At 47.4% G+C, this 71,457-nt stretch overlaps 3 protein-coding genes across 3 annotated transcripts; 1 reads left to right on the forward strand and 2 right to left on the reverse strand.

The window, feature by feature from the left end:
- Nucleotides 1-12,530: 12,530 nt before the first annotated feature.
- LOC115317005 lies at nt 12,531-28,537 on the reverse strand. The gene is made up of 9 exons (XM_042288319.1): nt 28,391-28,537; nt 26,348-26,448; nt 24,701-24,892; nt 21,821-21,905; nt 20,670-20,831; nt 20,365-20,580; nt 20,104-20,278; nt 15,264-15,340; nt 12,531-13,080 (listed from the first exon to the last, which is right to left on the reverse strand). The coding sequence occupies exons 1-9, from the start codon at nt 28,535-28,537 to the stop codon at nt 12,802-12,804; spliced, it is 1,434 nt and encodes a 477-aa protein (XP_042144253.1). The 3' UTR covers nt 12,531-12,801.
- Nucleotides 28,538-29,109: 572 nt separating this feature from the next.
- Nucleotides 29,110-32,094, forward strand: LOC121834612. The gene is made up of 3 exons (XM_042288320.1): nt 29,110-30,234; nt 30,382-30,497; nt 31,071-32,094. Exons 1-3 carry the CDS (start codon nt 29,110-29,112, stop codon nt 32,092-32,094), a joined length of 2,265 nt encoding a protein of 754 aa, XP_042144254.1.
- Nucleotides 32,095-53,491: 21,397 nt separating this feature from the next.
- LOC121046346 lies at nt 53,492-54,052 on the reverse strand. The gene has a single exon (XM_040500485.1). The coding sequence runs from the start codon at nt 54,050-54,052 to the stop codon at nt 53,492-53,494; it is 561 nt and encodes a 186-aa protein (XP_040356419.1).
- Nucleotides 54,053-71,457: the final 17,405 nt, after the last annotated feature.

Raw genomic sequence — 71,457 nt, forward strand, 5'->3', positions numbered from 1 at the left:
GAAGTCGGAGCGTTGCGGTTGCACTGGGTTCACAGCATGAAGTGCTGCCGGTGCTGCGCCATTAAGTGCTTCAATAGTTGTGCGTCGTATCTCGTGCGGACAAAGTTTCACAGTTTTTCACCTCGCCAATGTTTTGTAGGACAGCGACAACGATGGAGCCGTGCCGTACGACGCGAGAAATTTGGTCTCCCGATCATGTCTGCCACTGTGTCCGCACGGCTGACATATTCTACACTGCCGCTTTGCGCTCTGCGTTTGTTTTCGTACCAGCAACGCCTACATGTGGCAGCGCCGATGGGACGAACTGAAATGCCATCCCACACTCGCGGTTATGCAGTGCCAATTTCGTTGGAGGAATGCCCTCCAAAAAAGTTTCGTCCCCATCGCGTGTCAATATCTTCGGACAAGTATGGCACGCAATCTCTACTTCATGAAGAAAGATTCGAACGGTAAAAAAAAGTGACAAATATAAATCTAAAGAAAACAACAATGAAACTCGAAATCACTGAAGAATCGAAGTTTGAGTATGGAAGTTTATGTGGTGAGCTTTCTTTCTTGATCAGCCTCCTTTTGGATGTGGAAACCCTGACACATCGAGTTCTGTCGACATTTTTTTTTTCTCGGCTTTAGAGCCACCTATTGCAAAGTGGTTCGAACTGGAAGTACCGTCCGCTGGTCCCTTCCTACCTGTAAAGTGTGCACCTCCCACGATGAGTGGTATTATCTTGACAGCCTTTGCCGATCAAAGCCAGTTACGCCGCCCAAACTAAATTTCCACCTGGTTTCGCTATGCCAACTCTTTTTGGTACAATAAGTGTTGTGTCAAGTTACAGTCATGTCAAAGTACCTGTGCGCCGAAAATCAGTACCTCGCACAGCGGGTTATTACACAACAGCTGACCGCAAAAAGCCCTTGACGGCCAAACCGTGTGTTGGCCGACAACTTTGTTTTCTCGGCTTTGTAACCACCTTTTGTAAAGTGGTTTCAATTGGAAATACAGTCTACTAGACCCTTCCTACCTCTAAAGTCTCCACCTCCCACGACCAGTGGTATTCTCTTGTCAGCCTTTTCATGGTCAAAACCGGTTCCCATTGAGTTACGCCGACCAAACCGAATGTTCACCTGGTTTCCCTACGCCCCCTTTTTTGTACAATAAGTGCTGTGTCATGTTACTGTCAAGTCGAAGCACCTGCGTGCCCAAATCTGCACTTTGCACAGCCTGCTATAACATAACAATTTGGGTCCAATATTGGATATCACGTACAGCTTTATTTCTTCATTCGTTAGAAACCTAACTTTCACACCAGCTGTCTTAATAAAACTTGGCACACTTCGTGCACAAACGTAGTGAACATCTCACTCGCCTCCAAATATTATTGTTCCAGCAGTCCTACGTTTACAGCGATGAGCGAAATAAATTTGCTACTCAGAGCAATTATGGTGGCGGCCGTCCTGCTTTTCAGAAAATTGCTCCAACTCCTTTTTCGGCCGCAACTAGAGAAATTACCCCTAAGAACGACCCAAACTCAATATGTAAGAAGTGGAGAACAGCTAGATGCCCTTCTTAGGTTTGCCCCAGCACTCATGCAACGCCACCATCAACGTATCGGCTTAAAAAGCAAAAGTTTCGTCCGTGCGCGCTTCCGCCGCCACAGCTCGGCATGCGAAAAGGCGCCGCAGGCTGCTGAGCGCGCCTCACTGTCGAACGCCAGCTCCTCCGCTAGCGGCGCTGCGCGCGTTTTTCAAAGCGCCCCCTATAGTTCCCGCACGGAGTGTATACTTTGCGTCTCTTTTAAGCTGGACCACTTTTGACACTACAAGCCATTGCAGCAAAAACAGTGTGAGACATGATTATAAGCTCGACGTACCATGGCATCCAACTAGAAGGTCACATGGCTTGCAGCTTCTGCCGTGGTTAACTTTAAACTGAGATAGTTTGGAATAATGCTCCCGGTTTTTAGTGTTGCCCGGCACGGTTAACAATTTGGTGATATAGTGCTGCATTGAAAAATCTGCATTCGTGACTGTATCACCTTATGAATGCATACTAGCTATTAAACTCTCCATTCTGCAGAGAAATGAAATGCACTTTGCTTCCAAGTGCAGCTACTTCTGAAACTTCATGGTATGAAGCACCTTATGGCTGCAAGCTCTGACCGATCTTATTCTCTGGTCTTCGCAGGCCCATTGCAGGGAGTCACTCCGAGAGCCTCCCCAGGGGTTCCTGCCCGTGGTCGTTCTAAATTTTTTTGTTGTAGGTATGCATCCTTTCTGTCTTTCCCTTAATTGTACTTGGCCGTTTTCTTTTCATTGTCGCAGATTTGCCTCAAAATTGGTTCAGCACAAAAATGGATGCTGTACAACTGTATCCCGCATATTTTGTTCAAGATAACTTTTCTTTGCGAAAGTTAGATTTTTTTTTTATGAAGGTTAGTCTTTTTTTGTTTTTATTCACAAATTTATTTGAGTTTCCATGGGCAACAACGTTATGCCAAGGGCAAGGACAAGTTCACTGCTCTAACTTGTTCTCAACTGATTGAAAGAAATTTTGTGTTAATGTCGTGAAACCTCTTTCCAGCACTTGCTTTGCAGCATGGAAACAAATTATACATGGGACATACTTTTCTTTAGACTGCTTGTTCATTCTGCAGGTCTGCCTTCTATAGATGTCGTGCTACTGGAGAGCAGGCGAATTCGATTGTTGGTTTTGCCATTGCTTTTTTTTTTAGCCGTTGTCTGTTTTGACTAGTTAGCTGAAAATAATGATCTAGTACCCTTTAGTCAGTAAAATAGATAGTGTGTGCTGCTGTTAGTGTCAAGTAGAGATGCACGCTTTTTAGGCATTTTGCGCAGAGTGGTACCCATTTTTATTGGTTAGCCTCTTGGTGCGCCAACTAAACTCTTTCTATCCAGACACCTGCCCTTTGCTTTTATTTGGCAGGCTTTGGCAATAAAATAATACAGTGTTATTCCTCGGTGGCTTAAAAACCTAAAGAAAGAAGTTTCTTCATGTTTAAACGCAAAGTTTTGTAAAGGCAAAAATCAATTAAGCCAGTAGCAGACGACACATAGCCTCAGCAGTGCTTCGCGCCAACAGCGTTGCGTCAAAATAGCGGTCGTCTCCTTTTTGCTGCCTTCTCTCTCCCTCCTTCGGCGCTCTCCTCCTTTTCCTCCTCTCCGTCACGTTTGTCACCACACCCACTGGTTAAACTCTCCCACTATACGGCTCTGCATTGCAGTAGTAGTTTTTTTTATAGTCTTTAGAGTTAAATGTGAATATTTGACAGAAATCTCCCTGGTTGGGGTGAAAGAGGGTTAAATGAATGCATTTGATCATTCGCCTTAATTCGGTACCCATCATTTCAAGGCCTGTGTGGCCTTGTCCTGGGGTGTGTCTATGACTGTGGCTGTGAAGGAGCAGTTTTTTAATAGGTGCACGTACAAAGTATAAAAACAAAAGGATCTATGTGCTGATCACGAAAGAATATGCTAGCCATTCTAATGTAGCTCTGCCAAGTACTTGATTGTGATTTGTTTTTATTTCCAGCTACTTGGTTGCCTCAAGATCTGGAGATCCTAGTGGCCACAAGCTTGGACTCAATCTTCTTCTGTGGTCCGGCCAGGACCATGGGGGAGGTAATCCCAGCAACAAGACCATCACAGTATCTCCCTGCCTGTGACTTTCGATTAGCATCACGACAAGGGAGTCCTCATGCCACCAAGTGTTAGGTATGCTACTCGAAATAAGCATTCTTACCTCTTCTTGAAGTGAAACAGCAAAAGCACTACTAAGCCTAAAATGCAAAAAACATTCAAATCTCGGGTTGGATGGAGTTCCAATTACAAAAAGGCGTCTGCAGACATGATTCACATGTGAACTTAAAGCCCACGGATGTAGGTTCGACAGAGTCACAGAAATAACTTCCCGCAGATGGCTTCGCTAGTGCTATACACAAACAAATTCTTAAAATAATCATTGTGTTACGTTGGTGTCATCAATCTTATGTACCTACCCCACCCAGCAGTCGGGAGATGTGAAATATAAAAAAATGGGAACTTGCACATTGTCAGCTCTGCAAAGATAATATATTGAACCGAGCATAGCACGTTCAACTTAAGAAAGCAATTCAGTGCAGGCCTAGTTTTAAGCTTCACATATTTGTTATTGCCCTTCATAATGAAGTAAAAACTGCTTAAGTTGTGGCCCACTACAGGCTTTCTATTAGTGTTAAAAAGTGTTAAGTCAGTTTAAACAGCTCGCTTCAAATATTTTCTTGAAATGCATAGGTTTATGGAAATTATTATGTGGATGTTTGCAGACAGTCATGGTGAGACCAATCTTTAGTGCCAAGTGTTCCACTTATTCGGAGTTGGTTGAGTCTGTAAATATTGTAGGTCGCAAATTAAATTTGTATAGTATGCAATGGGCACAATCATCCGTAATGACTAGCTCTACCTAGGGGAATTTCATACGTTTACTACGGCAAGATGGTTTCGCAAAACTAAGTATTTAGTTTATTCAACTCCTGCACTAACCTTATCTCTAGAAACTTTTTATATTCTTTACGATGCTGAGTTAGGATTCTGGAAGTAGTTTTTCTAGAACTACGCTAGACATTTCCAGTTGATAATTTTTCTCGCAAAGCATTCGAGAGAGCCAAACCCTGTAATATACGGATGGAATTCCAGAATGATGCGACTGGCAGTTTGAAACATTCGGCACTGTAACAGTAACAATGACATGTCACTTGCCTATGTAATGCTCATTGTCGCAGATCAAACTGCTTTTTCTGTCTGCACTCATTTTCAGTGGACTCATTCAGCGAACTCGCACCCGAGACTGCAGCGCTGGGTTCTGCGAAGTAATTTGCATGAATATAGATGCAACAGGTTTCTTTGAGCGTGCGTCTAACGCGTATTCTTCATATTGAATCTGCTACTGTATTCATGACCATGTCCTTAATTGTATCCACATTCCAGCTTATTTGTATTTTGACATTTGAGTTTTCTTCAGTACTTTTCTCAACATCTGTGCTTGTTGGGCCGTACTCAAGACCATACATCTTGTCTTTCACTAATACATCAATATATAAAACTGTTGATGCCGAGTGAGAATTCAAGGTACCGAATCTGTCGTGCGAGGTAAATAAGAACCAATAAAAAGCTCTACAAAGGAAATTTTGTTAAAGGAGGCTGTATAAGCACTAGAATAGCACATGCCATGCTAAAAAAAAAATAATACAAATTCTTGTTAGGTATGCAAGGATGACACTGCTGTGCTGTTTCTGATGTGTCACAACAAAAATCAGTGCCATACAGTGTTCCTTATGGAAGTACAAACTGTCGAATTCAAAGCCCAGAAGTTTTATTCAGGAATGTTCCTCAATACAAATGTATTTAGAGATCTGAGCCACTGACTCATACATGACTATGTGGCGAACATTCATTTTCATGTGCATTATAGTTTACAAGGTCTAGTCTGCATTGATTTATTGCATTCATGCTGAAACTGGGAGGGGTTCTCTGGGTATGAATAAAGATATAAACATTTCTTAAAATCAAAACATTTGAGAACAGACTATACGGCTCTGCATTGCAGTAGTAGTTTTATTTGTAGTCTTTACAGTTGAATGTGAATATTTGACAGAAGTCTCTCAGGTTGGGGCGAAAGGGGGTTAAATGAATGCATTTGATCATTCGCCTTAATTCGGTACCCATCATTTTAACGCCTACGTGGCCTTGTCCTGGGGGGTGACTATGACTAAAATAAGAGGATCTATGTGCTGATCATGAAAGAATATGCTAGCCATTCTAATGTAGCTCTGCCAAGTACGTGATTGTGATTTGTTTTTATTTTCAGCTACTTGGGTGCCTCAAGATCTGGAGATCCTAGTGGCCACAAGCTTGGACTCAATCTTTTTCTGTGGTCTGGCCAGGACCATGGGGGAGATAATCCCAGCAACAAGAGCATCGCAGTATCTCCCTGCCTATGACTTTCGATCAGCGTCACGACAGGGGAGTCCTCGTGCCACCAGGTGTTAGGTATGCCACTTGAAAAAAGCATTTTTCTTACCTATTACTAGAACAGCAAAAGCACTACTAAGCCTAAAATGCAAAAAAAAATATTCAAATCTTAGGTTGGATGGAGTTCCAATTACAAAAAGGAGTCTGCAGACATGTTTAACATGTGAACTTAAAGCCCGCGGATGTTGGTTCGACGGTGTCACAGAAAAAACTTCCCGCAGATCGCTTTGCTCGTGCTATACCCAAACAAATTCTTAAAATAATTATTGTGTTTCGTTGGTGTCATCAATCTTATGTCCCTACCACACCCAGCAGTCGGGACATGTGAAATATAAAAAAACAGGAACTTGCACATTGTCAGCTCTGCAAAGATTTATACAGTAAACAGAGCATAGCACGTTCAGCTTAAGAAAAAAATTCAGTGCAGGCCTATATTCATGGTTCACATATGTGTAATTGCTCTTCATAATCAAGGGAAAACTGCTTAAGTTGTGGCCCACTACAGGCTTTCTATTAGTGTTAAAAAGTGTGGTAGAAAACAAGATTGCGCTTGGAAGACGGGGACATAGGAAGGACAGACACAACAGAGCGCTAACATTCAACTGATTTAATTCAAGAACCTCAGCGTAGAAACGGACTTTGTCACCGCACCACATCTCAACCAATCCGTTCTGCCACGGACCGCAAGTACGCCAACTCCTTATCCGCCAAGTCAATTGACGCCATACTGACACAACTTGTGCCGGAACTATTTATAGTGTCAGCCTCCATAATCTCGCTAACAGTCCTATCTTTGTGCCTCTCAAGAACAGTAGACGAAGCAAATAATTGTTTGCACCCGCAGTCATGACAGTGACACGACAGATCATCACTGCGAGTGCAAACCATTATTTGCTTTGTCTACTGTTCTTGCTAGGCACAAAGATATGACTGTTAGAGAGATTATGGAGGCTGATGCTATAAATAGTTCTGGCACATGTTGTGTCAGTGTGGCGTCAATTGACTTGGCGGATAAGGAGTTGGCGTACTTGCGGTCCGTGGCAGGGCCACGGATTGGTTGAGATGTGGTGCGGTGACGCGGTGTGTTTTTACGCTGAGGTTCTTGAATTAAATCAGTTGGAAGTTAGCACTCGGTGGTGTCTGTCCTTCCTATGTCCCCCTCTTTAAAGCGCAATTATGTTTTCTAACGTACCGTACGAACTTGCCCAACAATCAGCACTTGTTAAAAAGTGCTATTGTGTTTTAAGCAGCTCGCACCAAATATTTTCTTGAAATACATAGGTTCATGAAAATTATTATGTAGATGTTGGCAGACAGTCATGGTGAGGCCAATCTTTAATGCCAAGTGGTCCACTTATTCAGAGTTAATTGAGTTTGTAAATATTGTAGGTCGCAAATTAAATTTTTATGGTATGCAATGGGCACAATTATCCGTAATGACTAGCTCTACCTAGGGGAACTTCATACGTTTACTACGGCAAGATGGTTTCGAAAAACAAAGTATTTAGTTTATTCAACTCCTGCACTAACCTTGTCTTTAGAAACTTTTTATATTCTTTGCGATGCTGAGATAAGATTCTGGAAATAGTTTTTCTAGAACTACTCTAGATATTTCCAGTTCATCATTTTTCTCGCAAAGCATTCGAAAGCATTCGCAAAGCATTCGAGAGCCAAACCCTGTAATGTACGGAGGGAATTCACAGAATGATGCGACTGACAGTTTGGAACATTCGGCTCTGTAACAGTAATAATGACATGTCACTTATGTAATGCTCATTATCGCAGATCAAACTGCTTTTTCCGTCTACACTCATTTTCAGTAGACTCATCCAGCGAACTCCCACCTGAGACTGCAGCGCTGGGTTCTGCAAAGTAATTTGAATGAATAATGATGCATCAGGTTTCTTTGAGCGTGCGTCTAACACATATTCTTTATATTGAATCTACTAAGTGTATTCATGACCATGTCCATAATTGTATCCACATTCCAGCTTATTTTTATTTTGACATTTGAGTTTTCCTCAGTACTTTTCTCAACATCTGTGCTTGTTGAACCATACTCAAGTCCATACATCTTGTCTTTCGCTATTACATGAATATATAAAACTGTTGATGCCGAGTGAGAATTCAAGGTACCGAATCTGTCGTGCGAGCTAAATAAGAACCAATAAAAAGCTATACAAAGGAAATTTTGTTAAAGGAGGCTGTATGGGCATTAGAATAGCACATGCCATGCTAAAAAAAAAAAATACAAATTCTTGTTAGGTATGCAAGGATGACAGTGTTGTGCTGTTTCTGATGTGTCACAAAAAACAAAAAAAAATCAGTGCCATACAGTGTTCCTTATGGAAGTACAAACTGTTGAATTCGAAGCCCAGAAGTTTTATTCAAGAATGTTCCTCAATACAAATGTATTTTGAGATCTGAGCCACTGACTGATACGTGACTATGTGGCAAACATTCATTTTCATGTGCATTATAGTTTACTAGGTCTAGTCTGCATTGATTTATTGCATTCATGCTGAAACTGGGAGGAATTCTCAGGGTATGAATAAAGAGATAAACATTTCTTGATATCAAAACATTTGAGAACGGACAAAAGGAAGGATCTGAGAACGGTATCTTAGATTCTCCCTTTTCTTACAGTATATCTAATGTTCACTTTATTTCACCTGATGCATTTAGTTTTTAGCGCAGCTGTTAGCACCCGTTTCCGCGTTTCGCGGCGTCGCTGTCGGCGTAACCGCCCAACTAAACTTGGCAGGAAATTGAATTAATGTTGTGGTCATGTGACGTTAATATTTCCGCTAAGTCTAGCTGAGAAACTGAGTGTTTTTATGGATGACGTGACACGGTCATGCGACGTCATTTTCCCCGCTACTTTTAGCGGAAAAACTGCATTTGTGTTGAGGTCATGTGACATCAATTTCCGCGCTAAATTTATTGGGAAACTTAACCCGCTAAATTTAGTGGGGAAATTTCCCCCTAAATGGGAGGGAGCAGAAGAGGAGGAGGGGAGGGGAAGGAGGGGTATACCCTCCCATCTTCCTCTTCGAGAGCTGTACTGTATTTTCTCATTACAGAGAATTGTAAACGTCTCATATTTCATCTCATGTTTTTTCAACTTTTATATTGCAGGTGCGCTTGCAGCACAAATCTGGGTTGTGCTGATCCTCTACGCACAAATTAGGAACTCCTGAGTGACAAGAGTGGGAGTTTGGTCTGACAGCTCAAGGGACACCATTGTTCAGTATTGAATTTTTAATTATCTTCTTTTGAGCAAAGTTAAGCTTTGCTGCATGCAGTTCTTCTAAAAATAAATACCTGCAACCAAATTTACCAGGTCACGACATTTTGCCTCTGCTCTTAGTGCTCCTGGTGAGCCTCGGATGAGAGCTTACTGGGGTGCAAACATCATAATTGTTTGAAACCACTCACTGATGTAGAGACTTATTGACATCCAGCATTCCAATGAAACGCTGGATATCCACAAGTCTTTCTTGAACAATGCAAGCGGGAAAGGAACCATACAATCATATTGTATTGGGGGACATTCTACAGAGTGTTTTTTTGTATATTTTACAGATTTTTTTGAAAAAAGCCGTAAAAGCTACATTTACGCAGTCTGTACACGTGAAGTATATGGCCAGGGCGGCATAGTATAAAAGGCTAATTTGTAATGATCAGTCGGCTTATTACAGAGATGTGCCAGACTTCTTTCAGAAAACTAGATGGAGGTTCATTCTCGCGTGGTTTTATCCCGTGAATCTGAATATCCCGTTCGTTTTCCACAAAGATATAACTAAACGTGAGAAAACACAAAAAAAACATCCTACCAATAGTGACATCGTAAGAAGACCTTTCAGCCGCCAAGTGTATGTCGCTTAAGGGCCGCGCGTCCAGTCGCAAGTTTTCTAGGTATATTCTCCCGCATTGGCACCAGTCGTGACACATTTTTCTGCCCCTTTAAAAAATAGCATGTGCGTGCATAGCTTTCATAGGCACTGAAGATGCGTGAACAAAGATTTTGAAAGCTGCTCTTGTGATGTCCCTCTCTAGGGAAGTGCTTTCAAAGCGCTTTAAAAATGACTATGCAGCCTCGATTAATTAAATTAGCAAATAATTTTGATATTTGAGATTCTGGAGGTCAAATGAAGAAGATTTAAAAGTGTTTTCTCAAATACAAAACCGCTTCAGCCTCTCTCTAAGTATAGTATGTTCCTAAAATTTTTGATCAGTGAAAATAGACCCATGGTTCCAATTAGAAACTTCTAAGCATCATCAAAACACACTAAATCAATTTTCTTTGTGAAGATATAAGACAAGAGCAGCATTTTATGGTGTTCTAAAAGAATGGTCAATTTGGACGCGTTTCCAGACTTCGGTTTCTTACCAGAGCGCATCTTTGCACCTACGGTCCTGCTGCCCGGTGGCCGCAGTGCGAAGCCGCCCCCTCGCCTCCCTCGTAGGATGGAGGGAAGCAAGGCGCACGTGTGTTGCGCGTCTAAGCCCCTGGGGAACAGGACCGTGGGCGCAAAGATGAGCTCTGATAAGAAACTGAAACCTAGAAACTCGTCCAAATAAAGCATTTTTACAGAACGCGTAAAATGCTACCCCTGCATTATATCCTTCTAAAAAGAGTTGATTTTGTGGTTTTCAGTGACTCGGCAAGTTTTCAATAGAAACCATAGTTTCATTTTCACTAATTAAAAAGTTAATTAACAAATTGTATTTAATTATCTGACTGATCGTTACGACTAGGTCCCTATACTACGTACGCCTGGCCATATAACTCTCCTGCACAAATCGCATTAATTTAGCTTTCACGGCCTTTCTAAACATATATGTAAAGCTTAAAACTAAATTGCCGTGTACAACAGTGAAAAGGCGAAACCACCATGTTGGAGCCATATGGCTCCAACATGCCGGTATCGCCTTTTCGCTGGTATAGGATGTCCCATATTACGTTATCCATGTATGGTTCCGTCCGCCTACATGATTCCGCCATAATCCACTACGCCGGTATAGGATGTCCCATAATACGACACGCTTGTATGGTTCCGCCTACCTGTATCATTCCGCCGTAATCCACTATACTGGAGCTGCCTTTTCGCTTGTATAGGATGTCCCATATTACGGTTACGCTTGTATGAGCCTTTTCCATCATCTTTCCATCTTCGATATTTTCCAACAGGGAAAAGACGTCGTCTTGATGTCGGGCGGTTGCACGTCCATTTTGCAACCCGCGGACGTCTCATGGATGAAGCCCTTCAAGGACGCGTGGAATTTGGGCATCGTTCTTCCGGTTCGGTGACTCCAAAGGGCAACCTTCGCAAGCCGTCGCGTCAAGAGGTTGTGGACTTGGTGGCTCAGGCGTGGGCCTCCGTCTCCGAGGATACCGTGCGGAGTTGGTTCAAACGGAATATCCACAAGGCTCGATGGTTCCGAGGATGGCGAGCTCAACGACCGTTTGGCTTCGGTAACCAATGGACCCGAGGATCCCGAGAGCCTCATTGACGAGGCGTTAGAGCTAGGGAGGCGTTAATTCGCTCTCATCGCTCTAGCGCCTCTAACGAGGCGTTAGAGCGATGAGAGCTAGGGAAATAAAAACCCACGCTGCTTTGGCGCACGCGTTACTCGATTTTTGTTTGTGATCACCCACCCCACTTTTTTTGCCAATTATCTACGGCGAAAAGGGGGGCGTTAATTCAGGATTTTACGGTATGTGAAAGGAATTCACTGCGTTACAAATTACTTTAAAAAAATTAATGCAATTATTTTACAACTACTTATTTCTGAGAGTTACCCACCATGGGCCATATAACTTTAAACGAGTTATATGGCCGCTGTATAAATGGTACATATTTTACTTTCCGTTTATGAAATTGTTTGAATGAACTATAGAACTTAACAGTTTGAAGTAATGAACTCCTGCGTTCTTACACTCTAAGAAAAAGGGGAGCGCGACTTAGTCCCCGAGGGGAGCAAGTGCCTTGCCACAACCATTAGTCCCCTCGGGGACTAACGGGAAGGGGAGTAACAGTTGGACCCCTCCATTAGTCTCTCGCAGTTGCGCCGTTGCAATTGACCCCTGGAGACTAACTGTTAAGCCCTTGCAGTTACTCTCTGGGGACTAACCGTTATTCCCTCGCATTTGAACCCTTTGGACTAACCTTTATTCCCTTGCACTTAGACCCTTAGGACTAACTGTTATTCCCTCACATTTGAACCCCTAGGACTAACTTTTGTTCCCTCACACTTAAACCCTTAGGACTAACTGTTTTTCCTTCACATTTAGACCCCTAGGACTAACTGTCATTCCCTAGCCCTTGGACCCTTAGGAGGAACTGTTAGTCCTGTACACTTGGACCGCAGCGGCTAATATTTTAGCCTAACCTTGCACACACTGCAGGTCCACCGTTGCAGTGTTGCTGCAGTGTCAGAAAAAGTATACTGGTTCCAAGTCAAATATTCCTTTATTTTTCATTTAGAGTGCTTAGGTTTGTTTACAGATGTCGCCCTCAAAAAGTGACATTGGTATTCTGAACAGAATAGATACATGTGAAAAATACAAACTCAGGGTAATCAAACCCTGAAAAATATGAAAACCAAAATACTAGACCAAAATTCTACAAAACAAGTTACTAAACAGGCATTGGACATGATGAGGAAACTAAAAGATGATTAATTACGAAACATCCACTGCACTCTGAAACACTTTCAGAATATTAAAACAAAAAAATCTTACAAACACATGTACACTTGCACAATGCCGGCTCAGCCATCTATGATTCCTAGAGCCACAAGAACAAGAGGGCTGGCTGTAAGACCGGATTTGACACCAATGAGGTGTGACAATAGCTGCAGTGTCTTTGCAGCCTTGGGATTGAATTCCATGTTCAGGGTCCAGTAAAGAGCTGTCATCGTGCCGACAGCCCCCAGCAGAGTGTGTTCCTGAACCCGAAGCTCATCCACACAAACAAAAAATGAAGTCGCGTCGTAGACGTCGTCGCCCTCGTAGCCAATGGCCGGGTACGTTGGCTGTGCCGCAGGGTCCTAAAGAAAGAAAAAACAAAAACATTTCCATTCAAGATATGCTGATCCACTTATATTTTTAAAGCAGCCATGAAACGATTCTCAGACTTCGGTCAAATGATTGCGGCAATTACTTCCTTTCGATAGTATAGTCAAGATCAGAAAACCAATTTTGTACAGGAGCGCTGTTTTTTATCTTCAGAAATAAAATAGTTTAGAGTGTGAGGTACTCATCAACGTTTACACCACTTATGGGTCACATGTGTAGCCATGGGTCATGAGAAATGTAGACTTCCAGTTTTAGTGTGTCTTGTGCACCCCCAGCATTCATTGCAGTGCAGCCTCAAGAGCGGACCTTCTACCGCAGCATTTTTTAAAGCAAAGAAATTAAATAAATGCTCCTGCTATTACCACTACTAGCTTTGGGTTATGTCTCGAACGGGTGCCTGTATTTTTTAAAAAAGAAGCATGCAAATGAATGAGGCCGAGGAGACTTGGTCGCGTTGCCAATTCTCATTCCCTCTCCTCTTCGCTTTGTCCCCTCGATGAGGTGAACCGAAGCGGGGAGGAGAGAAGCGAGGCCGTTTTCTCTCATTCTCAACAGTTCCAGGGGAATGGTTACATCACATTCTTCCCTCAGTCACGCCCTTCTTTACCAAAAATACCATCCGTTTGGGATATTGCGGCATGAGTGATGTTTTTCGCTTCATGGCGTCCCATTCAACATTTCTGCAGACTCATTTTGTGGAATCCAAATTTTAGTTCAGCATCCCTTTAACATTCTGTCTGGGGCACCGCGGAACACCGCGAGGCAAACCCTGTTACAGTGAAGCACTGGGGAGCGGGTGCTCTCGTTGACTTCCTTGGGTAGATGGTGCCATTAAAACTTTGCACAATGAAAGCCTGCCGATAAGACAAGACTTCTGACATATTTTTGTAATGTCAGAGGAACAAAATCTATTAAAATTTGTGAGGAAACAATGCATCACTGCACCAGTGGGTTTAATGAAGCATTATCTCTACACCTCTCAAACTATATTACATTATCTTACAACTTTCAAACCCCAATAGAAACTACTTTTACAGAAAAATCAGAATCCTAAATACAATGGTAATTATGATTTTGTGTTCAGACAAAATGTTTGACACCTCTGACCAATAAAAAAACCTCCTTCAATACTGTTATGAGCCGCGCAATTTTAACACCCTCAGTGCCACTGTACACTGAAGTATATTTTGCCTCTTCAGATGAAAATATGATGCACTGTTATTTTGTTGTTTAGTCCTTGTTTCCCAAATCTTCTGAACCACTAAGGCAAGAAGCGTAAAAAAAAGTCAGGCGCTGAAACATTATGAAAAGGTTGCTTGAACATTGTTTCATGAATCCTTTAAAGGAGCGGTGCAACGATATTCTACTGGAATGCATTTCACTTTACAAGAGCTTACTGGCACTAGTGGGACTCAAGGATACTCGGACCAACGCCACTGGCCAAGAAACTCCTTTGTTGCAGTGTAATTTCAAGGACAAAAGCGATCATTTTCATTCAATCTCTCCGTTGCAAAATTCGATGACGTAATGTGGGGATTGCAGTACACCCCAATGACGATATTTGTATGCGATTCATAAATTGGACCCGAGAGTTGCGTGGGCACTCGATTTGGGCTCGTGATAATCACTAGCTCGAGAAGCATTCAGGTAGTGGCTCGTGTCCAATAACGACGTGTCCAGGTAGTGGCTCGTGTCCATAACGACGTCTGGAACTCAGCGCGTACCCTGTGCTTTGCCGACACCAGCGCGTGGCTATGATCAACATTGGCGGCATATAATCGGCTCCAGATCACGTGGCCGCTTGTTCTGGCTGCGAGTTGAGGGGGCGAATGCTGTTCGTTTTTCTTTTAATTTTTTTTCTGGGACTTCTATTGCGTGGGGTGAAAAACGAACACGTGGTTCATAGGTCATTAACTTCAGGGATCCATTCTAAGCGGTATTTGCACGAAGTACAAAAATTGTTGCATCGCCCTTTTAATGTTGCATGCTTTAAATTAGATTCACTAAAAAAATTCGGTGAAAAATCAGCTCAATATTGAAGCACCTAGCGTCCCACCAATGAAAGGCAAGCACTATAACATGAATTCACTAGAATCCTTGTTAGCCAGTGCTGTGGGATCAGTTGTCAAGAAGAAGGCTTGTCCCCTATACTCACATCTGGGTAGAGGAAGGACAGGCTCCTTTCCTTCACCAAGGATGGCAGTGCCTGCAGCGCAGCCCTGAACAGCATTTCTGTAACAAGAAAAAACCATTAAGACATTTACTATGGGCTACCCGCTGAGAACATAAAATGAGGCCCTGGAAGCTTTCCCATTACTTTCAACATAACAAGCCATCAACTAGTCCATAAAGTTGGGAAATATGAATCTGTTTTATGCCACTTTTTTATCTATCAATGTGCCATATCATCACATTCCTCGCACAGAATTTCCATTCTCTGCTTGAAATTGCCCCTTTCCCACACTATTGTGGCAATGGCAGCAGTGACACAGAATATGTTATTTGGGGCACCTGTCATAAGCCTGATTGGAGACACATTCATGAAAGAGTGCCCTGCTGAAGCAAGCACTCAAGCAGTAGTGGAGCATGATGTTTGCAAACGTTTTATGTTGCACAGCACATCTACAACTCTTCTGTTTCGAATCTATTATTTTCCCTCGGAGCACATGCTTGTTCTCTTCCTTCTGGACTCCCACACTCTCCCCACCACATCTGAGGGAGCACACCATGCTTCCTTCTGAAAAGCTTTCAAGCTTGCTTTCCCATGTGGACATTTAACTCGGGGGCTTAGAAGTTGTTCGAAACTGAGCGTTTCCTCTCTTTTTGTGGTACTTTTTTATACTGGTGAATTTTTGGTGTGATGCAGTTCCACTACCGAGGCATGCATCTTATGAGGTGCTTGATGCTAGCCCTCTACCATATTTTCTGTTTAAATGTATGCTTTAGTTGCACTGAGCTAGAACAAGCAGCTGAATAAATAACAAAGTACAGTCACAAGTTAATCCCTTAAACGACATTAGGTTCAGGAATGTGGCCTCCATTCCTGCCTCTCGGAAGTAACTGTCAGGTTTCAACATCAAAATTGGTGACGAATCAGAAGCCACAAAAAATTATAAAGCCCATGCAAAATTTTCCTCCTCTCCTTGAGAGCCCTAAAAGTGCTGTGCAATGATTTCAACATTGAAAGGATTCACACTTTGTAATTTTCATATTGGTTATCATGTGACAACCATCCCAAAAAGCATCACCTTTCTCTGAAATACTGCGATTCCGCCACATAATTGTAAAGCAAAAAGTGGTAGTATCTTCCGACCTGCAGCCGTGGAAGCTGCAGCTTGACATAGTTACAGGTGGCATTTATAATAGACAATTTGCAATTTTCCCAAGCGCCCCGGCCCGCGCGCTAGGAATTGTGGGAGAAACTGTCCCTCGCCTGGCCACTCTGCTTTGAGATTGCATTGCCTTGTCGCTTGTCTCCTCTTAATCCTCTATTTTTGATTCTATTACCTATTTTTATCTATTCCAGTGTAGTTTTTATTGCTTCTAAGTGTTTCACTTCTCTTCTGCGCACAATATTTCTTATATATATATAGTATTTGTGTCTTTATTTTTGCCTTTTTGACCGGAGTGCCTACGGACAACACGCCGCTTCGCGTGTCATTCCCCGGTCGAGTACTACTGTTGCTATCGATTCCTATCGGGCTGTTAGCTGTTCATTTTTGGTTCATTTGACCCGCGTGCAGTCGAGAGGAGTCATTTATGAACACCCGCGCACATGTTGTAGGGGTAGGCAGACCTTGTAATCAACAATTGCAACGTGAAAGCCAAGTGTGCTGTGATTTGGCTGCCCGCGCTCGCCCCGTTGACTCGCACTGTAGCGTGTGCCTTCGAGTGCCGCTTACTTGACCAAGATACAGCACACCGCTTTGTCGCTGCGAACCATTTGTCCGAATGTTTGCGAAGCTGAGGCATATGCAACGGTGCGGCACCTGACAACTACGCGCTGCGGCGCGATCCCTTTGCAAACGCCGACGGCTCAACATCGCGGTTTGAATGCGCCTATGGCATGCCTTCGTAATCTATTTGCTAAGCTGCTGTCAGTTGCCAATGCCCTTTTTCAAGTGCAGAGATGTGTTGCCGCAAATCATTTGTCTGAATGCCTGCGAAGCCGTAACAGCATTTGGCATATCCAACGCCGCGGCACGTGACAACAACATGCAGTTGTCTTCACCCGAATGCTTCACAGGACACTGCCTTTTGGAAAGCGGTGCCAGGAAACATGCTGTGCGCTGGCAGTATTTTTTGCAGAGCCTGGTACAAAGCAAACTGTACAACCAGACATGTTGCTGCTGAAGGTGACCTAATGAAATAAAATAACTTGAGTTGACATCTTGACTAGAGAAATAAAGTTATCGAAGGAACTACGACTTTAAGATAACTGCCTGGGCGACAGCACATTTCTGCACTTGAAACAAGGTGTTTGGAACTGACAACCTCCTAGCAGATAGATTAATAAGGCATATATACCATAAGCGCATACAAGCCGCGACATCGGACCACCCTCGCTCAAGAAGGGCTCGTGCCGCTGCGCGCAGTTTGTCGGGCGGTGCAGCGTTGGATATGACGAACAGTGTTACGGCTTCGCAGGCATTTGAAAAAATGATTTGCAGCGACACGTCTGCGCACTTGAAAAAGAGTGTTGGCAACTGACAACAGCTTAGCAGATAGATTACGAAGGCATGCCATAGACGCATTCAAGCCACAACATTGAGCCGTCGGCGTTTGCAAAGGGATCGCGCCGCAGCGCGTAGTTGTCTGGCGCTGCAGCGTTGCATATGCCTCAGCTTTGCAAACATTCGGACAAATGGTTCACGGCGACAAAGCGGCGTGCTGTATCTTGGTCAACTAAGCGGCACTCGAAGGCTCATGCTACAGTGCGAGTCAACGGAGCGAGCGCGGGCGGCCAAATCCCAGCAGACTCGACTGTCATGTTGCAATTGTTGATTCCGAGGTCTGCCTACCCCTATGACATGTGCGCGGGTGTTCATAAACGGCTCCTCTTGACTGCACGCGGGTCAAATGAACCAAAAATGAACAGCTAACAGCGCGATAAGAATCGGTAGCAACTGTAGTACTCACCCGGGGAACGACGCGCGAAGTGGCACGTTGTCCGTCGGCACTCCCGTCGAAAAAGGCAAAATAAAGACACAAATACTATATATATACAAAAAATATTGCACACCGAAGAGAATAGAAACACTTAGAAGCAATAAAAAATACACTGGAATAGATAAAAATAGGTTATAGCAGGGGTGGCCAGGCTGACCCTGCCTAAGAGCTGCAAACAAACCCCCCAAACCTCTAAGAGTGGCGGGGGGGGGGGGGGGGGGGGAGGGGGGGGGGGCTTTTATTTAGAGCAATAAACGAAACTCGGACTACTTTCGATCTGTTCGAGTCAAAAGCAATCTAACTGACTGTACGTATAGTAGCAGTAGCACAAGACCAAACCGCAACCTGCCTTTCGATTTAAGACGCGTTCCATTTCTCTTTTTGGGGAAGTGCTCGTGTGACCGTGAGGGAGGCGGGAGAAGTGGAAGGGGGGGGGGGGGCTGTTAGGTGGAGGGATGCGAGCCGCACTTTAACACATGAAGAGCCACATGCGGCTCGCGAGCCGCAGCTTGGCCAGCCCTGGGTTATAGAATCGAAAAACAGGATTAAGAGGAGAAAAGTGACAAGGCAACGCGATCTCAAGGCATAGCAGCCAGGCGAGGGACAGTCTCCCACAATTCCTTGCCCGCGGGCCGGGGCGCTTGGAGGATTTCGCAAAGGGTCTATTGCGCAAGATATGCATATCTGCTCAATATAAGGCTTATCTCCTATAAATAATGTTGCTTGAATGTGAACAGAGACATAAAAAAGGCTTTGTATCACTATTATAGCTGCCTAATTTTAGTGGCGCCGTCTCCCCGATGTTCATGAAAACCCAGTTGAACTAAAAACGAAACTAACTTCTGTGTCACATGATCAGTTTAAATATTACGAGAAATTACCCAAAGACGCGCTTTTTATTTATTATACAACAATATGTGATACACCTTGTTGTTTTTAATGCCACTCGAACAAGTACCAAAAGTCATTCTAGGTTAGGTGGCACATGCTTCAGGATAGGTGGCACCAGCTACCGCCCGCTACAAAGTGTATAGTCATTATCATTAGTCCAGTTGGTCTCTCCACCACCTTCCCCGTTCGGCGAGTCGCAAGCTTGCCGGAATCATTTTAGCGGCAGCTCGGATGCCTTAAAAATGTTAACAATGCCAGAATGTTTGCTGCTACAATTTTTTTAGTGCCTCCCCTTGCATTCTGAAACAGTAAAGGCTCACTCACACAGAGAGAAAAATGCTCATCTCGGCCGATGTCAACGGTCGCATGAGCAAAGTGGGGTGGCCACACAAGGACAAATTTAGTGTAGTAATGAAGATGTCACATTCATCATCAATTTTATTATAAATGTACCTTGTGTGCCTGCCCTCCTTTGCTCAATGCAACCGTCGGCGCCTGCCGAGGCACGCATTTTTATCTCTGTGTGAATGAGTCTTAAGTGCTACGCAAACGGCGGCAACTGGGTGCTGTGACAATCGTCACCTTCAACTCCTTTGGGCAGTACACACCACCATAACAACTGTACTGCACAACATACCACAACTGGAATGACATCACCAGCCTGAACCACGTCAATGCGCATGTGACTTGGAAGCCTGTGGAGGAGTTGAGTGGTGCCGCGGACCCCGATCTTTTAGAAATTTTTTTTTATAAAGTCTACGGCATGCAGAAAAATATGGTTTTGTGCTTGAGAATTAAGAGAGAAAAACTTCCACAATTATTCGATTGAAGTGCAAAAATCGTTGCACAGCCCATTTAAAAGAACTCAGCACTGGATGACCCGGTTTACTGTGTTTTGTTGTCAACACCAGCCTATTTAAGCAATTATTCCTTACCATCTTCTGGGTTAGACTCAGCGCTAAGAAACCGGTTGTCGAAGTCCTGGAAAAAACCAGCGAGGTGTCGCTTGCCCCTGGCTGCCTCCAAGACCCTCAAGCTGCTATTCACTAGGCCAGACATCAGCCTATCTTCTATGGTCTTGCCAGTGACCGCTGTGAACTCTTGCTGCACCTGAAAATAAATTTAAAAAAAGGAACTGTACATGCAATTGATCTGTCATTCTGCAATGCTCAGTTTTAAATTCCAATGACACTTACAAAAGTACCATGCCGCAGTGCAGGGTACTTGTCCACAATCGCCGCCACAGTTGGGTGTTCGACTGTGACCCACAGCCTTCGTGTGGCCAGCGTCCGCGCCATGGAGTCTTCCACATATGTCATGTTGGGCTTGGGCTTTTGGAGTTCTCTTTGCATCTCCAAGACGTGCCCCTGGATGCTGTTAGCGTCCTCCCCATCCATTGGCAGCACTATGTCCTGCAATATGTTACATGGAAACAAAGGGTTGGCACCAAAGCTATTGATCAATCAAACCGAAAATACTATTTCTGAAATAAGCTTCATACAGTGCCAGGCCTGGTGACACGCCTTGGTGTGGGGTCTCGGGGTGGCCTGGAGGCCTTTGGTGGCCGCACCTCGCCCTCGCAGTCGTCGTCCTGCCTGGCACGCTCCCGAAGCTTGCGCCTCTCTCGCTTGGCCTTGAAGCGCAAGGCTATGCGCCACGAGTCCTGCGTGCACAAACGAGATGAAATTTCGGATGTCATACCAGACGTTCTGAAACATAAGCATGCCAATAGCAGCTTGTAGATGTAATCACATTTCATCCAAGACCCATCATGATGACTAAAGCCCACTCCTTACAACTGCTAAAACTAAGTTCTCTAAAATGACAGGTTTGAATACAACATCTTTTTATATGCCACAATGGCAGAGACAATGTATCATTTAAAATATTAAGTTGATTTGATATACTTTCTGTGTACCTTACTTTAGAGGCTTCGCACAGTGGGGGCGACAAGACTGCATTATCTCACGCATCGCAGTCCAGCTGAGTGGACTCAATGGCTTTAGGCAATGCTGGGATGTCTAACGGGCATGATCACATCCAGCCCTAATGGCACCTTATATGTAGGGCTCAGTGTTTTCGGTAAAAGCCGTAAAGCCCCGAATTGAAGCTCTTGAAGGAGAAAAATGAGTTTCATGGCGGGAGACCCATAACTGTATATGTGTCACACTAGAACACCGTCACTTACCTCTCCCAGTCTTATCTCTGTGTCTAGCACGAACCTTGCACAGGGCAGATAATGGTTTGCACCTGCAGTCATGACAGTGACACAAAAGATGGCCACCTTGAACCCCATTCACTTTCTGGTAGTGTTCTCTTAGTTGCACATTAACACATCTGCCTGTCTGGCCCACATATTTCTTTCCAAATGAAAGTGAAAAGTTCCTAATTAAGCAGCGCCTCAATACTTTTTCGAACGGGTTTGTCAGATTACACACTTTTGCGAGCTTCTCTGGTGCGGAGCAGACAACTTCCACGTTAACCCGCTGTGCAATTTTTTCAAGGCTGTGCGCTGTTTTGTACATATACGGCACAACTGCAACTTTCTGTCTAGTTTGATCTTTATTTTTAGTTTATTTTCATTCCTTGGGGCCATATCTTTAAATAGAGATGAGCAATTATATTAAAATCTGACAATCTCCGGTTACTCACACATCCTGTTCCAGTTGAGTCCGAGAGCTCCGGGAAGGTCCTCACGAGCCCCCTTGCCGCTACCTCATATAGCTTCTCTGGAAACCTGCCAGAGCAAACAGTTCAGATGAAGAATGAGCAAAAGGAGAAAGTACAGCCTTGGTACACTGCATGATGCCATTAGCAAGAACAAGTGACTGATTGCTTCTGCAGTGTTCCTAACAGGTGGTGTTCACTGTTGGCCAAAGTATACCTCGCTTCACCTTTAGCCCGAGTGCAGCAGGCACTACGAGCCATCCCACTCAGCCAAACCAGTGCCAGGAGGGTATCAAGCAACTTCCTCGTTGGGCGGAGTCACAGGCAGCGCTCAAGGTCACAAGACATTCTCTCAATCCTGGATTGGCTGGGATGGCCCATACCCCCCACTGCGCTCGGCCTGAAGATTAAGTGAAGTGCAGGTCACTGCTGCTCAGTGCACCTTAAGGGGGGACACTACCCAGAAAAATCAATTTCTGCAAAAAAAAGTTGATTTTGAAAAATGGCATATTTACATCCACCAACATCTGGAGAGTATTCCCAGAAAGTTTCGTTAGTTTACACTGCATAGTTAATTTTTTATAAATTATTTTCGGTCCACCGATGCTAAAGAAAAGGTAGGGTTTGAAGCACTTTGAACGCATTTTTCTCCATTCCACTTTTTGGCATAAATTTCCCTTTAGGAAAACTATCGTTTTGTTATTACATAACTTGGATTTATTTTTATAAGTTTTTCTGGAGTGAAATTTTAAGGGGAAGATAGCTATGAGCTTGAATTTTTTATTTTTGTCATTTTTCATGCTCAATAACTAGCATTTTGGACAAAGGATGGAAATCTAAAAAAACTGCAGCTGTGTTTAGTGGCTTTTTTGTCATTAAATATGGTATAATATAGAAATATAGCTCCATAGCTATCTGCTCTGAACTGTTCTAAAGCAATATAACACATAAAAACAACAAATTTATAAGTAATTTCAAAACGATAGTTTTCCTACGTAGACACGTCCACTTTCGTCTTTGACCATTTCCAACTTTTTTTGTACTTCACCTAGGCTAACAAAATTTGGCACAAATGTTCTCAACATCAACAGAAACAAGCCCTGTAAATGTCATTTAAATCAAACAAGTGGTTCAAAAATTGACTTTTTTGGGTAGTGTCCCCCCTTAACAGCAAGCCCACGCGGTGCTTCGGAAAAGTACACAGTGCGACACTGTTAGCACAAAGAAACCGACAACGATTTTCTAAGATTTGAAAAGGATGTCAAGACACCACCAGAGCTGCGAACATTGCTCACTTGGTACTCGCAAATAGTCAGCAAAACTTTGAGCTCATCAAATCTGTATGTGCAAATCACGAAGAAGCTTTGAAGGTGCATTCGTGCCAAGTGTATCATACAGTGTACACCAGTTACCAATTATGAGTAGAACAAAATGTATGCTGGTATCATTGGCACCCATAAACCAGCTATGAGCATGACAAAAACTGCCAAGATAACATGCAAGGCCAGTGGTCAGTCTTCTTATTGTGGAAGAGGAACAGCACAAAGATATACTAAGGACAAGGAGGTAAATACAGACACGGCACTGAGTACTAACTGAACTGAGTATTTATTTCTGTAATGAAACAGAAATAAACACAAAAAAGAGAAAGAAGCACACAAAGAAACCGATAAGATGGTGCCACACCACACCTACCTGTGGTCAAACGAACTTGCCATGTAAGCCACTATGTGACTCTTCAGTCATTGACAACACACTAACACATGCATTCTCTCAAAGAAATTAAAAAAGCTTTGTCAGTCTCCCTCGCAGTCTTGTTTCTGAGGCAGGCTAGAGTCGTGATTTCATGGAACCGTGGCTCACAGCCGCATCGGCTATAATGAACTACAAGGTGGCCAGGGCACGAAAATGCTCCTTTGCCCTTGCATTCACACACCTGCCCATTTACCCTAGTGGCTCGCAGCCAATGTGGCTGCGAGCCACCATTAAATGAAATCATGATTCTAGCCCGCCACGGAAGCAAGACTGTGAGGAAGATTGCTGAAGTGTTTTGCATTTCTTTGATAAGAGAGGATGTGTATGACAGTGTGCTGTTGGTGGCTCTGGGGAGTGATGAAGAGGCAAGTTCATTTAACCACAGATAGGCATGGCATGGCACTGTCTTATCAGTTTATTTGTGCATTTTTTATTCATCTGTTCATCCTGTTTCGTGCAGAAGTAAACATCTAGTTGGTAGTCAGTGCCATGTCTGTGTTTACCTCCTCTTCTTGTTTTCCATTTATTTTCACGCTGTTCCCCTTCCTCGATGTCAAACCTACCCGCCAAACTTTATGCCTTGCTGCTTCCAGTTCTACTCTCCGAATACATATCTTGATCTTTAGTTACGAATACCCTGCCACGATGCACTGAAGGATTTGTGAACTCCATCCGTGTCCACAATATCAAGATGGGAGATAGTAGCAAAGATTATGCTAGTGCTGTCTGCAAGAGCTGCTGCATGAAGATTAATTGAGGTCACAGTAAGGCCTCGATGTGCCTAGAAGAGCACATCAAGTTTGTAAGTCACATAAAGTGAAAGCCATGCACTATCTGAATGTGAAACTGAAGACAAGAACGATAAGAAAAATATGCACATAGTGTACTACATTTTGGAAGAAAATGCTTTAAAGAGCGCACATGGTCAAAGCATATCCAGTAAAAAGACCCGGTAAATCTTTACCTGTATATATATTCGCTGATAGAAGCCTAAAATTTCATTTTCAAATAAAAACTGAAGAAGGTATGCCGTATTAAAAACAAACTAAGTGTTGAAATGCTGGACCCCCTTTATAGGGTAACACTGAAACCGGCACACTACTAACTTACAGATCATAAAGGCACAAATCGTGGTACAACCACTCGATGATCCTGCCCCTGCACGATAAGTGGTGTCCCTTCTTGTGCTTTCCAAGGGACTGCACAATGTCCAAGGGGACTGGAGGGAAACTGTATGTCGATCGGTCCTTCACGGAAACTCTCGACGGTCCGGGGGCTTCTTGGACGATGACGTCCATGACCCTAGATATACCAGTTGAAGCAACAGATGAGCTACACCGTTTAAAGATGCCATTTCTCGGACGACGACTTGCTGACGTTTCGTCTGACAATGTTGACACAAAGACTTGCAGGGAAGAGAAATGTGCCATACTTTGGGAAAGTAAAGGCAGTGAATTCACACTACCTTAATATATATATCTGACAAATCGCAAGACACAGAAAACTTCCTGTTGTGATTTCTGGTGCTCTATAGCATCAGAACTCAATCAAACACATGGATGAACTACTGTATGTAGCACAGACAATAGTGCCAGAGAGCAACAATAAACATATCTGATGGCTTAAAACTACCTGATGTGTATAATATTATCCTGTTTAGAGTCTAATCTTACTCTGCACGAAAACCTCATATGATATAAAGTGTGGCAGGCAACAGAATTCCATTCCACTTAAAGGAACTTTCAAGCTTAAAAGCCTGTATTACAGAAAAGTAATGTATGTCTATACTACCATAAAAATGCCAGCAAAATGTCAACTCCAAATGCCAATCATTCATAACTGAAATTGCCTCTGAACGTAATTGTAGAGTATTTCGTCACTTCAAGGCTGTGGAAAGTATGACTATAGCAGAGATACGATCTACTGACTTGATTGCAGCAAGCACTTAGCACAACCACTGAAAGTCTCAACTAGCTCCAAAGACGTAGAGGAGCTTAAAGCGATAAATCATTCACCAAGCAAAATGACCCCACCCCCCGGCTGCCCGCATGTTGTACATTTTCTTGACACGTGACTTCATGAAAACTGTGACGACAACAACAAAAACATAGCGCTTTTTTCCTGTGACACACTGGGTGCCACCAACTTTTCGCTGTTATTGTCTCGTATTTGGTGTCAAGGTCAAGAAAATGTACCAGGGGGTTACTTTTGCCTACCAGATCATTGTTCTAAGCCCCTCTACCTCACTGACTAGCTCCGACAGTGCACATACAGCGGAGCATATCGAGATCAGGAGACGGCACCTCCTCATCTTCAATAATCACACCCTAGAGAGCTGTCCCGTGCTCAAGTGTGCTTATTGCCACATGTGAAAGCTGAGCGAGTTTAAAAAATTACCTGCCCGTGATCAAACCACCTGGACCCAAACACCTATTGCAATGCATGCAGTGCTTCCAACATGGTGCTGCAAGGTGCCATGAAAACCTAATATCTATGTTTGCAGGGGTAGCGGGCAGCAGGGGTAGAGGCAAGAGCAAGCCACTGCTGCCACACTACCCTCCTCATGCCCCTTCTCGTGTATTGCGCCACTTGCCGTTGCCAGCCAAAGCCAAAATGACCAATGTGCCAACTGGTCTATGCAATATAATGGCGAGAGCAATATCTAAAGGGGGTGGATTAGAGAAGGCCAGTTACATATGGGCTTTTGGAATGTGTGTAAAAGGTCCAGTGGTTGTCTTAGAAAGCATTTTTGCCCACCTGTACTGCGATGCATCCTGCACAACTGTCAGCTGCGCCTTGTCTTGGAGGACCATGTCCTCCATAAGATCAACGTCGGTGCCGAATCCAGCATGGTAAACCTTAAAAGACAAATAAGATAATGCGCTCACAGGTGCAAATGAAACTGTTTGCATGAGCTGCAACGGTGAAAGGATATGGTTGAACACCATGCCTCTTCCTGCAGCAGATCATGCAGACCACTCAGTAATACAGTGGAAAGCCACTGCACTTCAGTCGTGTCATTGTCTGCTGACCAGCTAAATCATCCACCAAGATTGTGCCGCAGCCTTGTACTGGGACACAAGTGCCTAAGCTACTAAAGAGTAAGATGTTCACATTGTAATGAGACAGAATACACAAGGCATACTTTTTGTTTTTACGGAATATTTGTATGCATGAACCCCAGTGTGATAATGCAATAAACAAGTGGTTGCTGCCTCAAAAGCACTTGCGTCCAAATGTCGCTGAAACTGTGCCAATCGACATACCTCGAGCTGCTTGAGTCCAATCGTACATAAGGTAAGGAGCTAGATATCTGAAGGGGCATGATTTAATCTATATGCATCATCACCCCATTAATACGACACTCGAGCAGCACTACCTCACACTAATAATGATCACACAATGCATGGAGATGATTGGAAGAACTGCGACGGAACTGGCTGTCAACGGACGGACCTGGGAGTATTTGTGCTTCCATGGGCTTAACAATATAGTAACGTTGACTGGAAAGGGCAACCTCAAAGCTCAACGAAGACTCCACATGGAACACAGCCGCACATCTCTCAACTGCGCCATGCGCCTCCCGGCAAAGACATTTTCTTTTCAGATTTTTGCGACGATTAACAGAAACAAGAAAAAAAAAAGCAACCTACATGATCACTACATGGGGACCAGCGGTAATAGCATCATCATCACTACCACCACATAAAAATAACTATGATGATGATCACAGTTGGGGTACTCGGAACACAGGTGCTGATAAGGGCTTCCCTCAGAGTTCTGGACGTGGCTTCACGGTGAATGCACAATGAGAATTCTTAATACAGTCTTGCGTTTGCAGCGAAGCATCCACGTGCAACCTCAACTATGGTCCCTTTGCCGAAATAACTGGTGGTCCAGATGTCGGGCGGATCTAAATAAATTGCAAAAAATCCGATTCGTAAGCTACCCATATAAGTTCGGCTTGTGGTGGATTTACTTGTAAGATTATAAAATACTTACCTCAGTCATAAGCTATGAGGGAAAACAAGTAAATTCCTATGTTCTCCAATGACACCAATAAAGTGACTCCGTGGGCCATTCATACATTTAACAAAAAAAAATGCAAAGAAAGACTTTCTCGCCTTGTTATCGATCCTTGTTTTTGTCTATAAAACGCTCCATGGGCCAACAAGAATGTTTTCTAACTTTAAGAGGAAAAGGCTTCACCTGAAGCCGGCCCATAGAACTTTTGTTTTTACTTGGAACTTTTAAATAGGGCAAGTTTTTCTTTAATATTTTCACAAATTAAATCCACCACCTAGACGAAGTGGTGTGGTAAATTACAGTGTCGTAGCTTGCAAATCTGATTTTTTTTTTTTTGCGACTTATCGAAGTCTCGGCCCGACATCTGGACCCGGACGTCCAGTGGTTGCTGTACCTTATATATGTCCTGGGCACGCGCCGATCAATAGAGGCGAGAAATAAAGGGAAGACAAACACAAGGGCGGAAGAGTCGTCTTGTCCGTCCTTGTGTTTTATGTTCTTCCCGTTATTTCTAACTAGTAATTACACTTACCAGCACGCTCTCCATTCAAAGTATCTAATCATATTCCCTGCATGGGAGACGTAACGCCTGAATAAATTGTTGTCACTGTCCAATGTAGGTGAATTTTTATTAGACCCAGCTTTGGAAACGTTGCTTAACCGCCTTGGCATAAAGAAATCGAAAGCATGATAGGATAGGATAACCTCTCCATAACTTGGTTTTGGGAACACCGCACGACACCCTCCACACAAAGAAAACAAAACCATGCTTACCAGGATGTCGCTTGATTGGAGGTCCAGCCCCTGGAACGCTTCTTTATGCGCAAGGCTTCTGATCAAATCGGGGCGCCTGCGCTCTCCTCCCACAGTGACCACGATTTTGCGTTGGCCGTAACGCACCAAGCACTCGATCGCATCCATTTCAAGGAGCACGTTAGCACACCAGGATCTAAACCGTGCTGAAACCACGACCGGTCGTGGCTGAACCGCTGAACCAGCTAAAGTGACTTGGATTGGACTGGATTGGTTTGACAGGTGGTGTTGGTTTGGTCCGTTTGGCCCCCCCCCCCCCCATGGGACAATTGGATTTATAGATTTATGTTCCTGCGAATTCACGGCATTTATTTCTTTGTTCGTTGTAGTACAGTTTAAATATTTAACACCCGAGTCAATGTAGGACAGTTTAAATATTTAACACCCGAGTCACTTAGCGACCGAATCACTGTAACTCCGCACATACATCCACAAAATCCACTGTCATTTTTCAAAATTGAAAATAAAGCATCCAGCGGTGTGGATGTTATAATTTTTTGTGTGTGCTTTGTATGTTCAGCTGATCCGTTCGTAATAAAATAAAGCTATCATCATCATGAAATAAAGAAAATAAAGCTATGGCCGCTGCTCTAGGTGCTGTATTGTACTGCTGAGCCCACTGGTCAAACTAGTGTTATGGTGTTTGCAAGCTGCCCTTTCTTGCTTGGTCTCTGTGAAAAATGGCAGTAAGGTACTGCCCCAGGTGTCCGTACTTTTCTGAACAATTCACGAAAGTGGTGAATCATATTGGGATCGTGCATGGCGGTGATGCTAACTTCACAATCTTCTGTGGAATCGGTGGGTGCACAAGTAGCTACACGAAGTTTGCATCATACAGATCCCATCTCTACCGGTGCCACAGGGACGTCCTGCTTGACACTGGAAGCAACCTAAGCACCAAAACGAGGGATGGAGACGCTCAAGACCTCGGAGACAACGGCGCTAACGCCGACGCTGAAGCAACTGCGGAGCCAGAAGAAGCGTCCTCCGAAGAAAAAGACTTCGTGGATTTCTTGGCAGAAGCCAGAACAGCGATCTGGAACTTCTTCTTTAACATCACTGAGAACCACAAGCTGGCTCACACAGTGGCAGAGAAAGTCTTCAGCGACCTGCAAATCGTCTTTGAGCATGTCATGAGGGGCTTCGCTGATGAGATCGCAGCCAAGGTTGATCTGTCAGCCCTGCCTCCTGATGTGCTCTCACTTCTCAGGTGTTCATTCGTGCCAGAGCTTTTCGAAGGCATTCAAAGCAAGCATCTCCGTGAACAGTATGTCAAGGCACATACTCCATATGTTGAGCCTAGGACATGTGATCTTGGCTCCGAAGGGGACAGGTACCACTATGTGCCAATTCCAAGGCTTCTTGCAAAGCTGTGTGAAAATCCTGACATTGCTGCCCGACTCATCACGCCGCAAGCAAGCCATGGTGAACCCGAGGTTTACCGAAGCTTCTCAGATGGGCTCCTTTTCCAAGACTTCATGAGTCTTATCCCAGATGGGGCCCAGTACACAATTTTCATTTTGTTGTACAGTGATGAAGTGGAGATTTGTAATCCCCTGGGACCGAAGCGTGGCATGCACAAGCTACTTGCTGTGTACTTCACGTTGCTGAACCTACATCCAAGACACAGGTCGCAGCTACGGTTCATATACCTAGTGCTCCTGGTGAAGTACGACGACGTACAGAAGTATGGTTTGGACAACGTCCTGAGCGCCTTGATCAGTGACCTCAATGAACTACAAGCATACGGACTTAAGTTCATGAGCAAAGAAGCAGCACAGAATGCACTGGTCTTTGTATTCTGTGTATGTGGTGACAACTTGTCTATGAATCGCCTTGGGGGCTTCTCATGTTGCTTTAGTCGGGGCAGGGTGTGCCGGTTTTGTATGGCATTATCTGAAACATTGTCAGTGATAACAACAGAGGATTTCTGTACCCTGCGGTCGGCTCAGGCACACGAGCAACATCTGAAAGCTGTGGCTGTGAACCCAAAGTTAAATAGAAAACTGTATGGTGTGAACGACCGCTCCCCAATGCTGGAGCTGCCATACTTTGACGTGACGCGACAGTTACATTGTGAGCATGTCCTTGCAAAGTTCCTAATATCTGTGTTCACCATTGGCCACACGAATCGAGATGACACAAGACGCTGCGACTTGCGTATCCCGGGGTGCGGGAGCGAGTCGAGGGCGTTAAAAAGCACCTTGTCGAAAGTGTGTCGGTACGTAGGGCCGAGGATGACCAGCACAGATGTCATAGACAAGTGTTTCTTCAGATTCAGGGAGATTGATTTCGTCCAGGACCAATGACGTGGAAGTAGAGCAAAGCTGTTGAGGCTCCTGATCGTCGTTCTGTGCGGCAGCAAGGCCCTTGAAGTTGATGGGCAATCGGCCCGTGTTGCACTGGTTGACTGCTATTCTTGATAGTGCGTCGGCGACATTGTTGTTCTCTAACTTCTCTCCCCTAATGAATCTGATGTCGCTGGGGTATTCTTATATGTATGCCATCTGACGAACGTCCCTTGCGATGTACGATGAGCTGTTGGATATTAAGGCGTAAGTGAGGGGTTTATGGTCTGTCATGACGGCAAACTGACGTCCTTCAAGAAAATGGTGGAAGTGTGGCTGTGGTCGTGCATGAGGTGGCTGTGCCACCTCATGCACGACATTCTAGAAGGAGGCTTCGAGTCCGTTCTTCGCCCAATACTGAAGGCGTTAGTTGAGGGAGGGGTGCTGTCGTACAGTGACATGGACCGCATCGCTTCCTTTGCATATGGGTGGAACGACAAGAAAAACAAACCCGTCGCAATGAACAGAAGCTTTCTAACAAGCAAAGCAAACTTGAAGGGAACTGCATCAGAGAAGTGGTGCCTTCTGCGACTCCTGGGTTTGATTCTTGCCGAGCTGATTCCAGAAGGTGACGCGGACTGGGAATTGTTCCTCCAGTTTTGGGAAATTGTTGACATCAGCTTTGCTCCTGTCGTGCCCAGCGGGTACCTTCCTTACTTGGAGACAACTGTGCAAGCGTTTCTTGTGGAGTTTGCACAGCGGTATGGAAGCACAGCCATCATTCCCAAGCTTCATTACCTCATTCATTATGCCAGAATGATTCGTGAGGTTGGACCACTACAGCAGTTTTGGTCTATGAGGTTTGAAGCCAAACATCAATATTTTAAAACCCTCGCCTCACGGATCAAGAACTTCCGAAACATAACTCTGACCTTGTCCAAACGACATCAGCTAATGCAAAGTCACCAGCTCAAGGAGCTGTCATTAGATGCTCAGCTCATGGCCCCATCTGGCAAGCCTGTTGACCAGAGTGCTCTGCCACCTTCTGTTCAAGACGTGCTGCCACTGAATGCACGCCAGGTGTCGCATGCAGCAATCGACCACCGCGAGTACCGGTGCGGTGATATCCTTGTGAAGGCTGCACAGGACGTTGAACCAGAGTTCTGTGGAGTTGAAGCCCTGTATGTTGCATCAGGCAAACTGTTCATTTTGGTTGAGTTGTTAACCAATGAAGGCTTCGACAGGCACAAGTTTTGCCACCGTGTGGGCAAGTCAGGGCACCTAAAACTTGTGGACGCTGATGATGATCAGACGCTCCACTGTGCTCTAGATCTGTATAATGGTAGTGAGGTTGTTGTCAAATGGGAAGTGCTTTAAGCTTTTGTATGCTGCTGTTGTGGTCAACCTGTTTCAAACATGTGGCAGTAGAAATAAACATGAAGTGTGGTCCACACATGGTATCTACAAGAGTTTGTTGGCTGATTGTTATCTGCACGACAACTTGGTGCATCTAAAGCACAAGCTCACTTTGGAACCCAGAAATCTGGGTTTTACTTGCACCCATTATGTTCAATTTGGATCATTATACCAGCACGCAGTTTTGCCATCGCTACTGTGTGATGAATGTTAAACACCTGCAGCAGTCGTCTTGCATTAGCTAAATTGCTCATCTCTACGGTGAGACAGTGCCGCCATACAAAGGCAGACTAATCGCACACTATCAATATCCAACAAGTAGAGTTCTGCGTTTTCATATAAATCTGATAAAACCTTTGCAACATCCGCTGGTAAAAATATTGTGAACTCTGATATATGTATGGTTCTTCGTTTTCGGGTAAAACCCAATATTACTTAATTTTTTCACCCTAAACAGGTGTTATGAGAATTGGGTCAAACCCGATTTCTTCCCAAAAGTCGGTCTTTACAGCAACTAAATTTATAAAAAAATTGTGAAGAAACTATATCTCTTTCGTATCTGTTTTTCCAGTCATTCATTTGATGGTTACAAACACCTTGGATTGGTGTCATCTCGGCATAGATTCACTTCGAAATGGGCCAGAAGGTGGAAAGGTACTGTGTGCTCAACCACCTTGGCTATATCGTAGACATTTGTTGACTTTTTTTCATGTGAATAACAAATTTTGTATATTTTCCCATTGCTTAATAAGGCCCGAAAAAACCCGATGCTTCCCCGATTATGAGTCTGAAAAATAGCACCCTATTTTATACCCTGATTTCTGAAAAATATAAAACCCCAAAAACGACAAACCCTAGATGCCTGAAAAACCTTGAATTTTGGAACTGCAAGTTGTAAAAGCCAAACTGTTCTTTATTATTTTCTGGAATTGTCAATCAACTTTCGCAATGAATGTCTCTTTCTCTGTTTGTACTTTTCTCTGTACGCGTCACAAAAATGTCCTTCGGCTTCTTGTGAGAAGGGTGGAGCCGTCTTGAAGATGCACTGAAAAGGTTTCTGAGATTGTCTCTTCTTGGTGATAACTCCTTCTACAGGCTCTAAGCATTCTAAAAACCCAAAAAAACATGTGTAAGTGACGCTTTTTTTCCTACTAAAATGTAATTTACGGGACACGCCCCTCTTGAGCAGAACTTTCCGCTCTGGAAGAGTGGCACGTAATCCAGCCCGAGATCAGGGCGACAACAGTGCTCGTCAGTTGTCCGTAAGCCGCTGTTGCATTAGCAGACGATGCAGCGTCATCTGCTATTGGAACGGTGGCTTACGGTTGGCTGACGAGCCCTGTTGTTACCCTGACGTCGAGCTCGGCTGGATTATGCGCCAGCCTTCCCGAGCGAAACGTTTGCTCAAGAAGGGCTTGTCCCAATCGTAAATCACATTTTAGTAGGGAAATAAGTGTCGAATCACCATAATTTCTGGATTTTTAGGATGCTTAGAGCCCGTAGAAGTTAACACCAAGAACAGACAATCTCGGAACTCCCTTTAGTGCGCCTTTGCATTGCTCTCAATGCCTTCAAGTGCGAATTTGGCGTCAGTGAGCTGAATTTTTGGGGAAATTCAGTGGACAAGCATGGCATTCATCCTCTCGAAGACAAGGTCAAAGTCATCAGGGACATCCCTCAGCCGCAAACAACGAGGAAACTCCGCGAGTTCCTTTGGCTGATCAGTTTATACAGGAAATTTATTTCCCACTGTGCAGCGATCATCCATGCAACTCAACAAACTTTTTATTGGCAATCCCAAGAATTTTACAGCAATCTAGTGGAATGAATCAGATATCCAACCTTTTCAAGCAATAAAGGAAGTGCTCGCTAAGGCAGTGCTGCTGTCCCATCCCAAAACCAACGCACCGATTTCCCTTGTGACAGATATGCCTTTGATGGAGTGGTAGGAGCGGTCCTCCAACAGTTCACTGCTCCGACTGGCAACCGATTTAATCTTTTTCGAAACAAATGACTCCAACCGAAATGTGTTGCAGTATGTTTGGGCATAAACTGTTGGCTAGATATCTCGGCGTGAAACACTTCCACCATTTTCTTGAAGGACGTCAGTTTGCCGTCATGACAGACCATAAACCCCTCACTTACGCCTTAATATCCAACAGCTCATCGTACATCGCAAGGGACGTTCGTCAGATGGCATACATATAAGAATACCCCAGCGACATCAGATTCATTAGGGGAGAGAAGTTAGAGAACAACAATGTCGCCGACGCACTATCAAGAATAGCAGTCAACCAGTGCAACACGGGCCGATTGCCCATCAACTTCAAGGGCCTTGCTGCCGCACAGAACGACGATCAGGAGCCTCAACAGCTTTGCTCTACTTCCACGTCATTGGTCCTGGACGAAATCAATCTCCCTGAATCTGAAGAAACACTTGTCTATGACATCTGTGCTGGTCATCCTCGGCCCTACGTACCGACACGCTTTCGACAAGGTGCTTTTTAACGCCCTCGACTCGCTCCCGCACCCCGGGATACGCAAGTCGCAGCGTCTTGTGTCATCTCGATTCGTGTGGCCAATGGTGAACACAGATATTAGGAACTTTGCAAGGACATGCTCACAATGTCAACGGGCTAAAGTCCACCGCTACGCTGTAACTCCTGTAGGATGTTCAAACTTCCGGATGCGAGGTTCAACAATGTCCACTTGGACATTGTAGGACGTACTACTATCACCGTCACACGACCATCGCTACTTACTTACGTGCGTTGACCGGTTTTCCAGGTGGCCAGAAGCAATGGCTACAAAAAACATCCCCGCAGAAACAGTGGCTCACACGTTCATCACAATATGGGTCAGCCATTTCGGAGTACCATGAACCACAACAACAGACACACAGTTTGAAAGCGCTCTGTTTCAAAAACTGTCTTCCATACGAACCACATCAGGATGACAGCCTACCATACATCCCCAAATGGCCTAGTGGAACGATTCCATAGACAACTGAAAGCCGCGATTCGGGCACACGACTTAACAGGACCATGGACCAAAATTCTTCCACTGGTACTGTTAGGCGCCCGGACCGCAGTCAAAGTCGACCTTCAGTGCAGCTCAGCTGAATTAGTATATGCCACGACCCTTCAACTTCCCGGAGAATTTTTTCACACCGAAAACAAACAGCAGTGTATGGACACAGATAATTACGCTGACCGACTACGCTTGACTCTGAAGAACATCCAACCAACCCCACCAGGAAAACAGTCGTGCAAAGTTTTCGTCAGCCCTGACTTACAACACCGCAACCATGTATTTGTGTGCAACGACAGAGTGAAGCATATCCTCTCCAGCGTCCTTATGATTGACCATATTCCGTTACTGAATGTCACGAAAAGACCATGACTTTGTCTAGGAACGGTCGGTAAGAAGTCGTCTCGCCCGACCGACTTAAACCAGCTCATCTGGCTAACAACAATCTAGAACCTTCCGAGAACTTCATCGCCACCACACCAGTAACACCAGTAAAATCACTCATCTCATCGAGCTCACCTCACTAAGGGGGGGAATCCTGTAGCGGCTCTCAGCAACGCGTGGAAAAGGAAGTCGATGGACACCGGCCGGCTTCCACGATGTTAGCACCCGACATCGTGTCAAGCGACTCCGCTTTATTTTGCCTTTGTAAATATGTAAAATGTAAATAAATTAGTTCAAAGTGGACAAGCCCCTTTCAGGGTGAATGTCGTATTTTAAAGGAAAGGAGAAAAGGTCAAAGAGGTCAAATTAGCTGTGCGAGTTTATACAGCGTAAGGTTGGTCAGCCTTTTTATCCTGGCAACACTGGTTCATCCTGTAGAAAATTAGGCTAGTGCGGTACGACTGCTCGTAGACTGGGGTCATGTGTCAGGCTCACGAACGCATGGTTTGATGCTCATCCAGATTGAAACGATCAGGGTCACAGTGGCGATGAAACATATTTCAATAAAAAGTTGTCCATGAAACATGTTGACAAAATATGTGTCGACGTGAATATAACGGCTGATCTCAAAGAAGCATACTTCATAGAAAGCAAAGCGAAGTCTCACCCTTGCATTCAAAGAAGTGACGTGACTTAAACTTGACTCGACCTTAGCTTGCTGCCATTTTCTACTTGACGCTAGCGGGCTTCTGAAATCCTTCAGAAGCCTTCTGAAATTCTGAAAACCTAAGACAGCTCTTCAAGTCCTGAAATCCTTTAGGACTTGAAGACCTGTCTTGAGGCAAACTTAGTTTGATTATAGTTCTCAACAAGACAGCTCTTCAAGTTCAGGAGGATTTCAGAAAAAAGCTAGCATCAAGTAAAATATGGCAGCAATTCAAGTTCGAGTCAAGTTCAGGTCAAGTCTAGATTTATGAATACAGGGGTCAGTTTAGAAAAACGCTGTCTGAAGTTGGCGGAAAGGGCTTCCAGACGGACCGCACTTTGGTCACCGTCCTCTGTCCCTCCAGGACAATAAATACCCTCTCTAGCTTGAGCGTGCGCCATGAAGGGTTTACTGCCAATTAAGGCTATTAAATCAAAAGAAGATGATACAGGATGCTAATGGCCCCAATTTTTTTTAGCGAAGTTAAGAGAGGGAACTAGTACAGCAATCGCTAAAACGAGCATCAGTAAACTGGACTGGGACCGGACATTTCATCGAACGTCGTTTCGTCAAACGCCGTTTCATTGAAGCCGTTTCATCGAATTCCGTTTTATCGAACGCCGTTTCGTCGAACACCGTTTCATCGAAGCCGTTTCATCGAACGCCGTTTTATCAAATGCCGTCTTATCGAACGCCAGGGTGGCATTCCTGCTTCCTGAAGCTGGTCGGAGGTACCCATCCAGGGTTCTGGAAGTTTTTGACTTGTATCGTCGCAGAACATCAATTGACGGAAGACAAGCTGGAGGCGATGCTGTGTACCCAAGAGCCTCCTCGCCAGAAGAAGGCCATAGCGGCAAGAAATGAGAAGGCCCGCCTTTTTTATGTGAACGGACGGAGCATGGGGGGGCGGGGGGGGGGGGGGGGCTGTGGGGGACTTTCAGAGAGCAATTGCTCATCACTGGAAACGGTGAATGGCTGTCGCACGAACGCATGAACCCCCAAAAGTTTTCAAATAAAATTTGAAGTAACGTACTTACTTTTGACTTCATCGAGTCTTAGAACTAAAAGAACAATGTTTCGTTGTAGTTTCATAAATGGCACCTCAGCTTTAGCTAATGCAAGCTTTGGGCAGTAAAAAAGTATCAATAGAAAGAAATGAGAGGCTAGGAGGCTCACATGGCTAAAGTTGTTGCGCCTGCGCAAAACCTAAGTCGCCTTCTGGCCTCCATGAGTTGGAGTGAGCTCTTACCGGGAGTGCGACTTTTTATTTATTTGTTACAATAGCCTCAAGGCCCATCGGGTAATACACAGGGGGTGAACAGATAAGCACAATGTGCGAAACAAACATAAAAATCGGTACAGATATCCTCATGGGTTACTTGCATCAAAATAAATTGCAATAGCTACAAGTTTGGACATTAAAAAACCTGACGATGAAATGGGTGAATGACAAGAAAATGCACTTGGTTCGTGCATAAAAGAGCTTCTTTCACACTTTATATATAAAAGACATTCGATGAAACTGCCGTTAGCGATTCGATGAAACGGCTTTCGATGAAACAGCGTTCGATGAAACGTCCATTTTTTCGATGAAACGCCGTTCTATGAAATGTCCGGGAACCAAACTGGACGCCTCCAGATTTAAACGCCGCTTCGCGGCGTCCGACTATTTGCTAAAGTGTCATTCAGTGAAACGTGGGCGTTCGCTCAAACGTCATTCGATCAACTGAGTGCCTCCCGACTAGGCCAATGTTTGCCTAGCTGCCACAGTCATTAATCCAGTAAGCCTTGGGCCAGGCTTATGAAACAAAATAGCAAGCTTTTGTCTCATGAGCTTTTCAACATGGATGGAACCAATGGAACTAACAATGGCACCCAGTGTCAAGGGCCGGGTTACCACGATTTAAGAACCTCATTGCTTTTGATGGGTGAAAAGTGTGTACAAACACTCCCGGCTACATTATGCGTGGGATCTAGCCCACACAGTTTCTGAGAAACTTCCAGAGTGGCTCAACATGAAGCAATGGGTGCTCACCAACAGCATTGACTTCAACTAGAATGCAAGGTCTCAAAGACAAGCTCGATGCCAATCTCAATCAATGTTAAACACCGTGTTCCACGTATGTTTTAATTTCGTCACACTTCAACTCGAGGTCTCATTCATAGGCCAAGTGGACCTTTTCTGCATAAAGACAACAAACAGTGGCGGCTCCACGAACTACGGGTGGAAGATTGCAGAGAGCAACCGCAATTGACTAGCATTCCAGCGATCCAATTTTTGCCTTCGGTGAGAGCAAGAGCCTCGCTTCTTGACCGATGGTTGCCTGGACAGGCACTATCGACCGCTGGGGCGATTGTGATCTATCTATTTTATGAGGCTACGATCAGGCAATATCCTGGTGAGGTTTCATGTTTACAAACGACAAAAGATGCCTTGCAGCTTGTTCGAGTGCTCAATTGTCTGCCAGTGGATGTCAATTTCTACAAAAGCAAAAGAAGTCATAATTAGCAGATTAAACTCAAGCTTGCGATCACTTGGTTCATGAAATAGCAGACATTGACAAAATCTTGTCTTTGATCTCGCTGCTTGCTTTTGCAGCAGATAATATACCTTCTTTTTGTTTTATTTTCATCTCCAATTTATGAATTTCATAGTAGACAAATCTCCATTCATTGCTTCCATTAGGAGTAGGCTTGTCTACTAATGATGTTCTCACTTGCAAAGGGGAAGTCAGCCATCTCAATTGCTCTCACTAGTGATGAAAATCAGACCACTTGTTTCCTCCAATCCTTCGTGTGTAATTCAAGCATTCAAGCATCTGCTGCCTGTTACTATGTCGAAAGTTGCATGTACAGAACTTTTCCTGGAAAAGGTCAGTTTTGTCTGACTTGTATTTCTTCCTTCAAATCGTGAACTTGTAACCACTGACAACGAAATGGAGGGATTGACTGCTGAAGCTGCTGTTGAGAAGCCTTATCCTATATAGGCTGTGCATCAAGAAACATCCAACCAACTTGTACTCCTAGTCATATCTGGAGTTTGGGATTGATTCTTCACATAGTGAACTGTATGACAGCATCGTTACATGAAGAATGGTATAATAAAACGTCAAGCTTTTATGCTGCAAAGCATTTGGCAAAAAACCCCATCAGAACAGGGTCTGTAAGTTCGTGTACAAGCCCATATATTTCAGATACTGCATAATCTAGACTTCAACGAGACTGTTTGCGCCAAGAAGACCATTCTAGCTGACTGAAATCTAGGCCTGCGTCATCCTCAATGACACAGGCCTAGATTTCAGACGTGTCATCCTCAATGACACAAGGAAGTCGATGACATCCTTGTGCGCTTTTTTATTGACAAAGGAGCTGTGGTGCCAACTATAAAAAATAATACCTTAAAAATGCTTAGAAGAGGCACGGTGAGTCAACGCTGCTTTAAGACCAAAGATTTTTTTAGATCGTGACTTGCGACCTGCAATGGCAAGTATGCCAGACCAGCTGACTCAACAGACGAGGTCAATGTGGACGTGACGAAGATGGTGGCAGGAGTGTCATGCCAAAACCAAGAGCTCCTCAAACACCTTGCATTGTCGCAGTCGAATCGACCAGCATCATCGGTCATCTCCATATGGGCGGCTCCTGATCCGTCAGTGGTGGTTCTGAACCGTGGTGGAGGGAGAAAACTTGGCAAACAAGTAAAGTACCGAGTTCATCCAGATCGCCAAGCTAGCGACGTGGGACGGCGAAGAAAAGATCACCGTGACCAAGGTTTCCTAATGGGGGGCTTGACAGCTCCGAGATGTAGACCAGATGGGATTTCACGAAGATTGCATGTTTTTCAGAAGCATATAGCCAACCTGCTTTCTCATTGCTTTTGTACAACATGCCTTGGGGCCCAGCAGAAGTTTACAGGATGGCCATGCTCTAGGCATAGTGACGGCAGAAGTGGGAGGCGGAGGGGCGCAACAGGGGGCACCGAGCCCACCCCTGCCCCATTTCCTTCTATTGCTTTCTAGAATTGTAAAAATTGGGGGGGGGGGGCAGGAACCCCCTTGTTTTAACGTCACTGTCTAGGTATCCGTCAGTTTTACAACGTAATAGCTTAGCGAAAATATTTCTAGTATCTTTGTCAGAGTATATTTGTAGCTGCCTTGGATGGAGAACTATGAGGATGGGCTCAAGCAGTATATTTACATAAGTGTGCTATGGTAAACAAATGGTCTACTTGTTTTTATAAGTTAATTATATTTTCATGTATGTCCAACATTCGAATTATATTGTGATGGCCCCTGCTTCTTTTGCACCTTTGGGAAACACTTGCTAAATAAGCAGCAGGAAGACAATGCTTACTCTACCTCTGTGAACGACCAGTCTGCTGGTCGTTCACAGAGGTAGAGTAAGTGATGAACAGACAGAGTAATGCTTTTGTCTGTTCGTCACAGAGGAGGGACAGAAGCATTATAAACTTATAATACCAAGCTTCATTTCTATCTTTCAGAGATAAGGCATGTTGAGAACAGCGATGGGCACCTACGCACACTACTATGAGTGCTTAAAGTCTTCCGTGAGAGTTGAGGGGCGTTTCAACAGAGAGGTGCACCCCCCTTTGTCTCTCTAGTGTACTATAGGAAACCTGCAATGCAGTTTGGCGCTACACGTTGCACCACTAGTGGCTGCAAAATAAAGAAACTGGGTAGGCCAGGCCTGTGCAGGTCACGGGGGCTGCGGGCGGGCGCATCCAGAAACCACGTGTGAACGATGCATTTCGGATCGGCGTGAGCTTTTTTTGGAACCGTTTTTCGTAAATGTAAGTCCCAACTTCACGTCTCTACGACCTCATCGAGTTCCTGTAACATATCGCCTACTCCTAGAGTTCCTCCAAAAAATAAACGTTGCTACTGCTGCGTGAAAGATGGCCACAGTCGCGAAGGTGACTCAAGCGTCAAACTTCACCGCTTCCCTGGCTTCTTTCTGAGATCTTGGGAAGCGACACAGCAACAGAACTGGATTACTGCAGTGCGCCACATCAAGTAAGTGAATTTTACAGATATTGTTGGCGGGGAAGCGAATGAAATTATATGTGCAGGCTCGGAAAGTGGTCCAATGAACTCGTTTTGCAGACTACTCGGCAAAATAACATATTTATACAAGTTGTATTATGAGTCGCTTTGACAGCCACATAGGGAAATACGATAGGAACAATCGGGCCGATTGTCGCTTCGCTGTGACGTCGAAAATCGGGCAATGAGGTCTTCAAGAGAAAGGCCCGTCGACCTATTCCGGCACTCCTAATGCCGTTCGGCATGTGTGGTCGCAACCAAAACCTTCCAAACCTGCGAGTTTTCAAATAGCGGGTTTTCGTAGCACAAAGTTTTGCTTGTTTCAGCAACCAAATTTAATGCTGAGTCTAGTAACAAGTGTAACGGCGTGCAGAAAGCAGGCTGGTAATGTTCTTGTTTAGAAAAAGCTTGTGCGAAGCGTAAATATCCTTCCACATACACTTTGTTCCCGATTCTGAAGGTTTCCAGCTGTACGTAGAAGTAAAAAGCAAGCAACTGGTTTTTACTTCTACGTTCAGCTGGAAACCTTCAGAATCATGTCATACCAACCGGCTCAGCTCCAGGCAGTCACGAATACACTTTGTTGCCTGTCGCCTTTTTACACCAGGCTTTGCAATGTGCATACGGTTATGTAGCATGCAGACTTCCAAATTTTATTCTAGTGTATGTGGGCGTCGGGAGGAGAGGACGGCCGAGCGAGGTGCGAGTGGGGCCAGCCGGCGAGGAAAGAGGAAGAGCGTGCTGCACGAGGCTGGGGCCAGGCAGGAACGATAGAGCCGTTCTGGCTGGTGCAGCCCATGGCTATTCCCGGGAGCATTCCGCCAGCCAAGTCCGGATCAGGACTGGCGGAAGCGGCGAGCCCTGGCCATGTTGGCCTGGGCTATGACGATCCCGGAGTGGTTTCGCAGCGAGACTCTGACTGTGATTGCCTGGAACAGCTAGCCTACGCAACACTGGCGTGGGAAGGACGGTTCTCAGGACTGGACACGGGCTCTGACTGTGAGCCCTGAACGACGGGCAACAACTAGGGTTGGCGGGTCTGGACTGCCGGCTCTCGAAGACGGGCAACTGGGATGTACAATAAACCTGTTCGCTGCCTTCTCGTTGTATGTGTCACTTCCTGGGAGACGAGCGAAGCACAGACCGATCGGGCGGCCACAAGTAGTGAAGACAATTCAAACTGATGTCCAAATGACGACTCTAGACACTTAGAAAACTTGTTGCAAGCATTTGTTTTATACGAGTTTCGCATATACTCTTGTCAAAATCAGTGGGGGCCCCCGAGACCCCTTGACCCCCCAGCCTGAAGCACTGATTACTACATGAAATTACCAACAATACAGATCTTGCCACATCATTCCCTTGCAATGATAGAAGCATACACCAACTCACTTCACTGAGATAAAAGCGGAAAACCTAGGACGCAGCATCTACATGACTACAGTTCACATGCAAATAGCTCGAACTCGAGCATACACATGGACTAGTAAAAGAAAATATATACCCGACGTCTTGCAGGACCCCCAAAAAGCACAATTGCAAGGTAAAGAAACAAGTGTATATATTTATTCCGTAATGGATGCCGCTGGCGTGACGGCGCAACATCACCGCCGCAGGTGGATGGGTTTTGACGTGCTGCATGGTGTACCACCGGTACAACCGCGACATGCGGCCAACAACAGACGCAAAGAATATAAACTTACATCGTGGTGCGCCACATTACCGACGGCGCCTTTCACAGCGGTTCGCCGCAGCGGCCGCAGGCCCAGGGAGAGAAACGATGGCCGCTGAAGCGGGATCGGCATCGGCGCCGTGCGGGTTGGTGCGAGATTGCCGGTCATGGTCGACATCTCGACAAGCGGAGCGGCAGAGGCGTGAAACTCGAGATAAGGCAAACGGCTGACTTCGGTTAGCTCGGTTGCAATGTCTGCATCAAAATGGCACAGAAGCACACATGTCGGCGTTCAACGTTTGATGCGAGGTGCACGATATATCTCCTTAGTGAGCTTCGAGTCATCAATGTTCTCACAGTTGTGCAAGCTGTATCGATGGCAAGGAGAAAAGACACCGAGCGCGGTTACGCAAAGGCCGTTCGCGCACTTCACAGCTTCGAGCACAAACATTTGTCGCGTCAGTTGCATTTCAGCGTCTCGCTTCGAGGGATCAGATCCGTGCGAGCACTCAATATGCCTTGAGGATCTTCGGATGCGGATGCTCCTCGGTCCGAGGAAGACTAATTGCTCCTTTTGCTCGCGATCACCTCTCAGTTAGTCTCGGCCGACCACAGTTAGTCCGCGGGTTTTGCACACGGTACCTAGCTCGGACCAGAAGATCCCTTCGGGGTGCAAATGCGAGTTCAGGGGTTCATATGCTGCCGTTAGTCTTAAGGGGCCATCTTTTTTCTTAGAGTGTATATTCTCTATAAATAAAAATAATTTTTTTTATATACTCCGAGACGCCCGCCCGATCGCTTAGCAAAGTTGGGTTGACACACTTTTGTTAGCCAGGCAAATAAAAATGCGACAATTACAGTCATATCCGAATATTTTATTTATTTATTTATAATACCCTCAGGGCCACAAGTGACGTTACAGAGGGGAGTGGGTTTACATGAAGTAGTTGGTGATGGCGTCCCGAAATCTTGCACTGTCGGTGATGCCGATGAGGTTCTCGGGGAGGTCAGTCCAGTCCACAATCGCAGATGGTAAGAGCGCCTTCTGGTGTGCGAGGGTGAAGCATTGTGGGCGGGCGATCTTACAAGGATGATCAATTCTAGCCGAGATGTATGATGGGGGGTTTATGAGAGATTGTTTAAAGATGGGCGTATAAAATACCTTGTGAAGAAGACAAAGGCGAGAGATCCTACGACGTGAAGATAATAGCGGAAGGTCAAGGTGAGCTTTCAATAACGAGACACTCGAAAAACGGGAATAATCAGAAAAAATGAAGCGTGCAGCACGGCTCTGAACAGATTCAATTAAATCAGTTAGCGTTGATTGATGAGGATGCCAAATTGAAGACGCATATTCTAATTTGGGACGGACAAGAGTAACGTACAGGAGGCGCTTAAGGTTATTGGGAACAGATTTAAAATTTCGACGGATGTAGCCTAAACTTCGATTAGCAGATTGTACAATGTTGTTAATATGAGTATTCCAAGAGAGGTTAGGTGAAAGATGCACGCCGAGGTATTTATAGTGGTCTGTATATTCGAGTATAGTCCCATCCAAATGTAGCGTAGGGTTAGTTTCTGCTAATGAATTAGAAAAACGCATGCACCTACATTTGTTAGTATTGAGAGACATTTTCCAATTCTGGCACCAGTCGGTTATTTTGAGAAGGTCAGCTTGCAAAATTAGAAGGTCATCTTGAGTAGTAATCTTACGGTAAACAACGCAATCGTCAGCAAACAGGCGAATAACAGAGGTGATACGCAATGGGAGGTCGTTAATATAAATGAGAAAAAGTAGCGGTCCAAGCACGGTGCCTTGAGGAACACCAGAAGAAACAGCAGAGACGTGAGACGAGGCATTGTTAGCGTAGACGTATGGACGGCGTTGCGAAAGAAATGATTCAATCCAGATTAGTACATGCGCGTCAATATTTAGCGTGGAAAGTTTGAGAAGTAGAAGTTTATGAGGTACTTTATCAAGTGCTTTAGCCAAATCGAGAAATACAGCGATAGTGGGGTATCCGGATTCGAGATTCAAGAACAAGTCATTAGTCAAATGAAGAAGCTGTGTTTCACAAGAAAAATTACGGCGAAAACCGTGCTGCACGTCACTGAAGAAAGAGTTAGAATCCAGGAATGAAACCAAATGCTTGAAGATGATGTGTTCCATTATTTTAGACGAGATGCAGGAGATATCGGTCTATAGTTGGCTGGTGATGACCTACTACCGCTCTTGTGGACCGGAATGACCTTCCCAAACTTCCAGTCCTCAGGCACGACTCCCGTCTCCAGAGATTGACGAAAGATTTTTGTTAAAAAAAGGCTAGACGTTAGATTAGTGTTACGGAGAATCTTGGAATTTATGCTGTCAATTCCACATGACGAAGAAACTTTTAAGGATTTAATAATGTTTACTAGTCCATCGTAATCAATAAGAATAGGATCCATTAGGAACGATATACTGGAGACGGGAGGGGAAACAGTAATGAGGTCTGAACGGGAGAACACTTTAGAAAAAAACATCATTCAGCACATTAGCGCACAAGTTCACTGGAACAGGGTCCCCTGAATTTGAAACAAGTTGTAACGAACACTCGTCTTTTGGGCGAACAACATTCCAAAAACGCTGCGGATTGGCAATCAATAATGATGGCAAAGTCGTACGATAAAAAATGTCTTTACATCTATTCAACTCAATTTTGTAAATCTTAGCGCAGTCCTCATAGCTCTGCCATGATTTGGGCGTACCGGCTCGACGGGCAACTCGAAAGAGCCTTTGCTTTTTATTGCGTAGCGATTTGAGGCTGCGATTAAACCATGGATTCGAAGACTTCGTTGTTATATCAATACAAGGTATATATTTTTCCACTAAATCACATAATTTATCTTTAAAGAGACACCAGTTTACGTCCACACTTCTACTCTCAAAATTAGTATTAAAAGACACAAAATATTCGGACAGACTGTTGCAGAGCTGCTCATAATTCCCTTTCTCATACAGCCGTATACTCTTTTGAAGTGTTCTATCAAACTACAATCGACACACACTAATACCACCACACACAACTACAAACGTTTTGTTATTGCAAATTATGTACATTGAGTTGAAATAATAATGGCTCAGAAATGTATAAGAACCGAATCGGGGCTCTCGAATCAATGGTGACCAATTCACAGGTGCGTGTAGAGTCTCCTTAGTGCTGATGCAAATGCTATCCAAGTCAAACCAACAAAAAATATACTTGAGAATAATACAAAGAAACAATAATGCGATAGTACTGGTAGAATAAAACTCGCGTAAAAATGGCTGATAAGAGAAACTTGTAAACGACGTCAATCATTTAAAGATTACGACAACTTACGAAAAGATTTCAGCCACGATGATTCGCTGCCTCTGTGGACGCGTAATATGCCGGATGTGGGTAACCGTAGCATGCGAACTGTGGTCGCTTCCCTAAAACTAGCGTCACAATAGCAGCAACTCTTTTGCCAGGGATTCTGGGTTAATCGAGTGCACGGTAACACCCCAAAAAGCTCCTGAAATAGGTAATAAATTTAGGATCGTCATGTAGCTAATCATTAGGATAGCAATGATTGTATCGATGTTATTCGTCTCAAAAAGAAGACCGATTTGAATTTAGCATGGCAAGAACCAACTCGATAAGTTTATGATGTACTGTCGACGACTTCATTTTCGTGAAATTCGCGAATCGTCTACAATTCGCGAAAAATAGGTCCCACGAACTATTCCGGTAATATGTAAACACGTTGGAATCTGTATTGCTACCCCACCGTGTTGCGAAAATTAGAACACGCGAATTATTGCAAAACTCCGACCTGTTGGACGCCTCGATTTTATGAATTCCTGGAGCGTGTTTCAGCTGGAAGATATCGACGAGCCATTATTATTTTTTTTATAACTAAGTATTATTAAAAGTGACATAAAAGTTGCCTACCTGCAAATGTTTCCGCAAATTGGAGATCGCCTTTCTGTTTGTTGAATGGGTTTTAAGTGACGGTGCGCAGAGTTTGCACCTCACGATTATATATTTTTATTGCGGCTAGTCTATTCAAAGAATTTTTCGTAAGAAGGCCACGGCAGCCTTTCCTTTTCCATTGTAGACAAGACTGTCGCAGGTTCTCAATGTAAAGCACCACAGCGCGCCTCGGGACGCTTACACAAGCCAGTACAAGAGGAGAACGCGTGGAGGGTCACGATAGAGCTGTGAAAGCAAAGCGCAAGCCACGGGTGCAAGCCACGCACGTGCGTGACCAGCCCTCTATAAAAAAAGAAAGGCTTCAACGAAAAACAAATGTAACAAACAAACTCCCTACAGTCTAAAGCCACGGTTTGCAAGGTTTCGAAAGCTCGTCCAATCGGGTTGAGAAAAGGGTTAAATGGTTAGGGGTTAGAACAAGCACTAAATAATTAAAATTTATACAAAAAGGTAGACGAGGATTGGGAGAGGGAAAAGCAGTGTAGCAACAATGGTTGGAAGTAAGAAGGGGTAAATCGTGTGAACGAGACCTGCTGCTTCTTCGCCTCGATGTTAGAGTAGCACGACTTACTGTTAGTGGTACCAACAGACGATATAGAGAAGAGGTGCTTGAAAAACTCGTAAAGAGAATAATTTCATGGACAATAAAAATCCCCACCCTTGACTGAAATATGTAAGCGAATATGCTAGCGGCGAAGAGGAGAACCTCCCCGCCTCAACCGGATGATGCCATCTCGCTTGGACCCTCGATGCCCCCGTATGGGAATGAGAAATCAGAATGACCCCTGGAAACACGAGCAAGAGACAGATTAAACTACGACAGAAACGAAAACGGACGCGAATGTAGTGCTCATTTATCAAATTATTTCTCACATTTTTTTTATTAAGTCGTTTAACAGTTTACAAAACACTTAATTCCGTTCTATCCCAGCCTCTCTTTCCCATTCCTCCTTCCCCTCCTCTTGAGCAGGTTGGGAGACACCCCTGTCGCTTTGGCTGTGCTGTCGTCTCCCTGGTCGGGGGGGGGGGGGGGGGGGGGAAAGCGCCACAAAATCTTGCAAAAGTAATTGTGCCTGAAATTTTGCAATTACTGATGCTAGAAAGTAATTAAAATACAATTACAATTCCTTTCAGTCAAAAGTAATTACAATTACAAATTAACAGGAAAAGTAATTAAATTACGCTAATTTAATTACTGTAATTGAATTACTACCCAAGTATCGTTTCGATAGCAATACTTCGGTGGACACGCGATGAAGATGACCGTATCGAACATGCTCACTTGTGTGGTGTGTGCCACTATGACCGTAATTATGAGCACGAAATGTATCTGTGCCGAACAGCACGTACGGCATCGATCTCTTGCGGCGATGGAAACATGGGCTTGTATTTCCACGTGCACCAAGCATGCCGATTTTTGTTGTAATCCGGAACCGAAACCAATTTTCCCGCGATGTCTGGCTACCGATCTCGACAAACATCCAAAATGATATAAACAAAGCGGAATATTTTATTTATTTCTACGATATTATATTACCATATTAGTTGTCCAGTTTGTAGAATTTAGTGAATTTAATATCGTGAAAAGTTGAAACACTCATCCACGTGATCTGGCAACCATGGCAACGCTCCGAATCTTTCCGAACTTTTCCGAATCGCTTGAGATTCGGCTACTCTTCCGAATCTCGATTTGGATAAAGATTCGTCCCATCACTATCAAATATTGCAGAAGCGAGCTCCATGGAAATGCGTGCTGCAAGGTTGATCGACACGGTGGCGCGGCTCTTCAGCTCGCCAAGCTTGACCTTAAAAAGTTGGTTGACTGCATGTATGCGCACGCTGGTGACACATGTTCGAGCAATTTCACGTGTCTCCGAGTGGTGCTTTGCTGCTGTACACGAGCCCAATGCTATTGCGGCGTTCAGCACTTGAGCACTGTGTAGAAACAAAAACAATTTTTTTGTTAGTTTTTTTTTAAATTAGTATTTCCAACTTTATTTTTTATTCAATTTTTAGTGCAGCAGCGTTTAGGAGCCCGTGTCGCACAAAAATACGGCATCAGTGGGACCAAAAACCCATAATGCAATGCGTGCAGTCACATGTGAGGTCACACATGGCTCTGACGTCATGACCCTATTGACGCGCTAGATTTGGCGAAAAAGTTTTCAGCTAAATTTTGCAAAAATATTTTCTGCCAAAATCAGAGAAAAAGTTTCAACAAATTTAGCGGAAAATTCTCCCGCGAAATTTTTATTTCATTTCATTTTATTACCTTAAAGACCCCGTTAGGGGTATTACATAAGGGGTGGGTTACATATAAAAGTATATTTAACAGACATTCATGTCGGAAGGTGGTTGACGACAGTCTTCATGAATACGGACGGACATGTGATGGCGGCGACTTGGTGGGGAAGGCCGTTCCAGTCTGCTGCTGCTTGAGAAAAAAAGGAGGCTAAAAAAGTAGTGGTGCGGGCACGTGGGAGTGTTAGTTGAAGTGGATGACCAATGCGCGGAGATATGCGTGATGGGGGCACAATGTAAGCTGCATGGTTGAGCGAGCTGTACTTGTGAAAGAGGGAGAGGCTGGAAGTGCGACGGCGAAGAGAGAGAGGTGTCAGGCCGGATTCTGCTTTTACGCTGATATCGTATGAGTAGGCAGAATGAATGAACCTAGTGGATCGATTTTGAACAGATTCAAGTTCATTAGTAATATATGCTTGGTGAGGGTTCCAGATGGCAGATGGGTATTCGAGTTTTGATCTAACAAGTGATTTGTACGCAAGTAAACGTACGTGCTTTGGGGCATGGCGTAGATGACGTTTAAGAAATCCAAGGACTCTGTTCGCGGCTGATATGACGTTGGTAGTATGCGCGCGCCAAGATAAATCGTTCGACAGTGTTACACCTAGGTATTTAAATGATCGTACAGATTCGACGGTGACGCTAGCAATTGTATAGGTAAAAAGGAAGGGGTTACGGCGACGATGGAATGATACAAGTTTACATTTGCTGGGATTAAGCGTCATTTGCCAAGAGTCGCACCATTCTTGCACATGGTTAAGGTCATTCTGCAGGCATGTCTGGTCAGAGGTGTTAGTGATTGTACGATAAATAACGCAGTCATCCGCAAACATACGAATGTGGCATGACAGATGCGATGGTAAGTCATTTATGCATATTAAGAACAGGAGGGGGCCGAGGACAGATCCTTGTGGGACGCCTGATGTTACTGGGAGAGGGTTAGATGAGTGGTTGTTAACAAAGACAAACTGAGACCGATTAGACAGAAATTCCTTGACCCATTGAACAATAGCAGTGTTTAGGTTTAATTGGGAAATTTTTTGTAGGAGGCGCTGGTGCGGTACTTTGTCGAATGCTTTGGCAAAATCTAAAAAAACCGTGTCAGTTTGAAGGTTATGGTCAAGACTAAAATGCAAGTCATGAACGAAGAGTGCAAGCTGAGTTTCGCAAGAGAAGCCCTTACGAAACCCGTGCTGGGAGGGGTGGAAAAAGTCGATAGAGTCTAGGAAATTAATTATTTGAATGTAGATGACGTGTTCCATGGCTTTGCAGGGGACGCTTGTTAAAGAGATGGGACGGTAATTTAGTGGGGAGTCCTTGTTACCCGATTTGTAGACTGGAACGACCCTTCCCACCTTCCAGTCGTCCGGTAAGGTGCCTGTAGAAAGTGACTGTGAAGTCAACATGGTCATGTACACAGCAGATATACGTTTGGGATTTTTTAAAAGTTTTGAGTTAATTCCGTCAACACCGGATGACGATGAGAGTTTGATATTTTCAATCAATGATGAGATGACATCTACAGAGAGTGTGGGAGCTGGCATAGTAGATACTGCGTTAGAAGGTATTAAAGAGGGAGGGACATCGGTTTCTTCGGTAAACACGGAAAAGAAGGCGGAGTTAAAAGCATTGGCGCACTCAGTGTCAGTGACTATTTCGCCCGCTCCGTTCGTCAGGCTAATGATGCGCGTCTCTTGGGGATTTATGACTTGCCAAAATTTTTTAGGATTGTTAATAGACCCTTTTCAAAAGTCAGAGTCCTCTTGTGGCAGTATAAAAAGCTCCATTATTGCCGCTCTAATGGCGGTGATAGGAGATCATGCGCGGCTAAATCAAACACCCTCGATTCCGTGCATCGAAGGTGACGTGAAAGGACCAACATCTTTTCCTTTTTCTGCTCTATGCTTTCGAAGACGTTCGATTTTTCTGGTGTGGAGAAACAGTGTAGTTCCGCCATTAGAGCGTCGGGTCTGGCTCTGCACAAGGTGGGTAGACTGACTTTCGTAAAGGGTCTATTAAGATCTTTGGTAAGTCATCATAAAAGAAGTTGAAGCCGTTTACCACTCCCTGTAACGCCGAATTAGAGCGCAGCTCTTGAGGAGGAGGAGGGAAGTGTACTGAGGGCCACGGTTTCTCGGGGGTCACGTGACATAGGGGAAGGGGTCACACATGACCCCCCCCCCGAGGGCACGTGACCTTGTTGGGGTCACGTGACCTCAGGGGAGGGGGTCCACGTCGAGGGGGAGTCACGTGCCCCCCGAGGTCACGTGACCTCAAAAAGGGGTCACGTGACCTCGGGAAGGGGTCACGTGACCCCCAGGTCACGTGACCAATATTTCCCCGCTAGATTTAGCGAGGAAATTTTTCCGCTAGATTTAGCGGGGAAATTTTTCCGCTAAACAGCGGGAAATTTTTCCGCTAGATCTAGCGGGGAAGTTTTTAGCTAGATTTGGCGGGGAAATTTTTCCGCCAGATTTAGCGGGGAAATTTTTCCGCTAAATTTAGCGGAGAAATTTTTTCCGCTAAATTTAGGGGGGAAAATTTTCCGCTAGATTTAGCGGGGAAATTTTTCCGCTAGATTTAGCGGAGAAATTTTTTCCGCTAGATTTAGCGGGGAAAAATTTCCGCTAGATCTAGCGGGGAAGTTTTTCCGCTAGATTTAGCGCAGAAATTTTTCCGCCAGATAGCGGAGAATTTTTTCCGCTAGATTTAGCGGGGAAGTTTTTCCGCTAGATTTAGCGGGGCGAATTTTCCGCTAGATCTAGCGGGGAAGTTTTTCCGCTAGATTTAGCGGGGAAATTTTTCCGCTAGATTTAGCGGGGAAATTTTTCCGCTAGATTTAGCAAGGAAATTTTTCCGCTAGATTTAGCAAGGAAATTTTTCCGCTAGATTTAGTGGTGAAATTTTTTCCGCCAGATTTAGCGGGGAAATTTTTTCCGCTAGATTTCGCGGGGAAAATTTTCCGCTAGATCTAGCGGGGAAGTTTTTCCGCTAGATTTAGCGGGGAAATTTACCCATAATGCACCGCGCGGTTACGCCGACGCCGACGGCGACGCCGACGCCGACGGCGACGCCGCTCAAGCCGGGAACGGGCGCCTAACAGCTGCGCTCTAAAAAGGAATGCTTTGCGTTACGTATAGATGGCAGATAGGAGTCTTCAGCTGCGTAGTATATTTCCCATGCGCAGGGGTTTCCATTCCGCTTGGCCGAGCGGAAAATACTTTTTTTTTGTTACCTAGCTTTTTTAAAGACTTTGTAAACCAGGGTTTCTGTCGATTCTCACGGAACGTAATTATTGGGATGAATTCATTTGCAAGTTCATTTAATTTATTTCTGAACATTATCCAGTTTGTATTAATAGAGCGATTAAAAAATGATGCTTCGAAAATTGGAAGAAAGGCGTTAAGCTCCCTGTTTATTACTTCATAATTTCCCTAATGATAAAGACAAATTCTTTTATCGCGTGTTTGATGTCGTACTGGGCAAAAGTTGAAGGTAGGATGAATTACTTTGTGGTCGCTGATTTCGCGGAGATAAGTAACCGATGATAGGCTCTCGGGATGACTGGTTAGTATTAGATCTAAGATGTTTACAGAATCCCGTGAAACACGTGTGGGTTCGGATACTAGTTGAACGAGGTTAAAATCGAGACATACGTTAATAAAATCTTTTGCGGCTTCATTGCCTATAGCTGAGGGGACCTGGTTGCTCCAGTCTATTTGCGGGTCTCCAAAGAGAAGGATATGCGCATTCGGGTACGTTGAGGCAAATTCACTAAGGATGTTATCAAGTTTACAAGAAAAGTCGGGAGAAGTATGGGGAGGCCTGTAGCGGACTCCCAAAAGAACCGTCTGAGGTGAAGCGCGACCTGTGATCCATAGTCCTTCAAGGTCGGATGTAATGTTAACGATAGAACATGACAACTGCTGGTGTGCGGCGATGAGAACACCTCCTCCTCGTGTGGCTTGGCGGTCATTTCTATAAAGTCCGGCAAATCGGCCAGAACTTCAGCATCAGTGGTTTCTTTAGACAGCCAGGTTTCGGTTAAGATCAACAAATTACTACTGGAAGACAACACGAGATTAGACAAAATTTCTCGTTTCGGAAGAAAACTTTGCGCGTTGGTGAAGATTACAGAAAATGAAAGATTAGTTTCGGTAGAAATCCGAGAGGGGGCTGTGATTTCCTTCTGACGGGGCAATTGCTATGCTGTTTCCTTTACGGTCTGTGATGGTTCATCAAAAACATGGCGTTTCGGTCCCATGAGTAGGGTTTTAAACCGTAAAGAAAATGGCGTATTTTTGCTTTTTGCAAACGCAAGTAGGCGTTTGCGAGCATTTTGGACGGGCCGAGAAAAGTCTTCGCCAACACTGAAACTTGTTCCTTTGAACTTGCGGCCATTAGTTAGAATGGTGTATTTTGTCTTATAGAACGTGAATTTAACGATTGCTGGGCGAGGGCGGTCAGATGTATGATGTCCAAGACGATGTGCACGCTCTATTTCTTTGGGGTCTATGGTTATGTTCGAGTGATCACGACAGTGCCGGATGACGAGTTGTTCAGATTGGGCAAACGTTTCTGGTCCAGTGGCGTTAGGGATGCCATAGAAAATGAGGTTGTTGCGTCGAGAATGATTTTCGGCATCGTCGAAGCGCGCCTCCAGGCCACAGACCAAACGGGCTGTCTGAGCCGTCTCGATTTTTACATTTTCTAATTCGGTGCGCACGGGGGCGAGATTTTGATAATGGTTTTCGAGCGCAGTCATGCGCCCGCTCAACTCTGATATGGCTTTATCTGTTTTTTTAAAAGCTGGGTTTTAAGGTCTTGTACCTCTGCAAGTAATTTCGATTGACCGGTGGATAGTTTTGTCAGCTCGGCTAGTATGGCGTTGGTACCAGGACCAGGATTAGTTTCGATGTCACCCGATTGCAACAGCAAGGAACGGATGGTATGGAAGCACTCAATCGAAATAACAACGCAACACTGCGGGCTAGGCAGCTGTATTAAAAAGTAGTTACTTGTTTTTTTAGAGAAAAGACTGCACGGTTTACTAACCTGCACGAAAACGGATTAGTGGTCTGCGTTGTGGCACAGCCTCCGAGCCCACAGAGCGATATGGGCTGCGTCGGCTGGTTTATAGAGGGCGGGTAAGTGGCTGTTGATGACGATGGGGCCCTCCACACTTGGCCGAGGATCAATTGCTCGAGTGACGAGGCGTTGCTGATAGCCGGATGGTAGCCACTTGCTTGATTTTCGTTGCTCCAGATTGTGCATGCTGTCGTGCCGTCCGAGGAAGCTAGCAACGGGAGCAAAGCGCGGAGGAAGGAGAACATCTGCACGAAAAAGTTGAACGGATTAGTGGTCTGCGTTGTGGCACAGCCACCGAGCCCACAGAGCGATATCTGCTGCGTCGGCTGGTTTATAGTGGGCGGGTAAGTGGCTGTTGATGACGATGGGGCCCTCCACACTTGGCCGAGGATCAATTGCTCGAGTGACGAGGCGTTGCTGATAGCCGGATGGTAGCCACTTGCCTGATTTTCGTTGCTCCAGATTGTGCATGCTGTCGTGCCGTCCGAGGAAGCCAGCAACGGGAGCAAAGCGCGGAGGAAGGAGAACATCTGCACGAAAAAGTTGAACGGATTAGTGGTCTGCGTTGTGGCACAGCCACCGAGCCCACAGAGCGATATCTGCTGCGTCGGCTGGTTTATAGTGGGCGGGTAAGTGGCTGTTGATGACGATGGGGCCCTCCACACTTGGCCGAGGATCAATTGCTCGAGTGACGAGGCGTTGCTGATAGCCGGATGGTAGCCACTTGCCTGATTTTCGTTGCTCCAGATTGTGCATGCTGTCGTGCCGTCCGAGGAAGCCAGCAACGGGAGCAAAGCGCGGAGGAAGGAGAACATCTGCACGAAAAAGTTGAACGGATTAGTGGTCTGCGTTGTGGCACAGCCACCGAGCCCACAGAGCGATATCTGCTGCGTCGGCTGGTTTATAGTGGGCGGGTAAGTGGCTGTTGATGACGATGGGGCCCTCCACACTTGGCCGAGGATCAATTGCTCGAGTGACGAGGCGTTGCTGATAGCCGGATGGTAGCCACTTGCTTGATTTTCGTTGCTCCAGATTGTGCATGCTGTCGTGCCGTCCGAGGAAGCCAGCAACGGGAGCAAAGCGCGGAGGAAGGAGAACATCTGCACGAAAAAGTTGAACGGATTAGTGGTCTGCGTTGTGGCACAGCCACCGAGCCCACAGAGCGATATCTGCTGCGTCGGCTGGTTTATAGTGGGCGGGTAAGTGGCTGTTGATGACGATGGGGCCCTCCACACTTGGCCGAGGATCAATTGCTCGAGTGACGAGGCGTTGCTGATAGCCGGATGGTAGCCACTTGCTTGATTTTCGTTGCTCCAGATTGTGCATGCTGTCGTGCCGTCCGAGGAAGCCAGCAACGGGAGCAAAGCGCGGAGGAAGGAGAACATCTGCACGAAAAAGTTGAACGGATTAGTGGTCTGCGTTGTGGCACAGCCACCGAGCCCACAGAGCGATATCTGCTGCGTCGGCTGGTTTATAGTGGGCGGGTAAGTGGCTGTTGATGACGATGGGGCCCTCCACACTTGGCCGAGGATCAATTGCTCGAGTGACGAGGCGTTGCTGATAGCCGAATGGTAGCCACTTGCCTGATTTTCGTTGCTCCAGATTGTGCATGCTGTCGTGCCGTCCGAGGTAGCCAGCAACGGGAGCAAAGCGCGGAGGAAGGAGAACATCTGCACGAAAAAGTTGAACGGATTAGTGGTCTGCGTTGTGGCACAGCCACCGAGCCCACAGAGCGATATCTGCTGCGTCGGCTGGTTTATAGTGGGCGGGTAAGTGGCTGTTGATGACGATGGGGCCCTCCACACTTGGCCGAGGATCAATTGCTTGAGTGACGAGGCGTTGCTGATAGCCGGATGGTAGCCACTTGCTTGATTTTCGTTGCTCCAGATTGTGCATGCTGTCGTGCCGTCCGAGGAAGCCAGCAACGGGAGCAAAGCGCGGAGAAAGGAGAACATCTGCACGAAAAAGTTGAACGGATTAGTGGTCTGCGTTGTGGCACAGCCACCGAGCCCACAGAGCGATATCTGCTGCGTCGGCTGGTTTATAGAGGGCGGGTAAGTGGCTGTTGATGACGATGGGGCCCTCCACACTTGGCCGAGGATCAATTGCTCGAGTGACGAGGCGTTGCTGATAGCCGGATGGTAGCCACTTGCTTGATTTTCGTTGCTCCAGATTGTGCATGCTGTCGTGCCGTCCGAGGAAGCCAGCAACGGGAGCAAAGCGCGGAGGAAGGAGAACATCTGCACGAAAAAGTTGAACGGGTTAGTGGTCTGCGTTGTGGCACAGCCACCGAGCCCACAGAGCGATATCTGCTGCGTCGGCTGGTTTATAGTGGGCGGGTAAGTGGCTGTTGATGACGATGAGGCCCTCCACACTTGGCCGAGGATCAATTGCTCGAGTGACGAGGCGTTGCTGATAGCCGGATGGTAGCCACTTGCTTGATTTTCGTTGCTCCAGATTGTGCATGCTGTCGTGCCGTCCGAGGAAGCCAGCAACGGGAGCAAAGCGCGGAGGAAGGAGAACATCTGCACGAAAAAGTTGAACGGATTAGTGGTTTGCGTTGTGGCACAGCCACCGAGCCCACAGAGCGATATCTGCTGCGTCGGCTGGTTTATAGTGGGCGGGTAAGTGGCTGTTGATGACGATGGGGCCCTCCACACTTGGCCGAGGATCAATTGCTCGAGTGACGAGCCGTTGCTGATAGCCGGATGGTAGCCACTTGCTTGATTTTCGTTGTTCCAGATTGTGCATGCTGTCGTGCCGTCCGAGGAAGCCAGCAACGGGAGCAAAGCGCGGAGGAAGGAGAACATCTGCACGAAAAAGTTGAACGGATTAGTGGTCTGCGTAGTGGCACAGCCACCGAGCCCACAGAGCGATATCTGCTGCGTCGGCTGGTTTATAGTGGGCGGGTAAGTGGCTGTTGATGACGATGGGGCCCTGCACACTTGGCCGAGGATCAATTGCTTGAGTGGCGAGGCGTTGCTGATAGCCGGATGGTAGCCACTTGCTTGATTTTCGTTGCTCCAGATTGTGCATGCTGTCGTGCCGTCCGAGGAAGCCAGCAACGGGAGCAAAGCGCGGAGGAAGGAGAACATCTGCACGAAAAAGTTGAACGGATTAGTGGTCTGCGTTGTGGCACAGCCACCGCGCCCACAGAGCGATATCTGCTGCATCGGCTGGTTTATAGTGGGCGGGTAAGTGGCTGTTGATGACGATGGGGCCCTCCACACTTGGCCGAGGATCAATTGCTTGAGTGGCGAGGCGTTGCTGATAGCCGGATGGTAGCCACTTGCTTGATTTTCGTTGCTCCAGATTGTGCATGCTGTCGTGCCGTCCGAGGAAGCCAGCAACGGGAGCAAAGCGCGGAGGAAGGAGAACATCTGCACGAAAAAGTTGAACGGATTAGTGGTCTGCGTAGTGGCACAGCCACCGAGCCCACAGAGCGATATCTGCTGCGTCGGCTGGTTTATAGTGGGCGGGTAAGTGGCTGTTGATGACGATGGGGCCCTGCACACTTGGCCGAGGATCAATTGCTTGAGTGGCGAGGCGTTGCTGATAGCCGGATGGTAGCCACTTGCTTGATTTTCGTTGCTCCAGATTGTGCATGCTGTCGTGCCGTCCGAGGAAGCCAGCAACGGGAGCAAAGCGCGGAGGAAGGAGAACATCTGCACTAAAAAGTTGAACGGATTAGTGGTCTGCGTTGTGGCACAGCCACCGCGCCCACAGAGCGATATCTGCTGCATCGGCTGGTTTATAGTGGGCGGGTAAGTGGCTGTTGATGACGATGGGGCCCTCCACACTTGGCCGAGGATCAATTGCTTGAGTGGCGAGGCGTTGCTGATAGCCGGATGGTAGCCACTTGCTTGATTTTCGTTGCTCCAGATTGTGCATGCTGTCGTGCCGTCCGAGGAAGCCAGCAACGGGAGCAAAGCGCGGAGGAAGGAGAACATCTGCACGAAAAAGTTGAACGGATTAGTGGTCTGCGTTGTGGCACAGCCACCGAGCCCACAGAGCGATATCTGCTGCATCGGCTGGTTTATAGTGGGCGGGTAAGTGGCTGTTGATGACGATGGGGCCCTGCACACTTGGCCGAGGATAAATTGCTTGAGTGGCGAGGCGTTGCTGATAGCCGGATGGTAGCCACTTGCTTGATTTTCGTTGCTCCAGATTGTGCATGCTGTCGTGCCGTCCGAGGAAGCCAGCAACGGGAGCAAAGCGCGGAGGAAGAACATCTGCACGAAAAAGTTGAACGGATTAGTGGTCTGCGTTGTGGCACAGCCACCGAGCCCACAGAGCGATATCTGCTGCGTCGGCTGGTTTATAGAGGGCGGGTAAGTGGCTGTTGATGACGATGGGGCCCTCCACACTTGGCCGAGGATCAATTGCTTGAGTGGCGAGGCGTTGCTGATAGCCGGATGGTAGCCACTTGCTTGATTTTTGTTGCTCCAGATTGTGCATGCTGTCGTGCCGTCCGAGGAAGCCAGCAACAGGAGCAAAGCGCGGAGGAAGGAGAACATCTGCACGAAAAAGTTGAACGGATTAGTGGTCTGCGTTGTGGCACAGCCACCGAGCCCACAGAGCGATATCTGCTGCGTCGGCTGGTTTATAGAGGGCGGGTAAGTGGCTGTTGATGACGATGGGGCCCTGCACACTTGGCCGAGGATCAATTGCTTGAGTGGCGAGGCGTTGCTGATAGCCGGATGGTAGCCACTTGCTTGATTTTCGTTGCTCCAGATTGTGCATGCTGTCGTGCCGTCCGAGGAAGCCAGCAACGGGAGCAAAGCGCGGAGGAAGGAGAACATCTGCACGAAAAAGTTGAACGGATTAGTGGTCTGCGTTGTGGCACAGCCACCGAGCCCACAGAGCGATATCTGCTGCGTCGGCTGGTTTATAGAGGGCGGGTAAGTGGCTGTTGATGACGATGGGGCCCTCCACACTTGGCCGAGGATCAATTGCTTGAGTGGCGAGGCGTTGCTGATAGCCGGATGGTAGCCACTTGCTTGATTTTCGTTGCTCCAGATTGTGCATGCTGTCGTGCCGTCCGAGGAAGCCAGCAACAGGAGCAAAGCGCGGAGGAAGGAGAACATCTGCACGAAAAAGTTGAACGGATTAGTGGTCTGCGTTGTGGCACAGCCACCGAGCCCACAGAGCGATATCTGCTGCGTCGGCTGGTTTATAGAGGGCGGGTAAGTGGCTGTTGATGACGATGGGGCCCTGCACACTTGGCCGAGGATCAATTGCTTGAGTGGCGAGGCGTTGCTGATAGCCGGATGGTAGCCACTTGCTTGATTTTCGTTGCTCCAGATTGTGCATGCTGTCGTGCCGTCCGAGGAAGCCAGCAACGGGAGCAAAGCGCGGAGGAAGGAGAACATCTGCACGAAAAAGTTGAACGGATTAGTGGTCTGCGTTGTGGCACAGCCACCGAGCCCACAGAGCGATATCTGCTGCGTCGGCTGGTTTATAGAGGGCGGGTAAGTGGCTGTTGATGACGATGGGGCCCTGCACACTTGGCCGAGGATCAATTGCTTGAGTGGCGAGGCGTTGCTGATAGCCGGATGGTAGCCACTTGCTTGATTTTCGTTGCTCCAGATTGTGCATGCTGTCGTGCCGTCCGAGGAAGCCAGCAACGGGAGCAAAGCGCGGAGGAAGGAGAACATCTGCACGAAAAAGTTGAACGGATTAGTGGTCTGCGTTGTGGCACAGCCACCGAGCCCACAGAGCGATATCTGCTGCATCGGCTGGTTTATAGTGGGCGGGTAAGTGGCTGTTGATGACGATGGGGCCCTCCACACTTGGCCGAGGATCAATTGCTTGAGTGGCGAGGCGTTGCTGATAGCCGGATGGTAGCCACTTGCTTGATTTTCGTTGCTCCAGATTGTGCATGCTGTCGTGCCGTCCGAGGAAGCCAGCAACGGGAGCAAAGCGCGGAGGAAGGAGAACATCTGCACGAAAAAGTTGAACGGATTAGTGGTCTGCGTTGTGGCACAGCCACCGAGCCCACAGAGCGATATCTGCTGCGTCGGCTGGTTTATAGTGGGCGGGTAAGTGGCTGTTGATGACGATGGGGCCCTGCACACTTGGCCGAGAATCAATTGCTTGAGTGGCGAGGCGTTGCTGATAGCCGGATGGTAGCCACTTGCTTGATTTTCGTTGCTCCAGATTGTGCATGCTGTCGTGCCGTCCGAGGAAGCCAGCAACGGGAGCAAAGCGCGGAGGAAGGAGAACATCTGCACTAAAAAGTTGAACGGATTAGTGGTCTGCGTTGTGGCACAGCCACCGCGCCCACAGAGCGATATCTGCTGCATCGGCTGGTTTATAGTGGGCGGGTAAGTGGCTGTTGATGACGATGGGGCCCTCCACACTTGGCCGAGGATCAATTGCTTGAGTGGCGAGGCGTTGCTGATAGCCGGATGGTAGCCACTTGCTTGATTTTCGTTGCTCCAGATTGTGCATGCTGTCGTGCCGTCCGAGGAAGCCAGCAACGGGAGCAAAGCGCGGAGGAAGGAGAACATCTGCACGAAAAAGTTGAACGGATTAGTGGTCTGCGTTGTGGCACAGCCACCGAGCCCACAGAGCGATATCTGCTGCGTCGGCTGGTTTATAGAGGGCGGGTAAGTGGCTGTTGATGACGATGGGGCCCTCCACACATGGCCGAGGATCAATTGCTCGAGTGACGAGGCGTTGCTGATAGTCGGATGGTAGCCACTTGCTTGATTTTCGTTGCTCCAGATTGTGCATGCTGTCGTGCCGTCCGAGGAAGCCAGCAACGGGAGCAAAGCGCGGAGGAAGGAGAACATCTGCACGAAAAAGTTGAACGGATTAGTGGTCTGCGTTGTGGCACAGCCACCGAGCCCACAGAGCGATATCTGCTGCGTCGGCTGGTTTATAGTGGGCGGGTAAGTGGCTGTTGATGACGATGGGGCCCTCCACACTTGGCCGAGGATCAATTGCTCGAGTGACGAGGCGTTGCTGATAGCCGGATGGTAGCCACTTGCTTGATTTTCGTTGCTCCAGATTGTGCATGCTGTCGTGCCGTCCGAGGAAGCCAGCAACGGGAGCAAAGCGCGGAGGAAGGAGAACATCTGCACGAAAAAGTTGAACGGATTAGTGGTCTGCGTTGTGGCACAGCCACCGAGCCCACAGAGCGATATCTGCTGCGTCGGCTGGTTTATAGTGGGCGGGTAAGTGGCTGTTGGTGACGATGGGGCCCTCCACACTTGGCCGAGGATCAATTGCTTGAGAGACGAGGCGTTGCTGATAGCCAGATGGTAGCCACTTGCTTGATTTTCGTTGCTCCAGATTGTGCATGCTGTCGTGCCGTCCGAGGAAGCCAGCAACGGGAGCAAAGCGCGGAGGAAGGAGAACATCTGCACGAAAAAGTTGAACGGATTAGTGGTCTGCGTTGTGGCACAGCCACCGAGCCCACAGAGCGATATGGGCTGCGTCGGCTGGTTTATAGTGGGCGGGTAAGTGGCTGTTGATGACGATGGGGCCCTCCACACTTGGCCGAGGATCAATTGCTCGAGTGACGAGGCGTTGCTGATAGCCGGATGGTAGCCACTTGCTTGATTTTCGTTGCTCCAGATTGTGCATGCTGTCGCGCCGTCCGAGGAAGCCAGCAACGGGAGCAAAGCGCGGAGGAAGAACATCTGCACGAAAAAGTTGAACGGATTAGTGGTCTGCGTTGTGGCACAGCCACCGAGCCCACAGAGCGATATCTGCTGCGTCGGCTGGTTTATAGTGGGCGGGTAAGTGGCTGTTGATGACGATGGGGCCCTCCACACTTGGCCGAGGATCAATTGCTTGAGTGACGAGGCGTTGCTGATAGCCGGATGGTAGCCACTTGCTTGATTTTCGTTGCTCCAGATTGTGCATGCTGTCGTGCCGTCCGAGGAAGCCAGCAACGGGAGCAAAGCGCGGAGGAAGGAGAACATCTGCACGAAAAAGTTGAACGGATTAGTGGTCTGCGTAGTGGCACAGCCACCGAGCCCACAGAGCGATATCTGCTGCGTCGGCTGGTTTATAGTGGGCGGGTAAGTGGCTGTTGATGACGATGGGGCCCTGCACACTTGGCCGAGGATCAATTGCTTGAGTGGCGAGGCGTTGCTGATAGCCGGATGGTAGCCACTTGCTTGATTTTCGTTGCTCCAGATTGTGCATGCTGTCGTGCCGTCCGAGGAAGCCAGCAACGGGAGCAAAGCGCGGAGGAAGGAGAACATCTGCACTAAAAAGTTGAACGGATTAGTGGTCTGCGTTGTGGCACAGCCACCGCGCCCACAGAGCGATATCTGCTGCATCGGCTGGTTTATAGTGGGCGGGTAAGTGGCTGTTGATGACGATGGGGCCCTCCACACTTGGCCGAGGATCAATTGCTTGAGTGGCGAGGCGTTGCTGATAGCCGGATGGTAGCCACTTGCTTGATTTTCGTTGCTCCAGATTGTGCATGCTGTCGTGCCGTCCGAGGAAGCCAGCAACGGGAGCAAAGCGCGGAGGAAGGAGAACATCTGCACGAAAAAGTTGAACGGATTAGTGGTCTGCGTTGTGGCACAGCCACCGAGCCCACAGAGCGATATCTGCTGCGTCGGCTGGTTTATAGAGGGCGGGTAAGTGGCTGTTGATGACGATGGGGCCCTCCACACTTGGCCGAGGATCAATTGCTCGAGTGACGAGGCGTTGCTGATAGTCGGATGGTAGCCACTTGCTTGATTTTCGTTGCTCCAGATTGTGCATGCTGTCGTGCCGTCCGAGGAAGCCAGCAACGGGAGCAAAGCGCGGAGGAAGGAGAACATCTGCACGAAAAAGTTGAACGGATTAGTGGTCTGCGTTGTGGCACAGCCACCGAGCCCACAGAGCGATATCTGCTGCGTCGGCTGGTTTATAGTGGGCGGGTAAGTGGCTGTTGATGACGATGGGGCCCTCCACACTTGGCCGAGGATCAATTGCTCGAGTGACGAGGCGTTGCTGATAGCCGGATGGTAGCCACTTGCTTGATTTTCGTTGCTCCAGATTGTGCATGCTGTCGTGCCGTCCGAGGAAGCCAGCAACGGGAGCAAAGCGCGGAGGAAGGAGAACATCTGCACGAAAAAGTTGAACGGATTAGTGGTCTGCGTTGTGGCACAGCCACCGAGCCCACAGAGCGATATCTGCTGCGTCGGCTGGTTTATAGTGGGCGGGTAAGTGGCTGTTGATGACGATGGGGCCCTCCACACTTGGCCGAGGATCAATTGCTCGAGTGACGAGCCGTTGCTGATAGCCGGATGGTAGCCACTTGCTTGATTTTCGTTGCTCCAGATTGTGCATGCTGTCGTGCCGTCCGAGGAAGCCAGCAACGGGAGCAAAGCGCGGAGGAAGGAGAACATCTGCACGAAAAAGTTGAACGGATTAGTGGTCTGCGTTGTGGCACAGCCACCGAGCCCACAGAGCGATATGGGCTGCGTCGGCTGGTTTATAGTGGGCGGGTAAGTGGCTGTTGATGACGATGGGGCCCTCCACACTTGGCCGATGATCAATTGCTTGAGAGACGAGGCGTTGCTGATAGCCAGATGGTAGCCACTTGCTTGATTTTCGTTGCTCCAGATTGTGCATGCTGTCGTGCCGTCCGAGGAAGCCAGCAACGGGAGCAAAGCGCGGAGGAAGGAGAACATCTGCACGAAAAATTTGAACGGATTAGTGGTCTGCGTTGTGGCACAGCCACCGAGCCCACAGAGCGATATGGGCTGCGTCGGCTGGTTTATAGTGGGCGGGTAAGTGGCTGTTGATGACCATGGGGCCCTCCACACTTGGCCGAGGATCAATTGCTCGAGTGACGAGGCGTTGCTGATAGCCGGATGGTAGCCACTTGCTTGATTTTCGTTGCTCCAGATTGTGCATGCTGTCGTGCCGTCCGAGGAAGCCAGCAACGGGAGCAAAGCGCGGAGGAAGGAGAACATCTGCACGAAAAAGTTGAACGGATTAGTGGTCTGCGTTGCGGCACAGCCACCGCGCCCACAGAGCGATATCTGCTGCGTCGGCTGGTTTATAGTGAGCGGGTAAGTGGCTGTTGATGACGATGGGGCCCTCCACACTTGGCCGAGGATCAATTGCTTGAGTGGCGAGGCGTTGCTGATAGCCGGATGGTAGCCACTTGCTTGATTTTCGTTGCTCCAGATTGTGCATGCTGTCGTGCCGTCCGAGGAAGCCAGCAACGGGAGCAAAGCGCGGAGGAAGGAGAACATCTGCACGAAAAAGTTGAACGGATTAGTGGTCTGCGTTGTGGCACAGCCACCGAGCCCACAGAGCGATATCTGCTGCGTCGGCTGGTTTATTGTGGGCGGGTAAGTGGCTGTTGATGACGATGGGGCCCTCCACACTTGGCCGAGGATCAATTGCTTGAGTGACGAGGCGTTGCTGATAGCCGGATGGTAGCCACTTGCTTGATTTTCGTTGCTCCAGATTGTGCATGCTGTCGTGCCGTCCGAGGAAGCCAGCAACGGGAGCAAAGCGCGGAGGAAGGAGAACATCTGCACGAAAAAGTTGAACAGATTAGTGGTCTGCGTTGGGGCACAGCCACCGAGCCCACAGAGCGATATCTGCTGCGTCGGCTGGTTTATAGTGGGCGGGTAAGTGGCTGTTGATGACGATGGGGCCCTCCACACTTGGCCGAGGATCAATTGCTTGAGTGACGAGGCGTTGCTGATAGCCGGATGGTAGCCACTTGCTTGATTTTCGTTGCTCCAGATTGTGCATGCTGTCGTGCCGTCCGAGGAAGCCAGCAACGGGAGCAAAGCGCGGAGGAAGGAGAACATCTGCACGAAAAAGTTGAACGGATTAGTGGTCTGCGTTGTGGCACAGCCACCGAGCCCACAGAGCGATATGGGCTGCGTCGGCTGGTTTATAGTGGGCGGGTAAGTGGCTGTTGATGACGATGGGGCCCTCCACACTTGGCCGAGGATCAATTGCTTGAGTGACGAGGCGTTGCTGATAGCCCGATGGTAGCCACTTGCTTGATTTTCGTTGCTCCAGATTGTGCATGCTGTCGTGCCGTCCGAGGAAGCCAGCAACGGGAGCAAAGCGCGGAGGAAGGAGAACATCTGCACGAAAAAGTTGAACGGATTAGTGGTCTGCGTTGTGGCACAGCCACCGAGCCCACAGAGCGATATGGGCTGCGTCGGCTGGTTTATAGAGGGGGGTAAGTGGCTGTTGATGACGATGGGGCCCTCCACACTTGGCCGAGGATCAATTGCTTGAGTGACGAGGCGTTGCTGATAGCCCGATGGTAGCCACCTGCTTGATTTTAGTTGCTCCAGATTGTGCATGCTGTCGTGTCGTCCGAGGAAGCCAGCAACGGGAGCAAAGCGCGGAGGAAGGAGAACATCTGCACGAAAAAGTTGAACGGATTTGTGGTCTGCGTTGTGGCACAGCCACCGAGCCCGCAGAGCAATATCTGCTGCGTCGGCTGGTTTATAGTGGGCGGGTAAGTGGCTGTTGATGACGATGGGGCCCTCCACACTTGGCCGAGCATCAATTGCTTGAGTGACGAGGCGTTGCTGATAGCCGGATGGTAGCCACTTGCTTGATTTTCGTTGCTCCAGATTGTGCATGCAGTCATGTCGTCCGAGGAAGCCAGCAACGGGAGCAAAGCGCGGAGGAAGGAGAACATCTGCACGAAAAAGTTGAACGGATTAGTGGTCTGCGTTGTGGCACAGCCACCGAGCCCACAGAGCGATATCTGCTGCGTCGGCTGGTTTATAGTGGGCGGGTAAGTGGCTGTTGATGACGATGGGGCCCTCCACACTTGGCCGAGGATCAATTGCTTGAGTGACGAGGCGTTGCTGATAGCCGGATGGTAGCCACTTGCTTGATTTTCGTTGCACCAGATTGTGCATGCTGTCGTGTCGTCCGAGGAAGTCAGCAACGGGAGCAAAGCGCGGAGGAAGGAGAACATCTGCACGAAAAAGTTGAACGGATTAGTGGTCTGCGTAGTGGCACAGCCACCGAGCCCACAGAGCGATATCTGCTGCGTCGGCTGGTTTATAGTGGGCGGGTAAGTGGCTGTTGATGACGATGGGGCCCTGCACACTTGGCCGAGGATCAATTGCTTGAGTGGCGAGGCGTTGCTGATAGCCGGATGGTAGCCACTTGCTTGATTTTCGTTGCTCCAGATTGTGCATGCTGTCGTGCCGTCCGAGGAAGCCAGCAACGGGAGCAAAGCGCGGAGGAAGGAGAACATCTGCACTAAAAAGTTGAACGGATTAGTGGTCTGCGTTGTGGCACAGCCACCGCGCCCACAGAGCGATATCTGCTGCATCGGCTGGTTTATAGTGGGCGGGTAAGTGGCTGTTGATGAAGATGGGGCCCTCCACACTTGGCCGAGGATCAATTGCTTGAGTGGCGAGGCGTTGCTGATAGCCGGATGGTAGCCACTTGCTTGATTTTCGTTGCTCCAGATTGTGCATGCTGTCGTGCCGTCCGAGGAAGCCAGCAACGGGAGCAAAGCGCGGAGGAAGGAGAACATCTGCACGAAAAAGTTGAACGGATTAGTGGTCTGCGTTGTGGCACAGCCACCGAGCCCACAGAGCGATATCTGCTGCATCGGCTGGTTTATAGTGGGCGGGTAAGTGGCTGTTGATGACGATGGGGCCCTGCACACTTGGCCGAGGATAAATTGCTTGAGTGGCGAGGCGTTGCTGATAGCCGGATGGTAGCCACTTGCTTGATTTTCGTTGCTCCAGATTGTGCATGCTGTCGTGCCGTCCGAGGAAGCCAGCAACGGGAGCAAAGCGCGGAGGAAGAACATCTGCACGAAAAAGTTGAACGGATTAGTGGTCTGCGTTGTGGCACAGCCACCGAGCCCACAGAGCGATATCTGCTGCGTCGGCTGGTTTATAGAGGGCGGGTAAGTGGCTGTTGATGACGATGGGGCCCTCCACACTTGGCCGAGGATCAATTGCTTGAGTGGCGAGGCGTTGCTGATAGCCGGATGGTAGCCACTTGCTTGATTTTTGTTGCTCCAGATTGTGCATGCTGTCGTGCCGTCCGAGGAAGCCAGCAACAGGAGCAAAGCGCGGAGGAAGGAGAACATCTGCACGAAAAAGTTGAACGGATTAGTGGTCTGCGTTGTGGCACAGCCACCGAGCCCACAGAGCGATATCTGCTGCGTCGGCTGGTTTATAGAGGGCGGGTAAGTGGCTGTTGATGACGATGGGGCCCTGCACACTTGGCCGAGGATCAATTGCTTGAGTGGCGAGGCGTTGCTGATAGCCGGATGGTAGCCACTTGCTTGATTTTCGTTGCTCCAGATTGTGCATGCTGTCGTGCCGTCCGAGGAAGCCAGCAACGGGAGCAAAGCGCGGAGGAAGGAGAACATCTGCACGAAAAAGTTGAACGGATTAGTGGTCTGCGTTGTGGCACAGCCACCGAGCCCACAGAGCGATATCTGCTGCGTCGGCTGGTTTATAGAGGGCGGGTAAGTGGCTGTTGATGACGATGGGGCCCTCCACACTTGGCCGAGGATCAATTGCTTGAGTGGCGAGGCGTTGCTGATAGCCGGATGGTAGCCACTTGCTTGATTTTCGTTGCTCCAGATTGTGCATGCTGTCGTGCCGTCCGAGGAAGCCAGCAACAGGAGCAAAGCGCGGAGGAAGGAGAACATCTGCACGAAAAAGTTGAACGGATTAGTGGTCTGCGTTGTGGCACAGCCACCGAGCCCACAGAGCGATATCTGCTGCGTCGGCTGGTTTATAGAGGGCGGGTAAGTGGCTGTTGATGACGATGGGGCCCTGCACACTTGGCCGAGGATCAATTGCTTGAGTGGCGAGGCGTTGCTGATAGCCGGATGGTAGCCACTTGCTTGATTTTCGTTGCTCCAGATTGTGCATGCTGTCGTGCCGTCCGAGGAAGCCAGCAACGGGAGCAAAGCGCGGAGGAAGGAGAACATCTGCACGAAAAAGTTGAACGGATTAGTGGTCTGCGTTGTGGCACAGCCACCGAGCCCACAGAGCGATATCTGCTGCGTCGGCTGGTTTATAGAGGGCGGGTAAGTGGCTGTTGATGACGATGGGGCCCTGCACACTTGGCCGAGGATCAATTGCTTGAGTGGCGAGGCGTTGCTGATAGCCGGATGGTAGCCACTTGCTTGATTTTCGTTGCTCCAGATTGTGCATGCTGTCGTGCCGTCCGAGGAAGCCAGCAACGGGAGCAAAGCGCGGAGGAAGGAGAACATCTGCACGAAAAAGTTGAACGGATTAGTGGTCTGCGTTGTGGCACAGCCACCGAGCCCACAGAGCGATATCTGCTGCATCGGCTGGTTTATAGTGGGCGGGTAAGTGGCTGTTGATGACGATGGGGCCCTCCACACTTGGCCGAGGATCAATTGCTTGAGTGGCGAGGCGTTGCTGATAGCCGGATGGTAGCCACTTGCTTGATTTTCGTTGCTCCAGATTGTGCATGCTGTCGTGCCGTCCGAGGAAGCCAGCAACGGGAGCAAAGCGCGGAGGAAGGAGAACATCTGCACGAAAAAGTTGAACGGATTAGTGGTCTGCGTTGTGGCACAGCCACCGAGCCCACAGAGCGATATCTGCTGCGTCGGCTGGTTTATAGTGGGCGGGTAAGTGGCTGTTGATGACGATGGGGCCCTGCACACTTGGCCGAGGATCAATTGCTTGAGTGGCGAGGCGTTGCTGATAGCCGGATGGTAGCCACTTGCTTGATTTTCGTTGCTCCAGATTGTGCATGCTGTCGTGCCGTCCGAGGAAGCCAGCAACGGGAGCAAAGCGCGGAGGAAGGAGAACATCTGCACTAAAAAGTTGAACGGATTAGTGGTCTGCGTTGTGGCACAGCCACCGCGCCCACAGAGCGATATCTGCTGCATCGGCTGGTTTATAGTGGGCGGGTAAGTGGCTGTTGATGACGATGGGGCCCTCCACACTTGGCCGAGGATCAATTGCTTGAGTGGCGAGGCGTTGCTGATAGCCGGATGGTAGCCACTTGCTTGATTTTCGTTGCTCCAGATTGTGCATGCTGTCGTGCCGTCCGAGGAAGCCAGCAACGGGAGCAAAGCGCGGAGGAAGGAGAACATCTGCACGAAAAAGTTGAACGGATTAGTGGTCTGCGTTGTGGCACAGCCACCGAGCCCACAGAGCGATATCTGCTGCGTCGGCTGGTTTATAGAGGGCGGGTAAGTGGCTGTTGATGACGATGGGGCCCTCCACACATGGCCGAGGATCAATTGCTCGAGTGACGAGGCGTTGCTGATAGTCGGATGGTAGCCACTTGCTTGATTTTCGTTGCTCCAGATTGTGCATGCTGTCGTGCCGTCCGAGGAAGCCAGCAACGGGAGCAAAGCGCGGAGGAAGGAGAACATCTGCACGAAAAAGTTGAACGGATTAGTGGTCTGCGTTGTGGCACAGCCACCGAGCCCACAGAGCGATATCTGCTGCGTCGGCTGGTTTATAGTGGGCGGGTAAGTGGCTGTTGATGACGATGGGGCCCTCCACACTTGGCCGAGGATCAATTGCTCGAGTGACGAGGCGTTGCTGATAGCCGGATGGTAGCCACTTGCTTGATTTTCGTTGCTCCAGATTGTGCATGCTGTCGTGCCGTCCGAGGAAGCCAGCAACGGGAGCAAAGCGCGGAGGAAGGAGAACATCTGCACGAAAAAGTTGAACGGATTAGTGGTCTGCGTTGTGGCACAGCCACCGAGCCCACAGAGCGATATCTGCTGCGTCGGCTGGTTTATAGTGGGCGGGTAAGTGGCTGTTGGTGACGATGGGGCCCTCCACACTTGGCCGAGGATCAATTGCTTGAGAGACGAGGCGTTGCTGATAGCCAGATGGTAGCCACTTGCTTGATTTTCGTTGCTCCAGATTGTGCATGCTGTCGTGCCGTCCGAGGAAGCCAGCAACGGGAGCAAAGCGCGGAGGAAGGAGAACATCTGCACGAAAAAGTTGAACGGATTAGTGGTCTGCGTTGTGGCACAGCCACCGAGCCCACAGAGCGATATGGGCTGCGTCGGCTGGTTTATAGTGGGCGGGTAAGTGGCTGTTGATGACGATGGGGCCCTCCACACTTGGCCGAGGATCAATTGCTCGAGTGACGAGGCGTTGCTGATAGCCGGATGGTAGCCACTTGCTTGATTTTCGTTGCTCCAGATTGTGCATGCTGTCGTGCCGTCCGAGGAAGCCAGCAACGGGAGCAAAGCGCGGAGGAAGAACATCTGCACGAAAAAGTTGAACGGATTAGTGGTCTGCGTTGTGGCACAGCCACCGAGCCCACAGAGCGATATCTGCTGCGTCGGCTGGTTTATAGTGGGCGGGTAAGTGGCTGTTGATGACGATGGGGCCCTCCACACTTGGCCGAGGATCAATTGCTTGAGTGACGAGGCGTTGCTGATAGCCGGATGGTAGCCACTTGCTTGATTTTCGTTGCTCCAGATTGTGCATGCTGTCGTGCCGTCCGAGGAAGCCAGCAACGGGAGCAAAGCGCGGAGGAAGGAGAACATCTGCACGAAAAAGTTGAACGGATTAGTGGTCTGCGTAGTGGCACAGCCACCGAGCCCACAGAGCGATATCTGCTGCGTCGGCTGGTTTATAGTGGGCGGGTAAGTGGCTGTTGATGACGATGGGGCCCTGCACACTTGGCCGAGGATCAATTGCTTGAGTGGCGAGGCGTTGCTGATAGCCGGATGGTAGCCACTTGCTTGATTTTCGTTGCTCCAGATTGTGCATGCTGTCGTGCCGTCCGAGGAAGCCAGCAACGGGAGCAAAGCGCGGAGGAAGGAGAACATCTGCACTAAAAAGTTGAACGGATTAGTGGTCTGCGTTGTGGCACAGCCACCGCGCCCACAGAGCGATATCTGCTGCATCGGCTGGTTTATAGTGGGCGGGTAAGTGGCTGTTGATGACGATGGGGCCCTCCACACTTGGCCGAGGATCAATTGCTTGAGTGGCGAGGCGTTGCTGATAGCCGGATGGTAGCCACTTGCTTGATTTTCGTTGCTCCAGATTGTGCATGCTGTCGTGCCGTCCGAGGAAGCCAGCAACGGGAGCAAAGCGCGGAGGAAGGAGAACATCTGCACGAAAAAGTTGAACGGATTAGTGGTCTGCG

This window comes from Ixodes scapularis, unplaced genomic scaffold (assembly GCF_016920785.2).
Source record: "Ixodes scapularis isolate PalLabHiFi unplaced genomic scaffold, ASM1692078v2 ptg001789l_1___fragment_2___debris__unscaffolded, whole genome shotgun sequence".
Lineage (NCBI taxonomy): Eukaryota > Metazoa > Arthropoda > Arachnida > Ixodida > Ixodidae > Ixodes > Ixodes scapularis.

Bases quoted from the DNA above. Each gene is read 5' to 3' on its own strand.
- LOC121834612 (XM_042288320.1), top strand. From the start codon at position 29,110: ATGGCAGTAAGGTACTGCCCCAGGTGTCCGTACTTTTCTGAACAATTC. The intron at 30,235-30,381 runs GTATGTGGTGAC...CGGTCGGCTCAG, and splicing joins CACTGGTCTTTGTATTCTGT to GCACACGAGCAACATCTGAA. The intron at 30,498-31,070 runs GTTACATTGTGA...GTCGTGCATGAG, and splicing joins TACTTTGACGTGACGCGACA to GTGGCTGTGCCACCTCATGC.
- LOC115317005 (XM_042288319.1), bottom strand. From the start codon at position 28,537: ATGGATGCGATCGAGTGCTTGGTGCGTTACGGCCAACGCAAAATCGTG. The intron at 24,893-26,347 runs GTGGGCAAAAAT...TGGTATATCTAG, and splicing joins CAGGATGCATCGCAGTACAG to GGTCATGGACGTCATCGTCC. The intron at 13,081-15,263 runs GTGAGTATAGGG...TTCTTTCTTTAG, and splicing joins TGTCCTTCCTCTACCCAGAT to GACCCTGCGGCACAGCCAAC.
- LOC121046346 (XM_040500485.1), bottom strand. From the start codon at position 54,052: ATGACTGCGCTCGAAAACCATTATCAAAATCTCGCCCCCGTGCGCACC.